This window comes from Papaver somniferum, chromosome 5 (genome assembly GCF_003573695.1).
Source record: "Papaver somniferum cultivar HN1 chromosome 5, ASM357369v1, whole genome shotgun sequence".
Lineage (NCBI taxonomy): Eukaryota > Viridiplantae > Streptophyta > Magnoliopsida > Ranunculales > Papaveraceae > Papaver > Papaver somniferum.
Genome location: NC_039362.1, coordinates 142,552,971 through 142,625,059, shown reverse-complemented (window position 1 = coordinate 142,625,059; position 72,089 = coordinate 142,552,971). Strand labels below are relative to the sequence as shown.

General features: G+C 36.9%; 5 protein-coding genes across 5 annotated transcripts; 2 read left to right on the top strand and 3 right to left on the bottom strand.

Annotated features, from left to right (window-relative positions):
• The first annotated feature begins 25,743 nt into the window (after window positions 1–25,743).
• Window positions 25,744–29,182, top strand: LOC113283003 (inosine-5'-monophosphate dehydrogenase 2-like). Its single transcript, XM_026532132.1, has 4 exons — window positions 25,744–26,813; window positions 27,784–27,963; window positions 28,456–28,713; window positions 28,836–29,182. Exons 1-4 carry the CDS (start codon window positions 25,827–25,829, stop codon window positions 28,905–28,907), a joined length of 1,497 nt encoding a protein of 498 aa, XP_026387917.1. The 5' UTR covers window positions 25,744–25,826; the 3' UTR covers window positions 28,908–29,182.
• Window positions 29,183–29,551: 369 nt separating this feature from the next.
• LOC113282999 (putative disease resistance protein RGA3) lies at window positions 29,552–32,420 on the bottom strand. Its single transcript, XM_026532129.1, has one exon. The coding sequence runs from the start codon at window positions 32,174–32,176 to the stop codon at window positions 29,855–29,857; it is 2,322 nt and encodes a 773-aa protein (XP_026387914.1). The 5' UTR covers window positions 32,177–32,420; the 3' UTR covers window positions 29,552–29,854.
• Window positions 32,421–50,558: 18,138 nt separating this feature from the next.
• LOC113279764 (putative disease resistance RPP13-like protein 1) lies at window positions 50,559–55,390 on the bottom strand. Its single transcript, XM_026528433.1, has 5 exons — window positions 54,672–55,390; window positions 53,490–53,717; window positions 53,365–53,435; window positions 51,196–53,273; window positions 50,559–51,153 (listed from the first exon to the last, which is right to left on the bottom strand). Exons 1-5 carry the CDS (start codon window positions 55,142–55,144, stop codon window positions 50,764–50,766), a joined length of 3,240 nt encoding a protein of 1,079 aa, XP_026384218.1. The 5' UTR covers window positions 55,145–55,390; the 3' UTR covers window positions 50,559–50,763.
• Window positions 55,160–56,623, bottom strand: LOC113279763 (putative disease resistance protein RGA3). The gene has a single exon (XM_026528432.1). It carries the CDS (start codon window positions 56,621–56,623, stop codon window positions 55,160–55,162), a length of 1,464 nt encoding a protein of 487 aa, XP_026384217.1.
• A 4,612-nt stretch (window positions 56,624–61,235) lies between these two features.
• LOC113279762 (protein FAR1-RELATED SEQUENCE 5-like) lies at window positions 61,236–62,483 on the top strand. The gene has a single exon (XM_026528431.1). The coding sequence runs from the start codon at window positions 61,236–61,238 to the stop codon at window positions 62,481–62,483; it is 1,248 nt and encodes a 415-aa protein (XP_026384216.1).
• The last annotated feature ends 9,606 nt before the right edge of the window (window positions 62,484–72,089 follow it).

The window sequence follows — 72,089 nt, the reverse complement described above, 5'->3', positions numbered from 1 at the left end:
GAAGGAGAAAAATGTATATACTTGTAAGGATACGATAGTAATTTTAATATGAATATTTGACTTAATCAACATGATTGACCAATCTAGTGGGCCCGGCTGTGAAAATAAACGGAAAGGACACTTTATATAAGGTGCGAAAAAACTGGCTGGTTTATTAATTATATGGTTTGAAGCTGGTCACTTTATGAATTTTCTCAAAACATATTTGAAAATGACTTCTAGATGTAAACAATTGAGTACAACGGCCAAGAGGACTTGTATGTACAAAAGTCTAGAATCGAGTACATAAAGGGCCAGGATAGAAACACCAACTTCTACCATAATCATAACAGCTCCCTAAAATTGAACAACGACCAATGGTTTAAGGATAGGAATCAACTTGAAGACCTTTTGGTTAATCATTTTAGTTCAATTGGTATCACGTTTAATCCTTTTCGAAATAGGAATTTTCTGAATTGCATAAATTCTTGTATAACTAATGAGGACAATGACAAACTATTGAGTCCCATCACGTTACAAGAGGTGTGAGGTACAATTAAGCAAATGGCTTCATGGCCTGCCCTAGGACCTGATGGATTTACACCAGGTTTCTATAAGCATAACATGGAACTGGTAGAAAATGATGTTTTCAAAATAGTCCGAAGTTTTTTCCACTCTAAACATTTGCTGAACGAAATGAATCATACATTTCTATCTCTCATACCTAAAGTAAACAATCCGGTTACACCAGCTGACTTTAGGCCAATGTTTTTATGCAACACTAGTTACAAAATAATCTCAGAGATTATTGTTAACAGAATGAAACCACTATTAGGAAAACTTATATCACCTTTTCAAATGCCTATGTTCCGAATAGGAATATACAAAATAATGTGATATACAGAATGAGTTAGTGCATTCTATGAAAAGAAAAAGAAAAAAAGACAAACATGGTATTATGGGTCTAAAATTGGATATATCGAAGGCCTTCGATAAAGTTGAATGATCCTTCTTAATCGATGTACTCAAATGTTTGAATTTTCAAACTCTTGGTGTGAGATCATTTATAAATGTATCAGCACTACTAGTATCTCTGTTTTACTAAATGGGTCACCTTGTCCTTCTTATAAACCTAGTAGAGGTCTCAAGCAGGGCGATCCATTATCCCCTTATTTGTTTATTTTATGTATGGAGGCATTTTCTAGTTATCTGATTCATGCTGAAGAGTGTAATCTTATACATGGATTTAAAGTCAGCAAAGAGGCCCTTAGTATATCTCATCTTCTCTTTGCGGATGACTGCCTTTTATTCACTAAAGCCACTCATGATGAGGCTAATAACTAATTAATGTCTCTCATTAAGGATTTTAGTCCAATTTATGGCCAAGTGATAAATTTTCAAAATATGGATGCTTCTTCAGTAAGAATGTTCATACGGATCATTGTGTATCCCTCATTAGGTCACTTAGTGTCAAGAAAATTGATCCTAATGATAAACACTTAGGCATTCCTCTTTTCCCAAAAAGATTGAAGTCTGAGACTTTCTTTTATCGCTCTGATCATTTTTCTAATGGAGTTTCTAAGTGGAAGGGTAAGTAATTGTCTTAATCAGGTAGGTCTATCATGGTTAATAATGTCTTGATTTTCTCTCATTTCTATCATATGAATTCTTTCCTTTTTCCAGATAATCTCATTCATAAAATGGATCAATCTCAAAGGGATTTCTGGTGGGGGAAAGGAACTAATGGGGTTTCTTATTATCCAAAATAAAAAATGGATAAAGTTTGCTTGCATGAAATGAGAGGTGGTCTAGGTTTTAAGAGTCTTAAGTTTACTAATGAAGCCCTCTTGGATAAAACTGTATGGTTTCTCATTCACTCTGAAAACGAACTTTGGTTTAAAATCTTGAAATGTAAATACTTCAAAAACTGCCATCATTTGCATCATAAAGATATTAGAGATTCCTCTGGGGTTTGGAAGAGTATATTTCATGGTCTTAGCATCATTAAGAATAATTCTATTTGAGAGGTTAGGAATGGTGCTAGTATTCATGCTTTTCTTGATAATTGGGTGTCTAATATGTCTTCCCCCTTATGCATCTCTTACCCAAATCCTAATATGTGTGTGAAAAACTTGATTGATCAAGATACTAGAACTTGGAACCCAGACCTAGTACAATCTTTTTTCACTCAAGAAAATTGTCAGAAAATCATGAACATTAGGATTCATTTGACAGACCAAGACAGATTGGTTTGGCCTTTCACTAAAAATGGTAGTTTATTGTCAAGTAGGCTTACAAGCTGTTGGCATGCGATTTCCCTGTTGTTGATACTAATACTCAAACCAATCATATCTATAAAAACCTTTGGAAGGCTTCTCTTCTGCCTAAAATCCAATTGTTCTTGTGGAAATGCGTAAAAGGCATTATGCCAACTAAGAATAGGTTGTCTGTTTTTAAACCAAATGAGGATGACACTTGTAGTATGCGTGCCTCTAATTCTCCTAAAACGGTTGAGCATCTTATACTTCATTGTTTTTTTCTCTAGAGATGTATGGGCTTATTTGTCGTTTGGTAACTTAGTTCTTCATGATTATGCCTCTATAGTTAATATTTATGATTGGATTAACAAATATCTTTTGTCAAACAATGATCTGTGTTGCTCCGTTTTAACCACAGTGTGGTGTCTGTGGAGAGATAGATGTTTTCACATATTCTAACAAAAACCACTTAATGCTTTAAGTACGTCTAGACTTACTTCTAAACTTATTAGTGATACTAGTGAATACCTTACTACTAGTAGTCCCAATAGTCACCAATCGGTTAGTCAAGTGCGTGAGCCGCCATCTAATGAAAAGCTACCACATGAATGTTATGTGGTTTATTCCGATTCATCTTATGATACAGACACTAATAAATACGGTTTGGGTATTGTCATTTTCAACCAAGCAGGTGAATGCAAAGGATGCAAGACAGTCGCATAGCGAGCCATGAATTTTGAAGAGGCTGAATGTTTATCCTTACTTGAAGCTGCGAAGTGGGCCAAATCAATGGACTACAACAAAATTTTCCTTATAAGTGATGCTAAAAGTGTTATTTCCTTTCTTGATAAAAGTGTGGATCAGATTAGCTGGTGCAACAAATCTATTTTAGAGGATTGTCTTTTTATCTTAAATAAACTGAGTTTCGTTAAACTAGAGTTTGTTAGTAGAAATTTAACGGTTGGGCTAATAAAGCAGCAAAATATAGTAGAAGATTCAGTGTAACAAGCGAATGGATGGACATAAATCCTCCATTTGGCCTAAACATGATGTAATTTTCCTCTTTATCAATATATTTCTTTCCTAGCAAAAAACAAAAAAGTAGATGTAAACAAGTAACTTTTGTAAATATTCTTTTGTTTTTGATCGTGAGATTGGCTTTTGCTTCGGTAGATATGCAAACACCTTAGCCAATTGTCAGACTGTAGCAGAATTGAATAACTTGCACTAAGTATTCACATATTATCTCCCAAGCCACTCTGTAAAACACTCATGTAAATCCATATGGACCAGGTGAGCCATCTTGATTTAGATCAAAAATTGCTTTCTTGATTTATTCTTTTGAAGGAATTTGTTCCAAAAAAGTATTATCTTCAGTTGATACTGCACGAGGGATTGCATCCAAGATTGATCCTGAAATCTGAAATGGTTGTATTAAAATTTTTACTGAAAAAGTCAATAAGTAAAATGGCGATGTCCTTTTGATTAGTTACAACTGAAACATTGTCATCCACTAGTTCAGCTATAGAATTTTGTGAATGCCTCAATTTGATAGAAGTACGAAAAAAATGAAGTATTAGCATCACCAAATTTGATCCAATTTATTCTAGCTTTTTGACTTAAGAAAGTATGATAATAATTTTGAGCAGCCAAATCTCTTTCACCTTTAGCAGTAATATACTTTTTCAATAACTCCAAATTAGAAGGATCTTCATCTGAAATAACATTTGTTTCAACAAATTTTTCTTCAGCCTGTCAGTTTGACCTGTATATTACCAAAGACTTCCCAATTCCATTTTTTTAGAATGCTCTTCAATCTTTTTAACTTGTTCATAAAATAAAAACAGGATTTCCATAAATAGCTTCGTTCCAAGAATTATTAACCACTTGTAAGAAAGTAGGATGAGTAATCCATGTTTTATGAAACTTAAACGGAGAGTTATTTGGTTTTGGGATATATAAATCAGAACCAACGAGATAACTATAATCAGAAATCCCCCTTGCGGAAACATGATATTTCCATCCTTTATATATATTCAACCATTGTGTATTAAATAATGCTCTATCAAGATTACATAAAATTCTTTTCCTTCCACATTTTTCATTAGACCAAGAAAACTTAATACCACTTTTGGGAACTTGGATAACACTACAGTGGTCAATCCATTCATTGAAATCATATAACGCAGTTGACAGAGGACTTGAACCATCCTTTTTTCATAAACTGAAGTAATGGTATCGAAGTCACCAATTACCATCCAAGGTTTATTGAGATTACAGATATTGATCAAATCAGCCCATAATTCTCTTCTATTGACAGTAAGGACATCAACATGCACATCAATAATTAACACTCCTCTAGTTTCAATTGTAATACATTGTCTAAAAGAAAACATAACAGTAGGTGTAGAAATTGAAGAGTTCCAAAATAATTAAATATTAGCTTTTCTATGATAACAAGTATTGTGGGTTATTTGATGATGCATTCCAGGAAGATTTATTCTATTTTTTGAATTTGAATGAATTTTTGGTTCTGCTATCCAAACTAAAGATGGATTTATTTTCTTAACTAAAGATTTTAATTTGTCTTTGGCCTTATCCCTCTTAAGGCCTATGACATTCCAAATTATCATTCTCATTTAGAAGTATTCTAGGGAGAATTCCCCTTGTTAAACATAATTTTCTGAATCTATTTACTTGCTTTCCTAGTAATAGGAGCTGTTTTAGTAGGCTTTGCTGGAGATTTTTTCTTTTCAGCAATAGATTTCTTTGTAACAATAGGAATTCTAGGACTAGCATGCTCATTTCTTAAAATAATAACATAAGTATGTATAGTACTACTGTGAAGCAAAAAGATGTACTGACATCTTTAATTTCACCGTCTTCGGAACTAGAATTACTAGAATCCTAGGAAATAACAGGATGATCAATTTGAGATGAGGTGATTGTTACCTGGAAAAAAAAATCACAAAATTGAATCTCTTTTACTATTCCACTTGATTCCCCAATAACCTTGTGAGAATCCACAATGGTTTGAATTACAGAGAGATAAGGAAAATCTTCATTAGATTGTAATTCATTGTTAAATTCAGAAGTATTATCTTGCAATAGATGAAATCTCCCTGAAGATAAAGTCTGCTGAAGTAACCTTGAAGGAGAAGAAGTATCTAATAATCCCCTGTCCCTGCTCACTTCTTGAATTGAATCATTTCCACAAATATCAAAACTATTTTTTTGAGGTTGTACTTTTTTGGCTTATATTGTTTCTTAGGTTTAGTTACAAAACCATCATCAGTAGGAGCTTTAGAATTCACATTTCTTTTAGCTCTACATTCAGCTACAAAATGACCTAAAGCTTTACAGTGACTATAAAATTTAGGTTTATTAGGTATTTGAACATATTGTTCAAATTTTACATACTTTGAGTTAACCCAAATTGTATTAGGAATGGACTTAGAAACATCAACTTCTATTAGGACACATGCATAATAACTAACAGTTCTTTTAAAAGTAATATCATTCACTTTAATAGGTCTTCCTAAAGTCTTCCCAGATTGCATAAGGATATTTTCCTTCCAGTATTCAATGCTCAATCCAGGAAAAATTACCCAAACAAAAGATGAAGTAGTTTTTTGAGCCGCTGGATTAAAATTTGGCTCCTAAGCTCTAAGACTTAACTTTTGTGATTCAATAATCCAAGATTTGTCCAAATATAGTTTCTGTCTTCTACATTATCAAGTTTAATAATAAAGAAACCTTTACCTAGAGGGATAAACTGAACATTACCTTTGAGTTGCCATTGTTTTCTCAATGAATAAGACATAGTTTCCATCTTAAGTTTGACTAAATCCAATCTGCAATTAAACTGAACTTCCATTCATCTAAACATTCATCGATAACTTCATCAAGGATTAAAAGAGACCGAGAAGAACCACCAATTCCATCTTCAGAAGTTTGTGGAAAATCCATATTAGGAACCCTAAGATCAGATTTTCCAGAATCAAAGCTAGATTCAGATTTTCTTACCAAATAGTTTTCTAACATTTAAGACATGATTTAGAAGTTAATGATCAAAGCCGCCATAATATTCAACACCAATCATCAGGATAAAATGAATAAATCCCAGAATTTGTGAAGAAACGAGATCGGAAAACAAGAAAACTGAAAATTTAATACTGAGTCGCTTGACGCTTTGATCGCCGAGTCAGTCGCCCGATTCACATAGCTTCTTCAAGACTTAGTCACCTGAAATTCTACTTGATCCTAACACAAAGATTAATTTGTTAGAGCTATTATTGAACTTTTCAAGTCCTCTTCTAACGTATTGATTTTATCACGAGCAACAACTAGATCAGCCTCTAGGCGTTTTTCTCGAGAAATATACGCATATTTTTCCTCTTCAAAACTCCTTTGTTGAGAGTTAATCCTTGTTTCAGATTTAACAAGTTTATCTTTCAACAAATAGGGATTTTCAACGAAGATTATCACATTCATTTTATTTTTTTGAACTTAGATCTTCTTCATAATATTTAAGAAGAGATTTGTTTAGGAGATAACCATTATCATGTCCTTTGAAAATATTTCTAAGTTTTTGTTTTCTTGACAAAGATGGGTTAAAAGAGGAATGAGAACATAAGTAGTCCGTTATTTATTTGTCAAAGGATTCAATAGCCTAGTATACTCTGAGATATCCTCAACAAAATCTCGATCAATATATGAGTCATCTACATCATAAATTTCATCCAACTGTTTTTCTAGGCGTGTTTCTCAGTTGTCAATAGTTTATATATCATTAAGAAGATGAACGTTTATAGTGGATTCACTTGAGGTGATTTCATGAAGATTTTCAGACATTTATTTTGGTTAGAAAGTTTTATCAGGGTTTCAATTCAAAACTTTCAAAACATGCAAAAATTAAATCAACTTTAGGTCATTTCACAATAATGTTTTGACTTCCGTCTTAATAAGTCGGGTTACACCAAACACAAATTTTTTTAGATAGTGTTTGCATGCTCTCATACCAAGTGAAATGACAAGGGTACTAAGTACACTATAATGTTTGTATATCAAACTATTCAAGACACATCTTTTTTGATATAATATAGACATGAACTGTCAACAAGATGACGACCACAAGATGTACACTTGGTAAGTTCGAAATTAAACAAAATTTGGGATCAAATCAAGTATTTGATTAACGTACAATGTAGTTATGTTAATTATAAAGAAAAACAATATAACTCGGGAGTAAAGTTAATCACACGACATAACGAGGAAACCATAAATGCGGAAAAACCTCGATACCTAGTCCAATTTTGAATATTCTCAGAATTAAATTACTATACAAAGACTACAACCAACTTCATATAATTGAGACCAAGTAAACTAACTCCAAGTTACTCAGTTCCTTCAGTATCCCTGCACCCACTACAAATTTTTTCTATGCACGTGATCCTAAGAAAGAGTCCACTATCATAAGTCGCTTCGCCTGCTAGCTGTGAAGACTTCTATCACTCAACACCACTGGATCATATTCCAAAATAGTAAATGACTAATATATTTTAGTAACCTCTTTATCAATCTCAAGAGAGATAAGTTGGTTACAAAGTTCTTCCGGTTAAATAATATACAAACTCTTTTATATCGGTTTAGATCAACCAAGATCAGGATTATCGATAATTAGTTCACTATCTATCAGATTCGGAAAAGAAACACCAAGTGGTAGATTGTCGATCTACACAACAAGTATGTGCAAAAATTATCTAATTTTCGTATCCCAATCAATCAAGTGTGCACGAAGTATCACAATAATCAGAACGCCAATAAGTAAATATTATAGTCTTAAAATCTCCAGTCCTCAAAGTACCTGCACAAATAATTTAATTTCACTTATGATCGATTACACACAAAATGGAGTCTGTTAACAATGGATTCCCAAAATTCATATCTTCAAATCTTGAATAAAATGATCATATCTGAAATCGTTGATCCTTGAACTAGTTCGAGTGACCTTATATCAGAAGAGAAGGATCACACAATAAACAAACTAGATATATCAAGGTTCAACACACAATTAGTCAATCAAATCAATAATCAAAAACTAAATAACAATACTACCTAGTTTCCCACCAACGATACTACTAGACGCTTCTTGATCTCAAAGAAGTCTTTAAACGAAGTACACATAAGGGAATTAATCTCTAGTGAGCATTACGAGAATATTTCTAGGTGGCTTCCTCACACTAAACGCGAAGTACTGTGTTGGGACAAGTTGCAAGAAAGACAAACTTCACTATTTATAATGACCAAGGTAGCTTTCACATAAAGGAATTACCAAATCGAAATACAAAAGATATCTAATAAAGGCTCATTTTCTATTTTATAAATGTTGCAAATGTTGTTCAACTTATATTCCAGAATCTCTCACAGATGACAACTATATTAGCTAGAATAACAAATATAATTTACTAATATAGCAATCAGGCATATGTTTTCATTACTGGGAAATTAAAGACATATAAATTTCGAACTTCAAAAGACATTATGGAGTATTTCGGTTTGGGACCTTGTCTTGAGTATCAACGAAAACCCTTGAACATTAAGTAATATAAGAATTAAACACATGTTCAAAATATAATGTCGACATTATTAACTTTCCATATTAACCAAACCGTACGTATTTCCAATAGCTATCAAATCCTAAGTTTATAACTGAATTGAAAAACGTTTTATTGGTTAACATTAAGGATCGGTCCTGCTAGAGATCCTTGGGACGATCCTAGTAGAGATCCTTGACACTTTTATCATAAAGGATGATCAAGTCACTATATATATGGAAACAAGTTAAGTCTTTATTACTAACCTCAAATAGAAGGATGATGTGTTAGTATTGATGCCCATACGCCTTCAGGTTTTCAAAGTAACACAAGTTTGTTTAATATTTCTAATGTTCCTAGTTTAACCTAACAAAGTTGACTCATAAGCTACCATGTTTTTCTAAGAATTTTAACTACCGAAAGAATGTTTATAAGAATATATTTGATATACATAGTGGAAAATTGAACAACATACATTGTGTTGGTTTTCCAATGGCTAAGTTGTGTTTCCACTTCTCCAGTATTGATGCTGGATTGACGATACAAAGTTGTTGAACTATTCTATTAGAGTAACAAAAAACGAGTTGCTTATTTCAGTGCTTTTCCTTTAATATCATAGACCCGTGTACTGATATACAATGAAACGTAGATTGACTATCTCAAGAAGGGAGTCGACTTCCATTTTTAATCAGATTTTGGCCATAAAACTCATCCAATCCCTTAAATGGCAAATATGATAGCACGTAAACCTTCTGCATATGAGTTCAACAATCTAAAAACCCCTTCCCAATGGAAAAATAAAAAACCAGCCAAATTAGTAAAAAATAAAAAAAAATAGCAACCCGTATTTGGTAGGCTGAAAGCTAAATTGTGAAATAAGCGAAAACTAAAAGCAATAACGTAAGAAAGGAAAAATTATCTTACCTGGTATGTCTTACGCCATAGACTACAAAAATCGACAACAAATCCATATCTTTAAGCTTAATACTTTATGGTTCGCATTCTCTAGTCCACCCACATCCTGCATATCTATATATTATCAGGTCCGGCAGAAGAAAAAAAGTAATAAAAGAAAAAGAGAAATATAACATATAGTACAACGAAGAAGACACGACAAATTAAATTTTTTTATAGAGAGAATAACTATATGAAGAAGAGAGGAGGCGGTAAAAGAAGAGATCCTCTTAGTAACTAGGGTTTGGTAAAAAAGAGAGTTATACATCAGTTATTGGGCAGTTATTACTCACATACGACCCGTGTTTAGCAAAAATAATAAAAAAGGAATCATAACCCATAGTTCCCATTGGTCTAAATCTTCTCTAGTGGGGCTAGAACTCTAACATTCGGGTTTGATACAACCTTTAACAACAACATAGCTGGTTGCACTGACGCAGACACAATGACGAGGACACAACGCCACACATATGCGGACACTAACAAATTCTAAAAAATTAGGACGCAAACACGTTATGAAATTTGATATTTCCCACTAAAATGTATATATTATTAATGTAATTTATCAACAACACTAATAAATTATTGATAAATAAAATTTTTGTATAAAAATAAACACATATATACTAATAAAACAATACATATACACAAAGTTCTGGCACTTTTAGTAGACATTTCTATTCAAATAGTATGACGACGTATGCATGTGATGTTACCGCTGTGTCTGTCCTAAAGACGTGCGAGTCTAAGTGCTGGATGCGGGACACAAGACTATTTTAGATGCGTCCGTGCTGCCAACCGTAGAGAATGACAACATGGAGAAGAGAGGAGGCGGCAAAAGAAGAGATCCTCCGGATAATTAAGGGTTTGGTAAAAAAAATAATGATCCATCAGCTATTGACAGCGTGTGGGTAGCAAAATCATCTATATCAAAATAGAGTTTTTTCGAGCGACGTGGTTAATCGGAGCTTCTGGTTGATCCTGGCCCCACCATTTTTATTTTTATGGCAATTGTAAAATATTCTGGAAATAAAATTCAAGAAGATATATTTTTCCCCACAATATATTTTATAGACAATCACATTAAATAAAAATTATTTCCGAAAACAGCTAAATCTTGAAAAAGTCGTATAAAATTACCAAAAATATATTGAAAAATTAATCATAATATATTTATTTTAATTTAGTCTAACAAACAAATTAAAATAAAATCACATAAAAATATGTATTATTAATCATGATTTCATCACAAATTAAATCAATCATACAAAAAAAATCCATTGTCCATTGTTCAATTACATTTATTCCAATGAAACTAATTTTAATTATAGTTCTAAACTACTCATAATTAAATAAATTCTAATTCTAATTGCAATTTACAATTACAACTCCAAATGAAATTACAAAAACAATTCAACAATGAAGCTAAATCATGATTGAACCAAATATGAGTCAATATCCCAAATTAAAAATAAAAATGTTTAGAGTCGTGGATACATACCAATAATTCGAATTTTCCTCCCCTATGCTAAAACATTTAATTGTTGGTCCTGTAAAATATTAAAGATACAAAATAATTAATAGAAAATCGTGATGATCAATACATGATATCAAACAAAAAGTTTAGAATAGAAAAACAAAAGCTTTAGTAGAAAAATGCGATAATAATAATGGTTTTAACATTAATTTTATTCATTCTGTAAATACAAACCAAAACAAAATTCCATTATGAGATGTAGAATATGCCAAATACTATCTTTTAGACACAAAAGTTGCAACAAGTACATGCAAGTGTCCAAAAATAGTGGCTATCCGAAGTATAAAAACTACAAAAAAAGAAATTGCACATAAGTGCGGAAATAATATCTTTTTTCTTCTGAATATCCTGATTTTATTATTACAATTTTTAATATTGCTTGTTCAGAAAAATATTAAATTAAATGCACTAATAAAGATACCTTCAACTACGATTGGCAAAAAAATATACCTCAATAGGTAAATTTGTGGTTTTCTTTGCTTGAAGTTGCCAACAATATTACAATAGATGGATATAATCGGGAAAAATGCTGATATTGCTTAATATTATGTTCAAAATAAAAAGGAAATTCCAGATAATTTTAGATATTAATTAATATTATATCAAAAATAAAATCATTTTACTTTTGGGTCCGGTGTCTATATATAAAGCAATCAAACAAACCCAAACTCCATTTTTAGCCAAACCCTTTTGTTTCCACATTGCTTTTTAAAATTTTGTTGTTATTTGTTTTCTTTTTCCTGTGATTTATGATTTTTTGTGACATTTGTCATTTTGTTTTGTAGGTATCCTCGATCATGCACCTGTTGCAGTTGTTCCAAAAGAAGCAACATCAAGGTATACTCCTATTAATTCTTGCAAATATTTTTGCGATATCAAACCAAACACCATATGTTTTGGGCGTAAAACGTGTTTTGCTCTTGACATTGTTTATTTAGGTTGTTACTTCTTCACGTGTTGCTAAATCATCAGGAAATTAAGGTTTTTTGATCAATTTTATTATCGATCGTGTATATATGATTGTTGTTCGTTTATTTTCCCTTTTTATGTTATTATAGGTAACTAAATAGATCTTGATTGATGTAAGAAAGATAGAAATAGCAGTGAAGAAGACTCATCTATTATGGTTGCCAAATTTAGTTTGCCCTTTTATAGTTATATATCTAGCATATACATTATCTCCGTGCGATAATGGCTTGTAATATATACATACATGCATATTATTCTCATCTATTATTTTGTTATGTTTAATAATTTTGCGATAATAAAAATATGAAGTCATCCTCTCTCTTTTTTTATTGCAACTCTTGATGATATTTTCAGCGTGTGGAGGACCAAGGGTATAATTTAAGTTGGATTCCATCTGGTGCTAAGTTTTTGTATGTTAACCGGATCATCTACGGCTATGGCGGTTAGTCGGGCTGTTTTTCCTTTCCCTGGTATATGCTTAATTAGTTATTTGTTCAATATTTTGTATCATCTATGTTTGTTGGAAATTTAATTAATTATGACAAAAATGGAACTATAGTATTGGTTGAGTTTGTAGAGGGGCATGTATTTGGGTTTGTAGAGTGCCGCATTTGCATACTCGTGATTGACTTTTGGAGGGAGGAAGTGTGCGTGGTGTTTTTGTTCCTCACTTCCACTCATAAGAAAATCCATCATTTTCTTTTGAAAATAAGAATTTGTAGCTGTATTTTTTTTTCTTTACATATAATTAGATTGAAAAACAAAAAGACCACTACCAGCGGTTGCATCTAAATCAAAGCCCCACCCGCCCACCCCCCACAAAAAAAAAAGAAAAAGAAAACTAACTTGCAGGACAGTGTATCTCAAGAGCAACAAAAACTTGAGACACCACAACCAAATACAAAAACAAAATGCAGTCCACAAATTAACGCTAGACATGAGAAAAAGAATCACATTAAATTTCCACATGTTAATCTCCTTGTGATTATCTGCAAGATTATTAAAAATATCTTGCCTCTCTTCCTTTGAGGAGAGAACTATTCTCATTGCAGAGAGATTCCACCAGGCCTGCAAAAGAAACCTTATAAGAATATTTATAGTTTTTAACTTACTAATTTCAATTACACTTTCAGTTGGTATTAAAAGAAAATACAAAATTTATATTGATGATTAAAAGAAAATATTTGATTTTTGGATGTCACACATGAGTCAAGAAATATTCTTTCGAGGGTTATTTTAATCCTATATAGATAAAAATAATACAACATCATTAGAAGTAAAAATCACCAGAAAATAAAATTTGCAGAGAGGAAAAAAAAATACAAAACAGACGGCTAAAGGATTCTCAACCCCACAAATTAGGAAAGCTGTTTCGTCAACTTTATCAGGAAAAATGAAATTTAGGAAGTTGCATTTTTTGTCTAAGATGGAATCTGATAGGTATAGAATTTTTGGACGTCTAGAAGATACTCAAAATTGGAAAATAAATACTCAACCAAGATATAACTATCCAAAAATAGTATTTACTTACTTAGTGGTGGAAATAAAATATTACATAAAATAGGTAAACTCTGATTTTTATAATCTGAACTTGCCAAATGTAATCCAAAGTACACAATATGGGAAAAAGAACAGCTATCCAAAAAAAAAATCTCAAATATATTTAAATATTGATTAGTATTCATTTCAAAACAAAATTCTTTTATTTAAGGGAAGTGTCTTTATATAAATTATTAGAGCATAAGCCAAGCAGCATCTTCAATGGCGCTTCTCACTTCCTATGACGGCTTCGTTTTTTGTTTTTTTCTTTTCCAATATGTTATTTTGTTGTTTAATCCGCCATCTAGTAATTTGCAGGTATCCTTGAAACCTTGGCACTGCAAATATCATTCTAATGGGATTCCTAATATATTTTTCGCACATGGTACTCTTTCTGTTTTTTTCCGGTTCTCGCTTTACTTTTTTTTTTTGTATTTTCTTTTAAGGTTTTGTCATCTTATTTTTATTTCTGAAGCATTTTTTTTGTCATCTGATGTTTGTTACTATTTTTTTTAGCAAGTATCATTCAAAAATGCATTCAATTGCTTTTTTTTTTGTTGTGTCCAGCTGTTGCTTCTTTTTTGCCCGCTGCTGCTATCGGGTATGTAATCTATTAGAAATATCTTGATTTCTGTTGATTTTGAATCTTTTTGGTTTTTCTCATTCCACTGTACGTGTATTTTTCTAAAATCTATTGCAAATCAATTCAAGAATTTGGCGCTGTTTTGTAGAATGCAAATAGAAGAAAACTTTGCTTCGCTGGTGCATGGAAAGAATGATTTACAAGATGGATATACCAAAACTATTGTCCATCAACACATTCGTGAAAATACCGGGTCTATAAACCGTATTATTTCCCAAGCAGTGACCTATAAGAATGAGAATCATGAATAGAGGGTTAAAGTGATTTAGGTACTTAATTAGAGATTTGCTTTTATTTTTCTTAGGAATGAGTTTTTCTTTTATTTTTCTTTGGAATAGATTTTTTTTAATGGGATTTTTAGAAATCACAAACAATTCCAACTTTGTTATGGTTTCCCTTTTTGTAAATATTATAGTTCTTATAGTTTTGCTCTTATGCTACCATTTTCAGAATGGAGAATAAATTATTTTACTTGAAACGTTATTGTGAAGTAGTTTTTCGTGTAATAGAAGATATTATCTGTTATTTATTGACTGAATTTCCAAACAATGACGCTTCTCAGAAGTCCCCCCAGCGCATTGACTCTTAATTTATTAATTTTGTCCAGAATATTTACAAATTGATCGTAAGGTAATCAATCTTCCCATCATCCTTTACACGGTGTGGGATAATTACCATATGAATTTAGATCTTTACTGCCGTAAATTGTAAATAGTAAATCAAGTAGTAAATTAATTTCAATAGCTACATTCTAGATTAGGGTAAAATAAACCACGTGTAAAACGATATCTTTCTTACCCTAAATAAACCATGTCTATTTAGAAACCCTAAATAAACACGAAAGATATCTTTAAAATTTAACCAAAAATTAGATAAAATATTGAAAGAAAAGAAACATTAAACCCGAATTATCTTCTGTATATAAAAACCAAGTGTAAGCGATCTTTACCCAAAAAAAAACAACGATAAAGCTAGAAGAGCTTCGTAATATATAAGTACGAGTATCACTACCTACACACGGTAATCAAAAAGAACAACAAAAATGGCAGAAAACAACAAATTCACAAAAAGAAGAACAGAGAAGACTTGTGGAACAATATGAAAAGGCAAAGTAAACTTATCTCTACCTTGAAGAACTTCACATCGACAAAAAAAAGAAAAGAAGAGACCTACAAAGACAACAAAGAAATCATAGGCAAAAGGAGTGTGAATCTTCGATTTGATACGAATGGTATGGTTTTATTCAACCAGCCAAAAGAAGTTTAATCCCGACCAAATAGTTTAAATTTACCTTGCTTGCTATTTTCAATCAATTCTTTGTTATTTGCAGAGCTAAAAAAATAATAATTTTTTATTACTATCAAGAATTTTGAATTGTGCTTTAAAATTTGTTTTTGTTTAATAATAGCTTATGATAATGATAACTCTGGTTAGAACTTATGAAATTTTGTTTCTTTTATTTTCTTACACAATTTGGTTTTGTAATACAAAACTAGTGACAAAACCCCTAGGTGAACAAACTAGTGATAAGAAAAAACCGGTCATATTATTTTTAACAAATAAAAACCGTTTCAAACAAAACTGGGACAAAAACCCCAATTCAAATAAAATTTTTAAAATTTAGTTTTTATTTGATTTCTAAATTCCAAAACTGACCTTCCGTATATAAAAACATTTTTCAAAGGAAAGTTTGGCGAAAGAAAACAGTAAAAACAATATTTGTTCTCTCTGAATCCAAACAAATCAGATACTAGTCTAATTACGATTCTTCTTTCCTAGTTTTCTTCGTTTTTTTCAGTTCCATATATCGTTTAAATTCAAAGATTCGTCATCGTCTTCTCCCAATTTCAATTCAAATATTCAGAGAGCAATTTTAGGTTTGATTGAAGAACCGGAAGAGAAGCTACAAGTTTTGAGATCTGTTTATTCGAGATACGTAGAAGAATCAAATTCAGTTGTTTATTCGAAAAGAGAAGATAAACATAGTTGTTTATTCGAGATCTGGTTGCAATTCAGTTTAGCTGAAATCATATTTCCGCTTTTCAAGTTGAAATTGAATCTCGAATTGAAGAATCCAGCTGAACAATCAATCAACTTCGTGTTGATCATCCTCGTCTTCGTATTAATCTTCGTCTTCAAGGAATCAATCAACTTTTCAGGTATTCAATTCTCTTTTTTGTGTTGATTTTTGATTTTGTTTGTGTGAATTTTCTAGTCACTCTTGTCGAATAAACTGAATTGATGTTAGCATATGATTTTTTATGTTTGTGTTGATGTTCTTATGAAGGATTCCATATCTTTGGAACTGTTTTTCAAAAAAAAAATTTGTTGTTGATATTCACATCTGGTGAAACTGTTTTTGGTTTCATCATTTTGTTCTGTAGATTATGGATTCTGTTCTCGCACTTGTATGTCACAAAGAAGATTGTTTAACTCTTCGTATTGGCCTCCAAGAGTCTTTTGCTAATTTGAAGACTAGTATATGCTCAAGTTGGTGTGAATTCTCTCCTCCTTCTATGGAAATTTTTGATTTTGTTTGTGTGAATTTGCTAGTCACTCTTGTCGAATAAACTGAATTGATGTTAGCATATGATTTTTTATGTTTGTGTTGATGTTCTTATGAAGGATTCCATCTCTTTGGAACTGTTTTTCAAAAAAAAAAATTGTTGTTGATATTCACATCTGGTGAAACTGTTTTTGGTTTCATCATTTTGTTCTGTAGATTATGGATTCTGTTCTCGCACTTGTATGTCACAAAGAAGATTTTTTAACTCTTCGTATTGGCCTCCAAGAGTCTTTTAGTATATGCTCAAGTTGGTGTGAATTATCTCCTCCTTCTATGGAAATTTTTCACATGGTTGATGATCAGCAAAAGGTCATTCATTCTGATTTTGATCTTCAATGTTTGGCTCTATTTAGTATGTATAATAAAGAAGGGATTATGGAGTTACTCGTAAGTCACAAAGCTGAGAGTTCTGGTTTAATAAGTTCAGGAATTATAGCTTTTGATGACCAGCTACAAAGTTCTGGAATTATACCTTTTGAGAATCCACGGATTGATTATGATGTTCTAGATAAAATTAAGGAACCGTTGAAGTCTGCTCACTGGTTACATCTTTTTCAAGGAGTTGAACAGTTGTTTCCGTGAGGTGTTGAACAAGTTCGTTGTGATTTACAGAAGTATCACGCAGCAGCTGGTTATGAATACACGGTATATAGGAATGAGAAGTTGAGGATTGGTGCACGTTGTGCTAATAATAACAAAGAGGAGAAATGTGACTGGCATTTATATACTGTGTCTGTTGATGGTGTTGTAGGAAGTCCTTTTATTATCAAGGAACTAAATAATCAACATACTTGTGTTGGTGGATTTGTTAACATGCCACGGATATCGAAGAAACTAGTTAGTAGCTTGATTATTGATGAAATTAAACAGGATCCTAATAAGAAAACTAAGCATATTATGGAATATTTTACGAGAGACTTCGGCTTTGACATTAGTCGTTATTATGCATACGCAGGTAAGAAGCATGCACTGAATACTTCATGGGGAGAGAACGAGAAATCTTTTATGTTCTTGAACTGGTATAAAAACAAGTTGATTGAAACCAATCCTGGTTCTCACGTGGTTTTGGAAGTTGAAGAAGGGACCCATAAATTTCAGAGGATGTTTATCTGTTTTGAAGCTTGTAGTCGTGGATTCAATTTCTGTCGTCCTGTATTATTCGTTGATGCGGCTCACTTGAAAAGCAAGTACCTTGGTCATATGATGGCAGCAACAGGTCTAACCGGAAATGATGGTAAGGTTTTTATCATTTTTTTATGTTGGTTTCATCATTTTTTTATGTTGGTTTCATCATTTTTTATGTTTGGTTTTCATCGCATCTTATGCTTGTGTTATGCTTTCTGTTCATGTTACAGAAATCTTCCCTCTTGCTTATGGTGTGGTTTCATCGGAGAATGAAGCGAACTGGAAATGGTTTTTGGATAATTTGAAGAAAGTCCTTTCTCCTTTGCGACCAAAGCTTACTTTTGTGAGTGATCGAGGTATTGGATTGGTAACACAAATTCCTATTGTTTTTCCTGAGGCTTTTCATGGTTGGTGCTACTGGCATATGGAATGCAATATCAATACATGCTTACCAAAGAGTTGCAAAGTTTATAACAAATATGTATTGGGACTGTTTAAGAAATGTGCGTATGCTTCTACTCATAAAGAATTTTCAGAGAATTGGGATAAGTTGAGGAAGGTTCAAAATCAGAAGTTACAAGACTATCTAAGTAGAGCTCCTCTTGATAAATGGGCAAGTTTTTTCTTCAAGGGTCGACGATATGGTAGGTTGTGTTCAAATATTGCTGAGAGTTTCAATGGTTCGGTCGTTGAAGAGAGAGAGAACCTATAGCCATCATGGTTGATGAGATCAGGGTGAAGCTAATGGACCAAATGTGTAAACGTCGCGAGGACTCTGCTAACTTAATGAAATGGCGTCAAACTCTATGTCCAGAATATGAAGCTCTGCTCCACGACAACAAGATGCATGGATGTAACTACCAAGTCACCAAGTCGTCGGAATATGTGTTTGAAGTTCATGCTTCATTAACACAGACTGTCGATTTGAAAAGAAGAACATGTTCTTGCAACCGTTGGCGTATTGACGGTTTCCCGTGTGCCCATGCTGTCCGTTGCATCATGGTGAATGGAGAAGATCCTTACAATTATGTTGAGCACTACTTTACAGTAAAGTTCTACCGAGAATCGTATAAACATGCAATCAATCCTGTTCCCACAGTCGAAAAGCCCGTGACAGTGTCGCCGAAATCGATGGTTTTTGGTCCGAATAATGGACCACAACCAGGACGTCCATCGAAGAAGAAGAGGATTCCTAATACAGGTTCAGTTGCCAATAAGAAGATGAGAACCTGTGGTTCCTGCAAGGTTTTGACCACCCATAATAAACGGACATGCCCTTCTCGTCAGATTTCATGAGAACTTGTAGTCATTTCGACTAGACTACAATATGTGGTTCCTGCAAGTCATCGAATTTTACTCTTAGTTTCGTTTGCTAGACTACAATATGTGTTTCATTTACTATTTCATATTTTTGTTTTAGAAGTTAATATGCTGCAGGTGTTTTCATTTTATATTTTGTCTAAGAATAATAAGTTTGATTAAGTTTAAGTTTTTCAGAATTTTTACAGGCCTTTATAGTTTGGTGTAACCGAATCAGGTTTCATCATTTTTTGATGAAACCAGAAAGGGTTTCATCATTTTTTGATGAAACCAGAAAGGGTTTCATCTTATTTTGGTGGAACCATTGTTTTACTGTCACTTTTTCTTCTATTTTTTTGACAACACAGTAGATGATGTTTTGTCTACTGTTTATTGGTGCCGCAAATATATGACACATCATTTATGGATAGTTTTTATAAAAATGAGACATCATATTTCTGTAGACATAAGCTTTTAAGGAAATACAACTGAAATAGCACGAAATCGTTTTTTATATAAACTGTAACCATTTCACAAGTACTTTAAACTTCAACTAAAACTTGAATCTGCAAGGAGAACTGTATGTCAAGGAGTATCATCATTACAATAACCATTTCAAAAGTAATTTAAAATTCAACTAAAACTGAATGTTCAATAGGACGGGCACGACATGCGAGTATTATTCTATATTGTCAAGGAGTATCTTCAACGCCAACTTTGGTCTCATATTATGCACCTTTTCTCGTATATCATCTGTAGACATGTTTCCTTTCAAGAGGCTCTTCATGTAATAGCAAACATGCAGGCCACAATCGTTCCTGAAAAACCAAAACAATGTCTCAATTGTTACAAAGTGACTAGCTGAGAGTGTTCTGATATTAGTATCTATATGTAAAGCATTCGGTTACAAGTGATGTAATGATTTCAAGCATATGCATATGTGAACTATAAACTTCCAAACATAACTTACCCTATTTGTTCACAACATGTAGGGTTGTGCAAAGAGTATGTTGTTGGCTGACTTGCCTGCTGATCACAGGGGAGCTTTGCGTCGTGCTGTGCAAATGCTGATACTATACGTTGTTTCATGCTTTCAGCACTTTTTCTGCATTCCTCTCCCGTGGAAGCCAAGGAGTTGTAGTGATAAAATTCCCCGGTTTCAAAATCAAAAGAAAGCAATGTCCAATGGTTTACATCTCCAAGTGATGTCAGCAACGGAACGAACAAAAACCGCACGCTATAATCCATTTTGTCGATGAAGCCTTCTATTACAGCACCACATTTCTTTCCTAATGAGTGACATGTCTGAAACAAAATACCAGATAAAAGCTCCTTAATTAGTTACAGACATGCAAGTTTGATGAAACCAAACTTTGTTCCATCAAAATTAACCATATAAACAACATCATTTTTTGTTTTCCACAACTATTTTTTATGCCAAAAAATTTACATTAAAGAATTTCGGAGTAAACTTACATAGGCAAATGTGCTTAGAAACACAGCTCTCTGGTACTTTGGAGAACCATCTTGTTTCAACTCATTTTTTTTGATGTTGTTTTGCAGCTTCAAAATGTAGAACTCTATAATGTCTCCTGCGACGTCACCCTCTCTCATCAAATTATCCATCATCTTCCCCGATATATGTAATTGAAGATTTAAATGCTCCCACGCCGTTGACCTGTTAATTTTATTTTTTAAAAAGCTAGTCAATGATGGATAAAAAAGGAGAAACAATGCATAACTTGGAACAAAATTTTGATGAAACCAGTCTTGGTTACATCAGTTATTTCCCACTTACCTTTCATTGTTCTTTCTGAAAAAAGTGGTCACGAGGGGTTTCTCATTTCTGTTGAGTACTTTCAAGATCTTCAAGTTATCAACTGGTTTCAACTTCACCCCCTGTACTTCCTGCACCTTCTTGTTCTCCTTGCACTTACGAGCTGTAACCTTTCTTCTTTTTTTCACACTGGTGTTGTAATCCTGCATTCTGATAGGTGGAACCAAATTCCTTCTGTCTTCCCTCATTCTTGTAACCATGTTACTCATCCTTTGCGCAGCACTGAGTTCTCCCTGTCCTTTCTCTTGACTGTCACACTGCGACAGTCCTAAATCAAATCCAGGTTGTTCATTCTCTAACTCAAGTAAATCATTCGCCATCTTTACAGCTGGGTAGTAGTATACGCTTCCAACATTTGGCTTTGACGACGAACAACCTTTCTTATTGTATTCGTATTCCATTTTCCTGATAACATCTTCATCAATTACAAATTGAGTTTCGTTTTCTTCTTGTTCAATAATTTGCTTCGACGAAGAAGCTTTGCTCATTTCAGATTCCACCCGCTCTGCCACCTTGATATCCTCAACGGTATTTGGAGTCAACTCAGTACCCTCTCCTTCTTGTTCATCATTGGTGACTGGCATCGACGAAGAAGCTTTGCTCATTTCAGATTCCACCCGCTCTGCCACCTTGATATCCTCAACGGTATTTGGAGTCAACTCAGTACCCTCTCCTTCTTGTTCATCATTGGTGACTGGCATCGACGAAGAAGCTTTGCTCATTTCAGATTCAACCCGCTCTGCCACCTTGATATCCTCAACGGTATTTGGAGTCAACTCAGTACCCTCTCCTTCTTGTTCATCATTGGTGACTGGCATCGATGAAGTAGCTTTCTCCATTTCAGATTCAACCCGCTCTGCCACCTTGATATCCTCGATATTATTTGGAGTCAACTCAGTACCATCTCCTTCTTGTTCATCATCGGTGACTGTCTTCGACGAAGAAGATATGACCTGCTCTTGTTCAGATTCTTGTTCAGATTCTTGTTCATTTATCATGTTAACATCCCTTGTTATCACCTGCTATTAAGATACCTAAGTTATTTTATTTTTCATCTTCCTGTGTCAAAACCTAATGCTGTAAAAATCAAAAACTTCTGAAAGTAAAAAGAACTGGCCAATTCATCAAAAAACATTAACTTGAAATGATGAAACCAAATCTGGTTCCATCAAAAGAATGATGGAACCAAATCTGGTTTCATCAAAAAAATGATGAAATGTATAAGAAAATTGTAATATATGCGAGTAATTCAATTGTTACTAAGAAAAATCAAATATATCTTTGTACCAGTTGTTGTTCCCTGTCCTCGGCATCATATTTTGCCAGCAGTGATTCTTCTTCTTTAGAAAGAACATATGTAGTATTGGTCCTAAGCTTTTCAATCAATGCTCGCGCAAATTGGTATTTGGCTTTGAAGGAGTTAGCTTCACTGCTAGCACCAACATTTTCTTCATGTTGCACTTTAACCGGCACTTCATTTTCTTCATCTGGCACAACAATTTCCACTTCATCTACGGGATCAGCCAAGCGCATTTATGATTCGTCATACTGAAGCAAGAATGATCCCTTTCGGTGACCAATATTCTCCTGCAGTACACAAGAAAAATTGGTTTCAGCTAAAAAATTTGATAAATCCAAAACTGGTTTCATCAAAAAAGTAAATCTGAACAAGAAAATATTTACCAAAATTCGTTTAAAATAAAACAGACGACATACCAAGAAAAGCATTTTTAATGGTAAAAAGTAATCGTAAGAACTCATAGCAATAATCTAATAAAACCCTCGAAGATTTCGAATATTGTCTAACAAAAATATCAAATAAAACCCTCGAAGTTATCTAAGAAACAAAAATTCAGCTAGAATTTTTGATGAAACCAAAATTGGTTCCATCAGAAAAGTAAATCTTCTAAGTAAATATTTACCTTAGACCAAAGTTCTGTTTTTTCTTCAAGATTCTCGAAGTTAGACAATACTTGTTGACAGATGTTGCTAAGGTTCCATCTAGCAAACCTCGGATACTTGTCTAGCCCATGCTTTCTTTGTGCGATCTTTGTCATCTCTGCCAACCAATACTGCAAAAAAGAAACAGCAACCAATATTCAAATTAATCATCAAAAACAAGTCGCTTATTATTCAACAACCAATATTGAAAAAAAATACTTAACTTATGAAAAAAAAAAGAACAAATCTTAACTTACCAGAGGGTATGTTACACAACCAACAACATTTTCTACGTCTGTTCTGTTTGTCATTATCGAATCAAGTACATAGTCATGGAAGACTTCCGGCCAGCACACCTTATTCATATCAAACACCATATACAAGTACTTTGCTGCGAGAGTCTGCCCACATTTGTTAGGGACAAATATTGAAACCAACAGAAACATTACGAAAAACTTGACAAAGTCATCCGCTATGGTTTCATCATTTGCGGCTTCCAGCATACGCTTTTCAATATCGGTTTTTTTTCGTCTTTTTATTTCCAGCAAAATAATTAGCCACAAAGACGTTAACCTTTTTAACCAGATCTTCATCAATGTCGTCTGCTTCTACATAATTCACCGTTTGGAAACCAAAAGTCACAGCAAAATGTTCTGGAATTGTCCGCAAAGTCATTTTCCTTGATCTTGATAATTTGAAACAATACGGGAGCTTACCATCAAGTCTGTTTTCAATTGTACTTAAAAACATTATTACTGCTTTTGTCTTTTTGATGAGCTCATCTTTGTTCATTACGCCATCATAGAACGACTCAAAGAAACGCCAGAAAGGACATGATTTAAGAGCTTTCAAATGCAGTTGCTTGTTTTTTATCAACGCCTTAATTTTCACTGCTAGCTCGCACAAATGATGCAATGAGCACCTGTATGGTTCCTTATCTCTTTTTTTACCTATTGTGAAACCAAAATTAAACCATAAGAGAATAATCAATAATAATGATGAAACCATAAGACATATACTTGTAATGATGAAACCATAAGCACGAACAAAGTGATGAAACCATAAGCATAATTGAAACTTGTATGAAACCATAAGATTACGTAACATAGCGCCAATCTCCACAGTTTGAATTCAAATCAACAGCCAATAACAACTCTAGAAGTAAACCAATAACTAAAAATGATGAAACCAATTTTGGGTTTCATTAAGAAACAGAAAATGATATCTGGTTTCATCGCAAATCTGTTACATCATTCTTGCAGACCTAAACCTAACAAATGAAAAGTGATGAAGCCAAAAATGGTTTCATCAAAAAGACCATATTATTATGATGTAACAGATTAACAATTGGTGGAACCAATTTACCAATTGGTTGTAAAATAATGAAACCCAGAATGGTTTCATAAAAAGAAAACAGATTATACTTTGGTTTCATCAAATAAACAACAAATGAAATATGGTTTCATCAAATAGAAAAAAAAATCTGGTTGCATCAAATATACAAACAATTGAAATCTTTTTTCATTTGGTTACATCAAACAAACTGAAACCTAAACCAAAGAAACGATGTAACCAAATGAAAATAGAACCTAACCTAAGAAATGAAACCTAAAAGAAAACAGAAAACCAACCCATAAATCAAATGAAACCTAATAATCTTTTGAATTCAAACTCGAAATCAACTTGAAAGCAAATTCGATTTCTTACCTTTAGGAGATGGTTTCGCTATTTTCTTTAGCTTTTCATCTTTCTTTTTCGCCTGTTGATTTTGTTTCTTCGCCATTTGTGGTTGAAAAATTAGGTCAGATTTTGTAGCAGTGGTTGAAGTACGCAACCATAGAATAAGAGAAGAAGGTAAAATCGAGAAGATGATGAAGAATACAGATTGATTTTGAACGATTTTGGCTTAGGGATGAGCAGATTGATTTTGAACGAATACATGAGCGGATTGATTTTTGAACGAATACAGATTGATTTTGAACGAATACAGGAGCGGAGGTTTTAAGAAATTTTGTCCGTTACGCAGGTTGTAAAGTAATAAATTAGTGGATCGTTTTTTTTCTCAGTTTCTTTTGGGTTGAATTAGGGGAGGGTAGTTTAGACAGTTTATGATATTTGGGGTTTTTGTATCACTTTTGTTTGGATGGGTTTTTTGTAGATGGAGGGGTTATAACCCGCGGACCTTTTGTAATATATTCCCTATTTAAAAAGAGCATTAAATATTTCATAAGCAATAAACAGACCGTGCATCGTAAGGGTGAGAAAATAGTATTAGAAAAAAAATAAGATCAAAATCCACCGTACCCATGCTCTAGTGAGACCGGAAACTCTACATTAGAGCTTGATACACCTTTAGCGCAACATAGTAAATTGTTCCAGAATAGTTGCGGAATTAACAAAAATAAACCATAGCCTTTGTAAGTGCGTGGGGGCATGATAGTAAAATTCTTCAAATTGGGGGTTTAGTCGGGATTTAAGACAAAAAAAACCCTACAAGCCGCCTTTGAAAGCCTCCTCCTCCTCTACTTTCGCTTCTCCATCTTTTAACACAAAACCTCTGCAAGCATCATCATCATCATCATCATGGCTTTAGAGGATGGTTTTCCGGCTGAACGTCTCTTCAATCAAGGCTTCTCATACACATATGATGATGTAATCTGCCTCCCTGGTTACATAGATTTCCCTACTGATGCAGTCAATTTAAGAACAAAATTTACCAGAAACATTGATTTATCGCTTCCTTGTATTTCTTCTCCGATGGACACTGTTACTGAATCATCAATGGCTGTAGCTATGGCAGCTCTGGGTGGGATTGGTATTGTTCATTACAACAACCAGGCAACTGAGCAAGCTGCTTTTATTCGATCAGCTAAGTCTCGTCATATACCCTTGTTTTCTGATTTAATCTTTAAAGCGCCTTCCGATTCGATTGATTCTGCTGGTGAATTTGCTACTTCTCCGTGTATTTTTGTTACTGAGTCAGGGAATTCGAAATCGAAGTTGTTGGGTGTTGTTGGGAAGTCAGATTGGGAGAAATTGAGTGATAAAGATGTTCCGGTTGCGGATTATATGTTTGAATCGACTGTTTCGGCTCCGTCGAGTTATTCGTTTGAGCAGGCTGCTGCGTTTTTAGCAGCAAGGAAGCTGGATTACTTACCTTTGGTTAGTGCACGAGATGGTGAAGTTGTTGACGTGTTTACCAAAGATTATGTTGAGAGGATTCAAGGTTATCCCGCGTTGGGGATTCCTTCTTTGGATAAGGAGGGAAATTTGTTGGTTGGTGCAGCAATTGGGACGAGGGAGGATGATAAATTGAGATTGGAACATCTGGTGAAGGCAGGTTTAGATGTAGTGGTGCTGGATAGTTCACAGGGTAACTCGACTTATCAGATAGATATGATTAAGTTTGTGAAGAATACTTATCCTGAGTTGGATGTTATTGCTGGGAATATTGTTACCTCGTATCAGGCACAGAATTTGATTCAAGCTGGAGCTGATGCATTGAGGGTTGGTATGGGTTCTGGGTCGATTTGCACAACGCAAGAGGTCTGTGCTGTAGGGAGAGGGCAGGTAAATATCTTTATACATTTTTAATTTTGATATTTGTTTGAATCACAACCAAATAGGAATTTTTTATTTTGCTGCCAGTTTGTTGATATTGAATGTCTTAGAGCAAGGGCTATGGAGTGAGGGTTCTCATTCAAAATGAATGAGTTTCACTAGATTTGATCAAATTAGGTGCTGCTATGGAGTGAGAACACCCACTCATTCATCAAAAATCACTCACATACTCATTCAAGTGAATGAGTGGTCGACAATCTTCACTAGGAGGCTGATCTTCTGCCTCCTGGAGATAAAAAACAAAAGAAAATATATTAAAATATCTAAAATCATGTTGGGGAGGCTGATCTTCTGCCTCTTGGGTGATTTTTTCTCTCTCAAGCGGCTGATAATCAGCCTCTTCAAGAAATTTTCCCTCCAAGAGGCTGATCATGTGCCTCTTAGTGTGTATTTTAGCCTCTCCCATGGTTAGAAACACACTCTTTCACTCAGTCTCTCACTCGTTTAGGTAGTGAATGAGTGTTAAAAACACTCATTCCATAGCCCTTGCTCTTAGACACATGTAGCTCAAGAGCTTAAATTCATATCTCAAAATCTGAATTCAATCATACAAATAGCTAAAAGCTTAGCTTTTGATAAGTACAGATTAGAGTCATTGCTTACTAGAATTTTATTTGTTGACCATCACCTACTCCAAAAGTTACTACAAGATAGTAGGGCTTAGATGTCCCTTGAAGGAACAGGGAAACGACATCCACCTACCTTGAGATGCTCATAAAATTGTAACTTCGATTAGGTTATTTTAATCTGTAGTAATTCGACGAGAGTAATATCATGAAGTTGTTTGGAGGCACTGAAATACGCTTGTCCTGCAGTCTGTTACATGATTTCTGGCTACATCGTAACTTTTTCCGACTTTTGGATTCTGGAATTCATTATTTTAAGAGTGCTAACCTTTCTCTTTCTTTAAACAAATTAGGCAACAGCTGTATATAAGGTTTCATCTGTTGCTTCACGAAGTGGTGTCCCTGTGATTGCTGATGGTGGTATATCAAAATCTGGGCACATTGTCAAAGCTTTGATGCTTGGTGCATCTACAGTCATGATGGGAAGTTTCTTGGCTGGGAGCAGTGAGGCTCCTGGTGCCTACGAAGTTCAGGTATACATGCACTCATATGAAAAACTGTCTTACAATTTGCAACAATGATGGTTGTTTTACTCTCACCATGTTTTTCCATTTGCAACTAGACTTACCATACTGATCTCAGTTGTTGGAAGTGAAAAAGCCTCTTCTTTTTTTATCGAAATAGAAATAAGTGCCGCTGATGTTTTTCATTGGAACAGTAATTTTGGGAACCAACGATGAAACTATTTTTATGCTACAGATATTCACTCTGTTGCTAAAATGCTCGTTTGTGGTAGTGACAAGTGCATTTGTGTTGACCAATCTTGATTATTCTGACAATTACGTAATCTTGCAGTCGTCAGTTGCAGTCCAATGTCATTAATTCCCGGGGTTCCATCTCAAGGAACCTCGAGTCTTTTTGTATTTTTTTGTAAGCTTTTCTTTTCTTTTTTTCTATGATGCATGGATGTTCATCTTCTAGGAAAACATGTTGAAATAACTTGTAACACCGTGTTACTTTTGTAGGGTGGACGTCGCATCAAAAAGTACAGGGGCATGGGGTCCCTAGAAGCAATGTCAAAAGGGAGTGATGTTCGCTATTTAGGAGATGCATCGAAGCTAAAGGTTGCTCAAGGGGTTGTAGGGGCAGTGGCAGACAAAGGTTCTCTTTTGAAGTTGATTCCCTACACAATGCATGCAGTCAAACAAGGATTTCAAGATCTAGGCGCATCGTCTATAGACTCAGCTCACAAGCTCCTGCGATCAAACGAACTAAGACTAGAGGTATGTTTTATTCTGGTTAGCTAGCCGTGTACCATGGGTTATGTGGACCTTTAGTTCCCAATCTCTAGTTAATAATAATACGCAGGATGGTTTTTCACAGTTGGTACTTGTGTGTTTTACAGGTTCGCACTGGTGCAGCACAAATTGAAGGTGGAGTGCATGATTTAGTGTACTATGAGAAGAAATCTTTCTGAGAGCATCCAATTTTTAAGACAGCAATATCTGCTTATTGTATCGATAGGTTTTTAGATTGGACCAGTTGGTCCAGTTTGGCGACTTTAAGAACAAATACGTACATTAGTTCTGTCAAACATTTGTTTCAAAAAGTTACGAAAAAAGAAACTGGGAAAGTTAATCTACTGAGGTTACATCAATTCGAAAGATAATTTCCATGTGTTTTTCTTCTGAAAGTTCATGTAATATCAACGTCTGCAGCTTATAGAGACTATTTATAGAGACTATTGATCCATCCATCATGTAATACAACAAGTTTCTGACATCTCGAGAGGTTCAGATATCTTAGATGACTCAATTTTGAAATGGAAGCAGGTAACCTTTGAATCAAATATAACACGCGGATTCCTATTATCAAACAGGCTCTGTATATCGCCCATTTCCAAGGCAACAAATGTTCGCAATTTACAGCTGATGGAAACTCTTTTGATTCTTTTCCAATTCATTAAGAAATGAATATAATAGCAGTGACAACATGGAAAGCGGCTGGTACACACATTACTGCTAGGATGAGTAAGCTCATCCACTTCTAATATATAGGCAGTGACCTAAAAAAACAGTAAGGGACAAGAACTAAAGCCTGAAAATAAGATGCACAGAAGTATTTACAAATGAAAGAAAATTTATGCATTGAGATTCTTCACATAACAAAACACACCGAATCATTCAAATTTCACAAAAACCCTGTTTCCAGGGACTTGTGAATCAACTGGAAACTGGAAATTGGAAATGTACAGCCTGACTCATTAAAAGAAACAAAAAGCTTCCAAAGAAACAAGCACACAGACAAGAAAAGAAAGTACAAAAGAAGGAAACTGAAACTGAAAACCGGAATCTAGATTTCCTTGGAAACTGAATTTCCCCTCGTGTGCTTTTAGCACGCAATGCTTCAACAAAGAGACTCCGTCTATTCTTTGATCTGTGTACCAGAGGTATCGATATTTCGTAAACGGCTCAATCCCTCCATTCCTCTCGGTAATGCAGTAAGATTGGGACAAGAAAACAGTCTCAACTTCTCCAATTTAAAGAGATCAGTGATAGAGACAGGCAATATACTAACCTCTGTATGTGAAATATTAAGGCTTCGCAGCTGTTTCCAGGCTCCAATGTTTGCAGGCAATTCTGTAAAATTTTTGCAATGAGAGACATCCAAAGTTTGCAAGTCACAAAGCTCAGTAGCTGACTTAGGCAACTTTGATATTCCTGTATACGAAACATCGAGGTGCCTCAATTTTTTCAGCAATCCAAAGTCTTCAGGAAGTTCAGAAAGAGAACTGCAAGCATGTAATATTAACGTCTGTAGCTTATAAAGACTATTGATCGATCCATCATGTAATACCTCAAGTTTCTGACATCTTGAGAGGTTCAGATATCTTAGATGACTCAATTTTGAAATTGAAGCAGGTAACCGTTGAATTGATGAACCACTCAAATATACCACGCGCAGATTCCTATTATCAAACAAGCTCTGGATATTCTTACAATCGCCCATTTCCAAGGCAACAAATGTTCGTAATTTACTTGCATCACTCCCAGCTGATGGAAACTCCTTTTCTTTTTCTTTATCTTCTTCAAAAAGTAAACGCAAACGCCGAGCTGCAGAAATACCGGCTTCATCGGCAGGTCTCAATACGGAGTATTCTTTATTGCTGACAACACTACGGGAAAGATAATATACGAGATCATGCATCTTGCACTTACTAATATCACCAAACTCATCCTTTACTACATTTTGGAATAACGAATGAGACAGCAAACCGTTAAAATATTTGTTTCCAATATCTTCCATGGTTTCTCTACTAGAACTCCCAGGTGCACCAAGAAAGCCTTCTGCCATCCATAGTTGGATTAAGGCTTCTCTATCAATATCCCAACCCCTGGGAAACAGTGAACAGTAAGAAAAGCATTGTTTCAAATTTGATGTCAAATGATTGTAACTCAGCTTTATAATCGGTCCTATTTTGTTATAGAAATCCTCATTTTCCATAATTTCCATGTCCCTGACTAAATTCCACTCGTCATCTCTCTTTTTCATGCGCATCATATTTCCTAATATTTCTGCCGCAAGTGGTAAACCACAACATTTTTCCGCTATTTCCTTCCCAATCTTCACCATCCCCGTAGTTTTCAGTGCTCCACCAGGAGAAAATGCTCTTTGCTCAATGATTGACCAACACTGATCTACTGATAAAGGTTCCAAATGGTGAGACGGGATGTTACCTTTGACGATATCTGCCACATGACTTTTACGTGTAGTAACTAGTATCTTACTTCCATCAGCACCATTCCGCATACAATCTTTTAGTTTTTCCCATTTCTCATACTCCTCAACCCACAAGTCATCTAGTACTAGCAAATACTTTTTCCCTTTCAACTTATCTTGAAGATGCCTCACCCTTACATCAAGATTTGAACCATTATCATACTTAGTGCTATCAATGGATTCTAAGATATTTATTAAGATGTTGCTCAAATCGAACTCATCGGATACAGAAATCCATATGTTGAGATCGAAGCGTTTCTTTACTAATTCATCGTGGGAGACTAATTCAGCTAGTTTTGTTTTCCCTAGCCCCGCCATACCCACAATTGGTATGACTGATATTTTTTCATGTACATTTTGACCATTACTATTGTTCGATGAAGAAGCTGTTGGTGACTCAATTAATAAATCTACTAATTTCTTTCTATCATCTTCCCTTCCAATGATTTTTTCTAAATCAGTTGTAGAGGCTGCGGCTCGCCGATTATGACGAACAATAGCAGTAGTGGTACGGCCATACCTACCACCACCACCACCATTCCAATTTTTTAAGCTTAAAAATACCTTGTCCTTAGAAATATCATCAAACTTTTGATTAATATCTTTAATCCTATGAGCCATTTTAACACGGAAACCTACACGATTATTACATGTAAAGAGACCCTTTACCTTGACCAGAAGAATGAATGTTGTTTTCCGGCGCATAGCTTCATATGAGAAGGCATCTAGTACATCATCAGCATCATAAGCAGCATCTTTAAGCTTTGTCAGCCAGAGTCTTACAGCATTCTCGGTTACTTGGCATCTTTCAGCATCCGATGTTACAGCAGAGATCATCTCCAAAGTGTTTTTAAGCTTCTCAAGGTCGTCTTTAACAGCCCAAACCAAAGCAATCTCATTAGCAATAACAGCAGTCAACCCTTTCAGTATTTCAGTGGCACCACTAACCAGAAGTGCTTCAGCCATTTCAGTGAATCAGTGATATCGTTAACTAGTGGGTGTGTGGGAGATGCAACAATCAGATCAAGTATCTAGCTAGAGAGATTGCAGATCTGATTTGGTTTTGATTTGGGTGATAATGATATGATGAAGATGTAGGAATGAAAATGAAGGGAAAGAGAGTAGACTTTTCTCTATCTAGTCTTCTCCCAACCCAACCCAAGTCAAGTAATTTAATTTAATTTATTTTTTTTGAAAATTTCAAAGTACTTTAATGTGTTTACATCCCTGCAGCTATTTGGCTGGCACGAACAGTTGTTGAATGTGCTTCTTCTGCAACTACACCGTGGAGAAATAGAGCCCAATAATTCACGATTGCCAAAAGGGTGGGTACAACTATTAGCGGGGCAGGTTTTAATTGAGTGCGTATCTATACTTGACTATTTCCGTGGTTGAAGTTAGATTGATTTTCTCAGACAAAGGAGTTTATTAGATTAAACCGAAGAGTCTTTGTCAAAAACTCATCTATATCTTGTAACAAAGATTGATTAGAGTAGTTGCCAAACAAATTCTTTATTCGTTATTTGGAATACGATCCAAAAGACTTGTTATTCACGTGCGTGACTCTAGAAGTCGAAAGTGCATGGATACTGGGGGAACTAAGTAGTTAGGGGTAGTCTGCTTGGCCTCAACTATACAAAGTTGTTTTAGATTTTGTATAGCGGCTTAATTCTGAGAGTATTCAAAACTTGACTGGGTCTCGAGGTTTTCTGCATTTGCGTTTCCTCGTTAACAAAATCTTGTTGTGTCTTTTACTTTGATTTCCGCATTATATATAATAAAGTAAAATACACATATACGTTAACTCCGCATTACTTGATAGTGATCCTATAGTGTTTGGTTATTACCGAACCTATTATCAAGTAACATACTTCATTGTTGTATAGTATCGATCTTGTATCCATAGTCAATCACACAAGTTATCTTACTGTCGTATTGTCTCGATCTCGTATCCATAGACGGTCACACGAAATGTGAACCGAATTGTCGTATTGTCTCGACTCTGTCCATAGACGATCACATTCGGTAGAGGACTTATAGGTTGAAACAAAAAGATTATGGCGTATTTGGTTACCCTTGCTTTTCACATATGATCTATCCACATCCGTTTATTTAGAATGATTTTTTAGGGACCATGGTTTTTTTGGGGGGACCATGGTCTTATTAGGCCAACCTCCTTATATTTATAAGGGGTGTCCTAAAGTTAGGTAAATACACATTTACTCTTTACTTTAATTTAAATTAAAACTAACCTAATAACTATATAAATCTAATCGTATACATCTAATCTAAATGAATCTATTAACCAAAATCAAAATCAAAAATTGGAGGGGAATCGAAATTTTTTAGTTTTAAAAAAAAATATTCTCTTCTTCTTCTCTCTTTCCTTGACGTTCCTCGTTCGATTGAAAAACCCATCAATCGTTTTTAATTCGTTTTTTGATAGGGTAAATTGAGTAGAAATCATCAAATGATTGGGTAAATTGAGTAGAAATCATTAAAATATGGTTTAAATGGAAGTTAAAGTGGCATGTTCGGTTAGGAATAGTTTTAAGAAAAACTAGTTTTGTAACCGAACACTCTGAAACCAAGAACACGAAGAACACTTCGGTTATCACGAATTTATTTTTTCGTAACCGAACTCCGAGTTCGGTTGGTTCGCAAAAAATAGTTTTAACCGAACTCGTCATTGAAACCCAATATATTGTGTTCGGTTGGTTCGCAAAAAATAGTTTTAACCGAACTCCTCATTTAGAACCAATATATTGTGTTCGGTTGGTTCGCAAAAAATTCTAAAACTAGTTAGTAAACGAACTCTACCCATAATACAAAAAAAAAAAAAATGTAACCGAACTGTGTTATTTTCCACTATGTTGAGTTATGATTTAACCGAACTTTACCTACTCTGTTCGGTTTGTTCGCAAAAAATCTTGACAAACCGAACTCTTCACTAATTCCATACATGTGGAGTTCGGTGAGATATGCTGTTGGGTTAAAGTTAGCGAACCAACCGAACATTACTCTGTAAATCCTATAAACAAAGTTCGGTAACATGTCTGTTTACCGAACGACTAAAACCTCCATTAAATAGCGAGTTCGGTAACCTGCGTGTTTGGAAGAAGTAACCGAACTACATTTTCAGATGAGTTCGGTAAACTGTTCTTCACATAAAGTAACGAACAAGCCCAAATCTACTCTAAAAATTTACAGTTTTTTGAAAATTTGGAGCAATTCAACCAAAATTATCTAAGTTTGAAGCATACATGTGTACCCAAATACCCTTCCTCCGGTTGTGGTTGGTAAAATCCATCATTTTTCATGTTTTCCTTCTTCATCTTCTCTAACTTTACTCTCTCAATAATTCTATTTCTTTTAAAAAAAAACCCATCTGATTTTTTAATCTCACTAATTATCTTTAACTTAATCATCTCACTAATTATTATGCTAACTATTATTAACACTAACTAATCATTACCCAAAATTAATCAGGAGGATAATTTAGGTATTAATATAAATATCTAGATAAGGGGTGACCTAGATTTACTTCTAATGTCTTTACCCAAAATAAAACCATGATCCCAAAAAAACCATGGTCCCCAAAATATCGTTCTTTATTTAGCTTGGAAAGGTGGAGCTTGATCTTCACGCGGTTAGGGTAAAGCCCATCCGGTCCCACAGGCTTTTGGCCGACCATTCCTATCCCAATAAGGAATCCCTGTTACGTATATATATGCTTGAAATCATGAGTTAAGATCAATTTCTCCCATCTTCTACCAGCATCCGTTTTAGCCGCGCGTGGAGTTCCATTCAAGGTAAAGAATTTGGCGATTTGATTTCCTTTAATGATGATCGGTATCATCAAGATCATGCAAAACCATAGGAATATGAAATCTATTCTGAAGTTGATTTTACTGAATCCCGTAAGGTAATCCTAGTTTGCACACCGTCTGTTCCAAGAGGCATAAAGACTTTAATACGATGTCAGTTTATAAGCTTATTGTTTCCCTTCTGAGTATTAAGTGAAATGAAATTATGTTTATTCTGACACTTTAGCTCATAAGCTTATTGTTTCCCTCCTGATTGCGATGATGATATGCTCAGAATAATCGTATGGGAAAAGTCATACGGAGGCGTTGGGTGAAGTAGACGAGCTGAGAGGCGTTCCGTTGCCAACGTGTTGATATCATGCCCTAAAAGACTTCGTTCCAAGCGGCATCCTTTGAACTATCTTCTGAATCTTGGATTGTTGTACGGAGTGGGATATAATGAGCAGTCCCCAGTCACACTTCTGTTTGGTTACTAGAGATGTATTTTCGAGTCGGCTTGGGAATGCATTCTGGCCTTTCCAGGAGTTGTAGACGCGTATTAGATCCGATGGCGTAGTCGGGATATGTGAAGGCATCGCCGCGGCGTACTTTTGGAGGGCAAAGAATCCTTATCAGATTTACAGCTCCCTGGTTGTCTATCTTCTATGAGCTGGATAAATTTTTGACAGTGAGGAGATCTTATGTAAACCTTCAATCCCTAAGTATGATTCGTATGCGATTTTCGAAGATGACGCTCCATGTGGTGCCATTGGGTAGGACACCGATGTGATGAAACTTCTCTTATTGACTATTCTGAGCATTGAGGCTTGCAATTGAAACTATTGCACAAGTCTTAAGAGATTTCCTTCCTTAGTAGATCTTCTTTTGGGAGTTTATGTGTCTCTGAGATACCAGATTTTATGGTTTTATTTGTTGGGATAGTAGGTAGATTTTCTCTCTGATGATTGGCAAAGGATATGGAAAATAAGATTTTTAATTGGATGAACTAGGATCTTAAAAATGAATGCAATGCGTTGTAATTGTATCGGAAGATCTACAAAATTGTGTAAGGCATGGAAAGATTTTCTAGGGGTAGTGAAATGTTTTAAGCATTGATGGATTTAAGCCACTTGCTGGATATGGCTACCCCTATTGACTCATCGGTATTGAGAAGTTTGTGTTATCTACCTAATATGGTTTAAACAAAAAAGAATTTCTTCCAGGGGAGGTGGTAACTTTCCTGATTGTGTTGTCGATTTGGAAAGGATTGAATTTTGATATCTCAAACTTGTGACACGTTTCTAGCATAATTGGGTTACTATTTTTATGGTTTCTATTCGAAGCCATTCCTATCCGCTTAATATTAAAAGGACCAGCTTCTCATTCACATCGCCTAGTCGGAGCGGGATTGATCGTCTGGATCAAGTCATCGAGCTTCGACGGATTCTGTAGCAGCTGGTTGGAAACAAATTTATTGAATATGACTTACTTGTACGCACGACCCTCAGATATATGAGATCACCTCCTCCACGGGTATTTGCTTTAGATACAGATCCGTTATGCGGCGCGATTCATACAACAATCAATACGGTTTTGCTGGTTTGTTGGAGAGCCTTGGAATGTTCACAGGAAGGATACTTCTGCTTTACCGCTGATCATTTGGCGGGTCCCTTGATGGTAACTTCAGCAGCGAAGGTGCGTCGGAGTTGACATTGCTCAAGTGTGATACAACCATATGCATTTTTGGATATTCCTTCGAGATATCTAATCATGGTGGGTGCACGTACATCTTCGTGTGCGGATAATCGTTGGATCTTCGAGAGGTAAAAAAATTCGCACATGCGTTCCATCAAAGTATGAACTGTCTGATTAACGGATTCTCCAAAAAGAGTGAAATTTCTAACAAGAAGTGGGTCTCCTGCCTTCAGTCCCCAGGTGCGATTCTCCTGAGTCTATCTTTTCTCCTGGAATATGTACTTCCATTTCACTTGATGGTAAGGTGGTTGACGAACTGACAAAAGAGAAAATCTTTTGGACCCGTCATCTTGAGTAGGCAGTGCTGAATTCTGATCGAGTGTCGAGGAAGACATGAGGCGCTTGGATCGTATGGCTTGTTGAGGCATGACTTTTTCTTTGTTGGTAACAACACTTATGGATGGATGAACAAGATACTACTCGTTGATCAGGTGCCTATTTCCACGGGTGTCTTCGGGTTCTCGTCTTTGACTAGTCTCGTTATTTCGAGTAATGATGAAGCAGTTGTGGCTGATCGTTTCGCCACTTTGTGCAACTATGGAAGAGTTTCAAAACATAAATTTTCAAGTAGAGCACGATACACATGAATCATGTCGTTAATATAAAATTCCACTAACTGCTGCTCCATCGCGTCCGGGTCGTGGCAGTCGAGGGCTTGAATTTTGTATCTCCTGACGTAGTCATTGAGATGTTTGTTATTTCGCTTGGAACATATTTTATAAGTATGGAAGAGTGATCTGCTCGGAAATAGAGAGATATTTCTGGTAGGAAGCGTGACCATCTAGGACCGATCGGAGGTGTTGTTGGGCGCGATGTTGTTGTACCCAGTGTAGGCTCTTCCGGTAAGCGATTTGAAGAACTCTTCGAACCGCAACATCTGGTGATACTCGTATTCCTATTGAGAATTTCGGAGATGAGAGACATGTTATTGAGCATTATATGTTTAATTATATAAATAAAATATGGGAGATGTGAGTCTTTTTGGTGTGGCGGCTTTTCGGATCTCCTCTGCGTAAGGATGACAGTTCTGGTAGAGTGATGACTCTTGTTTTTCATAATTTTGTGGCAGTCTCTCCCAATATTCTCGAGTGAATATCTCGGTTGCGGGTTCTTTCCTGGTATTTTCGGTAGCACATCAACAATATGGCTTCCTGTCGGTTTTTGGTAGTGGTGAAAATCCCAATGCGGTGGTGCAGAGGGGTGTTCGAAAGATCTATCCCTGATTCTGTGGACTATGGATCTCGTATGAAAGCATCACGGTAGTCTGTTTCCTCTGTCGACTTGACAAGGGAATGAAATAGAGCATTTACCATTTCTTCAAGTCTGACTAGGAACACGGCTTGAGATCCTAGGCTTCGTGCTAATTCGGCTAAGGTTACATCTTCCTCAGCAACTTCGTCGGTGAAGTTCGATCCGGATGCTCCGTTGGTGATGACTAGATCGGCAACTCCCTTGGTGATGGCTGGATCGGGAACTCCATTCGTGATAGCCGGATCCACAACTCTATTTGTTGTAGGGGTGAAGTCGTGTTCACCGCTATGAGAATTGATGATAGGGGTGTCAGAATTGACATGAGTTGAATCTAGCCTAAGTCTAACCATCTTGATTAGCGAGAGAACTGATTATTGTGACCGAGAGGTTAATCTCCACCTGTGTTCGCCAATAGTTAATACTTAAAAATTACTTCTAGGGAAAAAAATGCACCGCTGTGGTACTTTATTTTTAGGTTCGAAAATCAATATTGAACATGACAAGCCTAAACTATGATAGCAGCCGTTCCGTCCTGTTTCGGTCACGAGGAGAGGAAGATGGGTTGATCTTAGGGGAGGGAAGCCGATTTTTTTTTGAGAAAATGACAATGGTATTGAATTGTGTATTTTGGGTATAGAAAACTATGAAGAATAAAAGACCTTTTGGGTATGAAAGCTTGGATTGTTTTCTGAATAGGCTAAGTAGCCTATTTATAGTAGTTTTGGATATGCATTTCACTTCTCGTAAGTAGTAAAGGTCGTGATTTATGGAAAGATGGATATGATGGGATGATGCGAGATAAATTAGGGAAGTTTCTGGAAATCCTTTTTATACTACGCCCACTATCTCTTCAACTGTTGTAACCGCCACATTAATTTAACTTTTCACATGGGATGTTGCCACGCCGCATCACCAGACCAATATCCCATGAAGAATCCCCCTCATATGACGTTTTTTTTTTGATGTTTCTTAGGTATTTTGGATGAATTATAGTTCTCATCTTATTTAGAATACATCGTAGACGTTGATATGCCATATGCCTTATAGGCGCGTTGAATTGGAGTTATTGTAAAAACAACTTAGCCAAGGCCATATGTGAGATTAGGGTGTGCTTGTTCCCTATTGAGGCGTACCAGTATAACTTGGTGCATTGGCGGCTAGTTAGTGCTATAATTTAGTGTGGCATGCTAATGGAATAAAAGTGGCATAGTGCGTGCGTGTTTTATGCCACAACTAAAATGGAGAGAAATATTCCATCCATAATCTACATGTGAGATACTGGAGTGCTAAATTACCATATGGCCTTTGAATGGCCTATTTATGGAGACAAAATAAAAAGTGGCGTAGTGGCCAAAAATGGCGCCCGTGTTAGTGCTTTACTTGATAGGCTGCGGTTTTATAGCAACTTAGTGTATTTTGCCTTAGCGACGGCCAATAAAAGAAATTATCGAGCGATTACTTAGCCACGAGCTAAATAAGGTAATCTACGGCCCAAGGGATAAATCTAGATCCATGGAGGCATATGGTATGTTGTGGGCCCGCAGTGGCGCTAGGTAAGCCGCGAAATGGTGCGTCATGCCCAATGCTATCATGTGAAAATTGTTGGATCTCACTCGAGACATAGACTTTTTTAGTATGTGTATGATATTGTATTACATCTATGTCCTTTTACGGGGTTTGATCTAATGCATGTTTGGCCATGACCAGGTATTAGCCAATTATGACATATGAATGATGTGAACATGCCATGGCCAGGGTTTATCCTCAATTCGGCCAAGGCCATTAAAATGAGATTCCAGTTTCAACTAGGATAACATGGTTGAATAAAGTTAAGTCATAATGAGGGAAGCATGAATCAAGATTAGATCTTTTTAGGTCATTGATCGGTCGTTCAAGCTATAAAGGCTATGCCATGGGGTCTTGCTAAGATCCTAAAATATCATATCTTACACTCGGTCTTAGCCATGGCTTCCAAAAGCCAAGAATAACACGCGACATAGGCCATGGTTTCCAAGACCGAAAATGGCACGAGGGATAGGTAGTGGCCTTGGCCATGGATACCAAGGCCGGCTAACGGTGCAGAGCATAAGCCGTGGCCTTGGCCATAACTTCTAAGGCCGAGAATAGCGTTCGAGATCATGCCGTGGCCTTGGACATAGCTTCCAAGTCCGAGAATAACGTGTGGGACTATGCCATAGACTTGGCCATAACTTCCAAGGCCGATATTCATGTGTGGCTTAGGTTATGGCCTTGTCCATAGTTTCCAAGGCCGAGGATCGTGCGCAATGATTACACTCAATGATCGCGCGCAATGATGATGCCCGTGCTATGCTATGGCCTTGGCCATAGCTACCAAGGCGCAATGATGGCGTGCATGATATGCTATGGAATTATCTATGCCTATCCAAGTAGAGACCATTTGAAGGGTAGTCTTTATACTAGCCAGTATCAATGGCAGCTCGAGGACAATATTGCTCTATACTAGCGGCGAGTACTGAAAATATATTAGAAGGTTTATGAGTGTGTTCTTTTTTGGAGTTAAGGTGACCAAACTTCGTCAAGTTATAAAACGAACTTATATTTGGAATATAATGTAAATGATTAGCGGAAGAACTTACCAATTGGAATATGGAAATTGTGCACTCCTGTTTTGATGAGGTAACATGGTATATGGAGCGATGCTGCATTTTTATTAAATATATAAATTATAACCAATGAATACAACTCAAATTTTAAAAAGTCAAAATAGATTATATTTTTGTACAAGTGAATACGATGGGAAGCGAAATTGTAGCTTTTGATTTTTTTATTGGTTGATTTTTTTGTGTATAAAAACATTATATATTTGCTTGAAACAAAGTGAAATTATCTGAAAGTTTGAGTGACTGGAAGGAAAAATAATATCAATAATTCCAATGTAAAATCATGTTAGTGCCACTACGGCACGGGTTATTTCTAGTATAAGATAGAAGAAAATTTATGCATTGAGATTCTTTATATCACCAGAACAAAATGAAACATTTTTAAAAAAAAAAAAAAACTTAGGCAGTGCCTAAGGAAGGTGATACATAATTGTGCAAGTGGTGTCATTGTTTGGACAAACATCAGACCCACTGCTAAGATTCTTACAGACGATAGCTATATTTAAAGCTTGCAAGTTTTGGTTTCTATGAAGAAGTTTAAGACCCGTTAAGACAAAAGTTACAGGTTTAATGTTTAAGGTGATTTCTTCATTCAAAAGCTGCCTTTTCCTGTGGAAGTTCCTGCTGAATCTTCTTTTGATGGATTTGATGTAAAGAGCATTGAAGTGTTCCAGGATTTCATTTTTTTCAGCATGTATCTCGATATTCATGTGCTGCTTTTCCTCCGCCCAACCAAAGGCTAGTTCTGCTCCTCCCGTGGCTCCTTCTACTCCCCATTGGCCTGTGTATCCTCTGCTATCAACATAGTTTCCTGCAAAGTCAGTAACAGTTAGGGATGAAAAAAAAAACTGATAACTGTTAGGATCATGTATAATGCAGATTTTGACTTTGTAACCATAATACTGCTTTTGTTGAAGGATCCCAACATGACTACCATTCTGTGCTCTTTGGGAACCGATATCGGAGATAAACCCCTGAGTATTCAGGGTATGGTTAGGAAAATTGTGAATTCTGTTAAAGTCACATATATGTTGTTGAATGCTAAGAGAGGTTTTTGTAGCATTGGCTCTGATGTTTTGAAAAACTAGATCACATCTAGCCTTCCAAATAAACCAGCAAGTAGTTGCATAGATGCTGATGTTTTCACTGGTACTGATATGTTGAAACCAAATATTGAACCAGTCCATGAAAGGTGTTTGATGGTTAAACAGACCATGAATTTCACCTAGCATGTGCTGCCAAACATCAGTAGCAGCTGGGGAGTTAAGAAACAAATGTGTCATTGTCTCCTCCCCACTTTTGCATATTTTGCATATGGGATCAATATAATGAAGAATACTTGCAGTTTTTGCATTAGTAGGGAGGATTTCATGAGAACATTTCCAGAGAAAGATTTTGATAGCAGGTGCAACTTCCAAATTCCATATAGCTCCCCAGTCTCTTGTAGTTTGGTCATTTCTGTAAAGATTCTCTATTCTGGCTTTGTAGAAAGCTTTAACAGAGAATTTTTCCTGTGTTGTTGAGGCTCCATTGCATACTATCCTCTTCCCTGGGGTGTATAGCAAGGTCAGAGATAGCTTGAGCAATATCAGGAGTAAATATTTGTTGAATAAGCTGAATGTTCCATTCCTTTTGATCTGTCATCAAGTGAGCTAGAATTTGAATATCATTGGAGCAGTTGGAAGGTTTTGTGAGCTTGACAGTTGAATTTGGTATCCATATATCTTCCCAGATTCTTATTTTGTTGCCATTTCCTATTCTCCAGGAACAGCGTTGCTGAATGTTCTGAATCCCTTCAAGAACCCCTTTCCATATCCAAGAATCTCCATCTTTAGCTTTGGTATTCATGTTAAGAACATTTCTTCCTATTAAGTATTTAACATCCATCAATTGGAGCCATAAAGAATCTTTATCCTGTTCCAATCTCCACCATATTTCTGTTAACATGGAGTTATTAAATAGTTCCATACTCATGAATCCCAGACCACCAAGCTCCTTAGGTTTTCAAACAGCTGTCCAAGCTTTAGGGTAGTAACCTGTGGGATTTTCCAGGTTTTTCCCCCAGAAGAAATCCCTTTGTAACTTGTTCATATCTTGAAAAGTTTGCTTTGGTATTCTGAAATAGTTCATTTGGTAAATACTGGCTGTTGAAGTAACATATTTTATTAACACTTCTCTTTCAGCTGGGTTTAGAGGACATTTCTTCCAACTTGGGAGCCTTATCTTCATCTTATCCACTCCTGGTCTGAAAGATTGAATCTTGCTTCTATTAGTGAAGAGAGGAGAGCCTAAATATTTGTCATTTAAGGGTATAACTTGAACTCATAACAGATTGCATATAGAGGGAATTAGAGTTGGATCTGTGTCTTTGCTGAAGAAGGCACCGGATTTGTTGAAGTTGATAAGTTGACCAGAGGTTTCTCCAAAAATATTAAGGATATCCTTAAGATTTTGGGCTTCAGTAGTGTTGGCTTTGCAGAAGACCATACAATCATCAGCAAAAAGAAGATGATTTATTGATGGGGCATTTTTGCATATTTTTATTCCAGAGATAATGCCCAGGTCTTCAGCATGAGATAGAGTTCTAGAAAGAGCTTCCATACAGAAAATGAATAGGTATGGGGATAGAGGGTCCCCTTGTCTGAGACCTCTTGAGGGTTTGAAGAAAGTATCTGGAGAGCCATTTATAAGAACAGCTGCAGAAGTGGTGGAGATGCATTGCATAATCTTGTTGCACCAACCAGAGTTGAAGCCTATTTTTGTCATAATGGAATGAAGAAGTTTCCAGTCAACTCTATCAAAGGATTTTGCCATATCAATCTTGATCCCCATACTTCCTTTATTACCTTTGATACCTCTTCTGGTTCTCATGGAGTGAATAATTTCATGGGCAATAGCTATGTTGTCAGCAATTTGTCTTTCAGGTATAAAAGCAGACTGGTAAGGTAAAATGATTTTATTTAGATATGGTTTCATTCTTTGGGATAAGAGTTTGGATATGGTTTTGTAGGTGGTGTTGCAGAGGCTAATGGGTCTAAAGTGACTAGGACAAGATGGGTTGTCAATTTTGGGTATCAGGGATATGAAGGTAGTATTCATTTCTTTGAGAAGATTCCCAGACATGAAGAAATGTTGTACCATTTTAACCAAGTCTTCTCCCACAATATCCAAGTTGGCTTGAAATAAGTTTGGTGGGAAACCATCTGGACCTGGAGCTTTATCTTTAGCCATACTGAAAAGAATTTCCTTGACCTCTTGTATGTCTGGAATTCTGTTGAGATTGTTGTTGCCAGAGTTGGTTATGGAGGTTGGGATGAGGTTGATAATTTCATGGTTCAAATCAGGAGATTCAGCAGTGGCTATCTTGGTGAAATGGTTGGTTAAGCATTGGTTTATTTCTTGGTAGTCCTCAGTCCATTTTCCAGCACTATCTTGTATAGAGTCAATTCTATTTCTTCTTATTCTTCATTTTGCAGCTCTGTAGAAATAATTAGTATTCTTTTCCCCCAACTTGATGAATTGATCTCTGCTTTTGGTTTTCCAGAATTTTTCTTTTATGTCTTGCCAATCTCTGAGAACTTGCATTGCAGCTTTGATAGCTTCACTTCTGTCGTGTTTGAAGTAGTTTCCTTGTAGCCAGTGAAGATGTTGTTCACTTTCTTCAATATTAGACTTGATGTTGCCATAAACTTCTTTATTCCAAACTTTTAGTCTCATCTTAATGTCTTTAAGCTTTCTGGCTATAAGAAAAGCACTAGAACCAGATAAATTTCTCTGCCAGCATTCAGCAATGATGTCCTTACAATCCTTATGATCCAGCCAAGTATCAAAGAATTTGAAAGAGATTTTACCAGTGGACCAAGTAGGATTAGTGTTAAGAAGAATAGGGTGATAGTCAGAGCCAATAGCTAGAAGATTAGTGATAGTGGAATTTGGATACAAGAGCATCCAGGATTCAGTGGCAAGTCCTCTATCCAGTATCTGCTCAGTAAGAGCAGGACCACTTCTCTTATTAGACCAAGTGAAAGGGAATCCTGTACTTCCTAAATCATTCAGATCCAAATCAATGATTTTGTTACTAAAGAGATTTGCTTCAACACTGTCAAGAGGTTGGGTACTGTACTTTTTATTATCATGTAAAATGAAGTTGAAACCTCCAATGACCAACCAAGGTAAAGAGTGTTTAGCAGCTGTGTACTCCAGAGTATTCCAAGATTGAATTTTATCCTTAGTCTCATAAGGATTTCCATAGTAACCAGTAAATAACCAAGAAGGGCCACTAGTAGGCTTGATTATAGCATTGATATGGTTGATGGAGTAATCCAGAATTTCAACATCTAGATTGTTCTTCCATATCATTACTAGGCCTCCAGCTGTACCACTAGCCCCTCCAGGGTTAACATGCCAATAGTTCTGAATATTAAGTTGTTGCATAGTTTTTATAAGTTTTCCATGTTTCAGAGATGAAACAGATGTCATGATTGAATTTGTTCAGCATGTCATTAAGGTATTTCTTGGTATGTTTTTTACCTAGCCCTTGGCAGTTCCAAGCTATTGAAATGAAGAACTGCCAGAAATAGGAAATTGAGGGATATTTAGAGAGAAGCCTTCTAGCTAGGAGGTCAAAGTAAGCTATCATGTAACAATATGAAGAATTATAGTAGCAATTCTTATAATACTGTTTACTATGAGAGATGGTAATGAGATATACCTCAGGATTAAATGTGTAGGTGCCAGAGTCCCCATTAGCCTTTTTGGGAGTGCTTGAGTCCAGAGTTTCAATATAGTTGTCAGGGTAATCCTTGAATCTTTTGGTGTTATCAGCTACATTAGTTTCCATAGTGCCTTTACCAGGATTTGATTGTTTCCTCTTAGGCATAGAATTAATCTTGCCAGTTCCATAAGAAGAATCAAGGTAAGTGGCTGTGGTTTTTTCAAAAAGACATGAATTGTATTCCTAGCTTTCCAAGCCTGCTTTTTGAGCTTGGATGTTTCAACCTCCATCCTTTATTTGATTTGAGACAAAGTTGGCAAAGCTTGAGAGGGAACAGCTGGGAAGAAGCTAGTTGGATCTAGATCTTTGGGGTGGGGGTGGTGGTGGGGTGGGGTGGGTGGGTGGGAAAGCGTTAGGTGGATGAGAGTGTTTGGTTCTGGATACTTCCTTGAGCTTTATCTTGGATTGATGATTCTTGTAATTGATGGATATTTTCTTCGAGAGTTCAAGTTTCATGTTCCTTATTTGACAAGCAATGACATTAGGGTGGGGTGAGTCAGGATCATCTCTAGAAGAATCTCCAAAAGTGAGATGTTTGGAGGATGAGGGAGCAAACTATGCAATAGCCTTCTCTAGCTCTTTCTGATTAGCATTTCTCATTTTGTTTTCAAATATTGCTGCAGCATCAGTGTAGCCTCTGTGGATGACATTTCTCCCTTCTTGAACAACTTTTTGATAGGAAGTTTGGGGTGGTGGTAGTGGTTGTGGAGTTGGTAGGTTTTTGTAGTTATTGTAGTGATATTTTGAGGGTGTAGGTGGGATGAAACAAGGAGGAGAAGGGTGATCTAGGATTCTATAGACTTTGTAGAATCTAATACCATTGAGAGCATAAGAAAATTCAAGCCAATGAGAGATAGTTGGTGTTTCAAAGGCTTCAATGCCAAACTTTAAATGTGTAGTAACATCAATTGTGAGATTGACTTCTAGGTTTTTCTCAAATGTGTCTCTCCCATATGGTCTCTTAGCAGTTTGATATACTCCAACAGGTTGCAGGATATATTGGATATCTGGTATAATATGGGTTGGGATTCTTTTGATGAGGAGCCATATCATAACCTTGGTGAATTGTTCTTCATGAATTAAATATGGACCTTCCTCTATTTCTAAGTGTTGAATATTCTTCTTCATGGGTGAGTCTGAGAATGTAATAATTCCTTCTCCTGTTCCAAATATCCAGCTCAACTCTGCCATTGAATTCCCAGTTGTTGTTGATGAAGTTGCTAACTCTGGATGTTTCAAAACAAATATTGCTGCAAATCTTCCCAATGAAGCACCATTTCCAGTCTAGAGATTGTTTTGTTCTGACATTTTCAGGGTTTAAGAAAACCTTGGGGTAAAGATCTTCTTCAGGCATATTGAGGGTTTTGTTTATCTGAGCAACAAGGTTTTCAATGGATGGAGTTGAAGAGTTTGAAGAGGAAGCCATTTATGTAGATATTATGAGAGACTTAAGAAGAATCCTCCAGTAGATATAGTGACCACTGTGTAATTTGGTGAGACAAAGCCAGGAATAATGATGGGAGGAATCAGCCCAGGCTTTAATTTGAAAAAGATTCTTCATCCTGTCAGCAAGACAAAAGCTTTGTAGGTATCTGGTTAATTTGTGGGTTGTCCTCATGCCAATTCTAAATGGTTTAGATGAGTAGTGGTCAACGGGAGGGGTAAGACCATTGCAGTGATTTGATTTTTCCTGGTTGTCTTGATGTTTCTCCTCTGTGTACTGGTGACTGTGACTTAACTTGTGGAGACTGTTGTTGGTGTTGATGGATAATGGGGTCTGGCTCAGATTCATGCACAAAAATTGAGTTATAATCCAAATTAGTTTGTTGAGATTATTACCTTGTCTTTCCCATTGGGGGTAGCAGATAGTAATTTCATAGCCTTCATAGTGTCTGGTATCCTTATCAGTGATCCAGCAAGAGTTATTGTAATCCAAGCATGTGATGGTGATATGACTAGCTTTATTTTTAAAGTTTGTCACGGGATGATAGAGTTTTTTGTCGTAATGGTATAAGCTGATTTTGACAGAGTCCTTGTACTTGCGGATGGGGCTGACTGAGATAGTAAGGTTTACTTTGGCCAGCAGGACTAGCAGGAGAATTTGCCAAAACCTGGTAAAATCAAGCCAAAACAGAAGGGCCTTTCCCTTGTGCTGCACAATTACGTTGTTACTGAATGTGATTTGAGTAGTGCCTTGGGTATAAAATGTTGACATCCACTATACCTCAGGCCGAGTTGGCCCCTTAGCTGGCCCCTTCGAATGTGACTCAGCTTGCATTGGATTGGAAGAGGGCTTCTGAGTCAGATTTTCTAACTGGTCCAACCCTGGCTGATAGTGATCTTTACTCAGGTCGGACATCAGGGGTTTGCTCCATGGACTTTTACTCATGATCAGACCCGCTGGAGTAGTCAAGGTTTTCTTGCCAAGTGTTAGTTGCCATTTCGCATGGGCCAATGGAGAATCTTTGCTTGTACTAGGCCAAATTATGATGCTAGTAGGCTTGATTATGCGCATCAAGTTGCAAGGCCAATCTTTAGAGATGGGAATCGGGGTGCCACCTTGGGAATCTGACGGTTGAGATTGAATAACTGTTGCTCTTCCCAGCTCAAATAAAACCGCAGAGAGGGTAGTTCCTTTTAGTTTCTCATGCAGTTTTTCATGAAAACAACTAGTTAACACTACCATTTCCTCCTGTCCTAAAGATATCCCAGCAGAATACTCCCTTTGAATCTTCAAGCTATATAATGTGATCAGATACCCCAAGATGTTAATCAGGGAGAACAAAAACGAGCCCGAGTAAGTCAGCCTTTGCATCAGGTTTGTTTTTCTGAGATTCAATCTAGTTTTGAGTATGATTTGTGTTCTAATGTTTAAAAGGCTAGAATGGGTGTTTAATTTGATAAAATTTTGAGAATTTGTATGAAATTTTTGTAGGATGGTATTGCAAGGGTGTGTGAAGGTTTTACTGGTATAAATGAGAATCAGTTGCACTATAATTCTGTTGCAAGTCTTGGCAGCGCAGGAACTGGAGATGAGAGAGATGTGCATGCATTTTCCGAGACTGGTAAATAACAGCAGAGGATCGAGCGAGGGCGTATCGAGAATGGGCATCTTGTGGGCGTTAAGGCCGACGAGTGATGAAGGAAGGTATTGTGTTGGTGGGTGACGAGAGGATTATATGTGGTGCTTCTCGACAGGTGTTCTTTGCTGCCCCAATTCCTGATGACGTCAAAGATCAGATTCGCATTAATGATATTCGTCCTCCCATTCCTGACAAGGTACTCTTCCCTAACCTGTTCATGCTTGCTCCAGCACTTAGGCAGATGGCTAAGGATGTGGCCGAAGTATCCCAGGAAGGAATTGGTGAAGTAACTCATCCGCATGAAATACCAGAAGAGGAAATTTTGATACCAGGGGTTGATTCTAGAATTGTGGGTCAGGTATATAGGGCTGCTAGAGCCAGTGCAATGCGTGGAGAGATACCTCAGCCTCCTGAAGTGCCAGCTGACGAAACCTTGCTACCTGGAGCTGATGCAAGAGTTGTAGCGAAGGTGTATCAAGATGTTGTGGCTAGAGCTGTCAAGGATGCATCCAATGGATCTGGAGATGCAAGCAAAATCTAGCCGGGTAGGCTTCAAAGAGCTGCACAGAGTGATGTGAGAAGTAATATACAAACAAACAGCTTTATTTTTTGGTTTGTACCATGCTACACAATTGCAGAACAAAGTGATGTTGGGTTTTAGAATTGTTTTTTTTTTTTGGTTAAGTCAGTGAGCATGTTAACATTTATGGTGTTTGAAACAATTATGTAATGCATCTCAACCATAGCTAGATTGGAGATATAAGAGGGCCAGTAAGCATACAAGGGTAGGGGCACCCAAGGATTACCTTGTTTCAGATTACAGAAATTACTAGATATAGGTGCATATTTATAATGATTTGAGTTGAATAAGCTTTTAAGAAGCTTTGGGTAGAATAACACATTAAGAAAGGGAGAGAGAGTTAGATACTTACCCCCAGACTGTGAAGCCAAGATTATAGACTGATACATACCAGGATGATGGTTTGTTGTAGCTAGAGATTTAAATTTTTGTAGCAAAAGGCCAGAAGAAACCTTGTAGTCCAATGTTGAATTTGTATCCATACCATAGAAGTACCCAATGTTGCAGCCATTGTGAGAGAAATAAGAAGGTCTGAAATTGAATAGAGCTGTAATAGATTTGATGTTTTTCTTCACATCCTCGAGAATGAGAGTAGTGAGTGTCGTGAAAACATCAGAGATCTGGGTATTTTTGATGATGAAGTGATTTTGGTAAATTTTGTGATGAGAAAAAAACTTTTGAGGAAAATCCCAAAAGGTTGGGTTTGGGTTTGTAGGATTTTGTAGTGCAGATGAGGGAGATACTTTTGTTCCTTGAAATTGAACGATTTGTTGCTTCTAATGCTAATTGAGAACTCTTCTGTGTAATGTAACTTGGTAATAAAATTGGGTTCAGAGTTTTCCATGGAAGGGGGAAACCCAGCTTCCTGGTTAGAGTGACTAGTGATTCGGTAATGTTCTGAGTGATTTGCGCCGATTGTGATGCTAGTGATGTTAGTAATTCTTGCGATTTTGGTAATTGCTGTGATTTTGGTGACCTTCTTCATCCGTTCTGTTGCTGGGAGGGGTGTTTGTGTGTGATTTGAGTGATTTGAGAAGTTTATGCAGTTGCAGTAACACTGAATCGAGAGATTAGAGGTAGCCATAGGACACAGGTGAAGAGAAAATCAGAATTGGTTAAGAAATTGCACCATCATAGAGCAGAAAGAGATCGGAGAAAGAGTGAAATTTGAAAAAGCGGTAACAGTTCCGGTAATAACTAGCCGTTGTAGAAGACCGTTGGAGGAAAAGGACACAGAAAAAACGATTAAATCTAGCCGTTGGAACTGCCGGCGGTGTTTAAGAGAGAGGAAAGAGGCGAGAGCATTTTTAGAGATTGTCACCTCGAAAGAAACTGTAAGATTATTTTTTTGTTTTTTTTTTTTTTCTTTTCAAAATGAAACATCCGAATTTCATAAAAGACCCTGTTTCCAGGGACTTGTGAATCAACTTGAAACGGGAATTGTACAGCCTCACTCATTAAAAGAAACAATGACACTTACATTTTATTTCTGGAAAAGAGGAAACGAAACAAAGAACAAAAAACTTTCAAAGAAACAAGCATACAGACAAGAAAAGAAAAAGGAAAGTACAAAAGAAGGAAACAGAAAACCGGAATATATATTGCCTTGGAAATTTTTGAATTTCCCCTCGTGTGCGCGATGCTGCAAGAAAGAGACTCTGCCTATTCTTTGATCTGTGTACCAGAGGTGTCGATCTTTTGTAAACGGCTCAATCCCTCCATTCCTCTCGGTAACGCAGTAAGATTGGGACAATAATACAGTCTCAACTTCTCCAATTTAAATAGATCAGTGATAGAGACAGGTAATTTACTAACCTCTGTATGTGAAATATTAAGGCTTCGCAGCTGCTTCCAGGCGCCAATGTTTTCAGGCAATTCTGTAAATTTTTTGCAATGAGAGACATCCAAAGTTTGCAAGTCGCAAAGCTCAGTAACTGACTCGGGAAACTTTGCTATTCCAGTGTACGAAACATCCAGGTGCCTCAAGTTTTTCATCAATCCAAGGTCTTCAGGAAGTTCAGAAAGAGAACAGCAATCATGTAATATTAACGTCTGCAGCTTATAGAGACTATTGATCAATCCATCATGTAGTGCATCAAGTTTCTGACATCTTGAGAGGTTGAGATATCTTAGATTTCTCAATTTTGAAATGGAAGCAGGTAACCTCTGAATCGATGAACCACTCAAATATAACACACGCAAATTCCTATTAGTAAACAAGCTCTGGATATTCTTACAATCGCCCGTTTCCGTGGCAACGAATGTTCGTAACTTGCTTGCACTACTCCCGGCTGCAGGAAACTCTTTTGGTTTATCTTCTTCGAAAACTAAACGCAAACGCCGCGCTGCAGATATTCTGGCTTCGTCGTCAGGTCTCAGTACTGAGTATTCTTTATCGTTAACAACACTACGTGAAAGATAATACACAAGATCATGCATCTTGCACTTACTAATTTCAGCAAACTCATCCTTTTCTAAATTTTGGAATAACGAATGAGACAGCAACTCGTTAAAATATTTGTTTCCAATATCTTCCATGGTTTCTCTAACAGCATTCCCAGTTGGAACAAGAAAGCCCTCTGCCATCCATAGTTGGATTAATGCTTCTCTATCAATCTCCCAACCCCTGGGGAACAGAGAACAGTAAGAAAAGCATTGTTTCAAATTTGATGACAAATGATTGTAACTCAGCTTTATTATTGGTCCTATTTTGTTATAGAAATCCTCATTTTCCATAATTTCCATGTCCCAGATTAAATTCCACTCATCATCTCTCTTTTTCATGTGCATCATATTTCCTAATATTTCCGCCGCAAGTGGTAAACCGCAACATTTTTTCGCTATTTCCCTTCCAATCCTCACCATCCCTGCGGTTCTCTGTGCTCCACCAGGAGAAAATGCTCTTTGCTCAATGATTGACCAACACTGATCTACTGATAAAGGTTCCAGATGGTGCGACGGGATGTTACCTTTGACGATATCTGCCACATGATTTTTACGTGTAGTAACCAGTATCTTACTGCCATCAGCACCATTTGGCAGACAATTTATCAGTTTTTCCCATTTCTCGTACTCCTCAAACCACAAGTCATCTAGCACTAGCAAATACTTTTTCTCTTTCAACTTACCTTGAAGATGCCTCACCCTTACATCAGGGTTTGAACCATTATCGTACTTAGTGCTATCAATGGATTCTAAGATATTTATTAAGATGTTGCTCAAATCGAACTCATCAGACACAGAAATCCATATGTTGAGATCGAAGTGTTTCTTTACTGATTCATCGCGGGAGACTAATTCAGCTAGTGTTGTTTTCCCTAGCCCCGCCATACCCACAATTGGTATGACTGATATTTTTTCATGTTCAGTTTCGCTGGATGAAGACTCAATCAACAAATCTACTAATTTCTTTTTATCATTTTCCCTGCCAATGATCTTTTCTAAATCAGTTATAGCGGCTGGGGCTCGTCGATTACTACGAACAATAGCAGTAGGGGTACGGCCAAATCTACTACCACCGCCACCACTACTCTTGTTACTATTTAAGGTTAAAAACACCTTGTCTTTAGCAATTAAATCCAAACTTCCATTTATATCTTTAATCCTATGAGCCATTTTTGTCTTAAAAATAATGTGATTGGAAGATGTAAAGAAAGCCTTTACCTTGAATAGCAGACTGTCCTGTACCTTCCGCCGCATGACTTCATATGAGAAGGCATCCAGTACATCATCAGCATCATAAGCAGCATCTTTAAGCTTTGTCAGCCAGATTCCGACAGCCTTCTCGGTTACTTGGCAATTTTCAGCATCCGATGTTACAGCAGCAATCATCTCCAAAGTGCTTCTCAGCTTTTCGAGGTCGTCTTTAACAGCCCAAACCAAAGCAATCTCATTAGCAATAACAGCAGTCAACCCTTTCAATATCTCCGTGGCTCCACTAACAAGAATCGCTTCAGCCATTTCGATGCCGTTAAGTGGGTATGGAAATATAACAACCAGCTGAAATTTGGAGTATCTAGCTAGAGAGATTGAATATATGATTGGGTTTTGCTTTGGGTGATAATGATATGATGAAGATGTAGGAATGAATATGAAGAGAAAGAGAGAAGACTTTTTATTTAGTCGTCTCCAAGTCAAGTTCTTTAATATATTTCCATCCCCGCAGCTTTTTCCTACTCATTAAGAAATGAATATTATAGCAATGAGAACATGGAATTTGGCTGACACGATCGGTTGTTGAACGTGCTCCATCTGCAACTACACCGTTGAAAAACTGAGCCCAATAATTTTGTTGATGGGGAAGTTGCATTGAGGCGTTTTTAGAAGCACTACACCTACAATGAATATACTCATAGTATATGAATTTCCAAACTGAGGAGGGTACCAACCGAACATGGAGTCCAAAACTGAATTTCCCTGAGTCAGAGAGAGAAACTTGACATTTCTGATCAACCAAAGAAGTTCTCATTTGTGGATGAATCAAAGAATGGTACTCCATAATCCTGACATTCTCTAGAAACCCAGGAATTGTGAAAGCAGAAACCCCGCTCCAATCAAACATTTCCCTTCTTCCACATCGGGGTGAGAGAGAGAAATCATCAGAAGAAAACCCATTCCTATTTTCAGATTTATCATCAGGATTTAAGAGTTTTACTTATCCCGTTGCCATGGAGGAGAGTGAGAGAGAGAGAGTGTGTGCATAACAAGACAGGCAAACGAAGGTTTCAAAACTTTGCTTTCGTTTTTATTTTGCTTGCAAAGTTTAGTCCCACATAGTGTAGATTACAGTACCTCCTTTGGTTTATATGCCACAAGGTCAACCTAACTAGCATCGAGTCAAACAAACGTACAGGATCTGCAGTTTGACGTCGTAGCTAGCTCTTTGCGTAGATGTTTGGTGCCCGGGAATCCAGTCAATCACGTTCCGATTGTTTCCCAAGTTATTTTTCTTGTTCTGTTCTACCTATGCTGTGCCTCAATTTTTTTTTTTTTTTTTGTTCTACCTGTGCTGGGAAGCTGATTTTGATTTTTGACCTTCAACTGGGATACTATAAATCCCAAATAGACATTGATTGACTCAAATCTCATAAAAATCATGAGAATTTGAATATCTCTTGGTGCATTTTATTAAACTTTCAAATCAGAGAAACAAGCACACAGACGAGAGAAAACATATGGTAGAAAAGAAAAAAGGACTGAAAATGAAAACTTCAAATTTCGCCTTGCTCGCCTTAGTACGTGATGCTTCAATAAAGGAGATTCTTGCTAATCTTTAATCTGGGTACCAGAGGTGTCAATCTTCAGTAAACAGCCCAATCCTTCAATTCCTCTTGGTAACGCTTTAAGATTAGGACAAGAGTGCAGTCTCAACTTTGCCAATTTATGGAGATCAATGATGGAGGTTGGTAATTTACTAACCTCCGTATGCGAAATATCAAGGCTTCGCAGCTGTTTCAAGGCTCCAATGTTTTCGGGCAATTCTGCAAAAACTTTGCAATAAGAGATATTCAAAGTTTGCAAGTCACTCAGCTTAGTAACTGACTTAGGCAACTCTTTTTATTCCTGTATACGAAACATCCAGGTGCCTTAAGTTTTTCATCAATCCAAGGTCTTCAGGAAGTTCAGAAAGAGAACTGCAATCATGTAATATTAATGTCTGCAGCTTATACAGACTATTGATCAATCCATCATGTAATGCATCAAGTTTCTGACATCTCGATAGGTTCAGATATCTTAGAAGTCTCAATTTTGAAATGGAAGCAGGTAAGCTCTGAATCGTTGAACCACTCAGATATAACACGCGCAAATTCCTATTAGTAAATAAGCTCTCGATATTCTTACAATCTCCCATTTCCGTGGCAACAAAAGTTCGGAGCTTACCTGCATTACTCGCTGCTGCTGGAAACTCTTTTTCTTTATCTTCTCCAAACTCCAAACGCAAACGCCGCGCTGCAGAAATTTTGGCTTCCTCGTCAGGTCTCAATACTGAGTACTCATTTTCACAAACAACAGTACGGGAAAGATAATACACAAGATCATGCATCCTGCACTTGTCAATTTAAGCAAACTCATCCTTTTCCACATTCTGGAACAACGAATGAGACAACAAATCGTTAAAATATTCGTTTCCGATATCTTCCAAGGGAGTTTCTCTGCTAGGTGCTACAAGGAAGCCTTCTGCCATCCACAGCTGTATTAAGGCTTCTCTTTCAATATCCCAACCCCTGGGAAATAGAGTACAGTAAGAAAAGCATTGTTTCAAATTTGATGACAAATGATTGTAACTCAGCTTTATTATTGGTCTTATTTTTTGGTTATAGATAGCCTCTTGTTCCAGAATCTCTATGTCCCTAATTGAAACCCATTGCCGCTCTTCCTTTCTCAAGCGCATAACATTACCTAATATCTCTGCCGCAAGTGGTAAACCGCAGCATATTTTTGCTATATCCTTTCCTATCTTCACCATATCTTCGGTTTCCGGTGGTCCACCAGCGGCAAATGCTCTTTGCTTAATGATTGACCAGCACTCATCATCTGACAAAGGTTTCAGATGGTGTGACGGAATGTTCCCTTTGACGATGTTTGCTACATGATTTTTGCGTGTAGTCACCAGTATCTTGCTTCCTTCAGAACCATCCATCAAACAGTTTTTCAGTTTTTCCCATTTGTCATGTTCCTCATTCCATAAGTCATCGAGTACTAGCAGATACTTTTTCACATCAACATTTATTACCTTATCAGATTTGTCGTTATCAATGTATTCTGAGATATCTCTTAAAACATTGTTCAAGTCGAAATCATCAGTGACACAAACCCATATGCTGAGATCAAAGTTTTCCTTGATTAATTTGTCAGGGAAGACTAGTTCAGCTAGTTTTGTTTTTCCTAATCCTGCCATCCCAACAATTGGTATGACCGGTGTTTTTTCATTATTACGGTTTGATGAAGAAGCTGTTGGTGACTTGATTAACAAATCTAATATTTTCGTTTTATCATTATCCTTGCCAACGATTGTTTCTAGATCACTTACAAAGGCTGGGCCTCGTAGATTAGCACGAGCAATACTAGTTGTGGTACGGAAAACTTTACCACCACCACCAGAACGCAAGTTAAAAGCTTCTTTTTCCTTAGCAATTCCATCCAAATTCCCATTTATATCTTTAATCTTATGAGCCATTCTTGCTTTGAAATAAAGGTGATTGGAAGATGAAAAGAAATCCTTTACCTTGAATAACAGACTGTTCTTTCCATCTCCCCGCATGACTTCGTATGAGAACGCATCTAGTACATCGTCAGCATCATAAGCAGCATCTTTAAGCTTTATCAGCCAGAGTCTTATTGACTCCTCACTTGCTTGACGCGCTTCAGCGTCTGAAGTTACAGCCCCAATCATCTCCAAAGTGTTTTTAAGCTTTTGAAGGTCGTCTTTAACAGCCCAAACCAAAGCAATCTCTTGAGCAATAACAGCAGCCAACTTGTTAACAATTTCTGTGGCACCACTAACAAGAATTGCTTCAGCCATTTCGATGTCGTTAAGTGAGTGGGAAATGCAATCAGCTGAAATATAAAATATCTAGCTGCGGAGATTGAAGATCTGATTGGGTTTTGATTTGAAGATTTGGGAATGAATACGTAAATACAGGAGAGAAACTTTCTATTTGGATCTCCAACTAGTCTTCTCCAACTAGTTATGAGATATCCTAACACATGTACAAAATGTCTAGATTATCTTTTAACTAAAAAAAAAACTTAAAAATCGTAGAAGTGATTTTACGTTCAAGTTTGGATTAATTCCAACATTAGAATTTTATTCGCATGTAGTTTTACAGTCCAGGTTTGGATTAGTTCCAACCATAGAAGCTCATTTTACGTCCAGATTTCTTTTAATTCCAACTGTAGAATCTGATTTTACGTCCAATTTTCTTTTAATTCCAACCGTAGAAGTGATTTTACGTTCAGGTTTGAATTATTTCCAACCGTAGAAGTGATTTTACGTCCGAGTTTGGATTAATTCCAACCGTATAATTTTATTTGCATGTAGTTTTATGTCCAGGTTTGAATTAGTTCCAAATGTAGAAGCTCATTTTACGTCCAGGTTCTTTTTAATTCCAACCGTAGAATCTGATTTTATGTCTAGTTTTCTTTTAATTCCAACCGTAGAAGTGATTTTACGTCCAGGTTTGGATTATTTCCAACCGTAGAAGTGATTTTACGTCCAGGTTTGGATTATTTCCAACCGCAGAAGTTTATTTTACGGGCAGTTTTTCTTCCCACAAAAACTGTCCCAGAATTCACCAAGTATACAACAAAATTCATTAATTTAATTTTTTATCTAATTAAATTAAATTAAAATTAACTAAATAAGAATTGTTTAGTCATTATAAAATTATTTTAGATAAGAGATTTTTAATATTACTTATGAGTAACTCATTTTTGTCCTATTAGATGACGCTCCTCTAATGAAATATGACACCCAATAATAACCTTCTTTTTATATTTTCATCCCACTATTTGTTGGATTGTTTTCATATCTATTAAGAAATGAATATTACAGTATTGACAACACGGAATTGGGCTGGCACGGAGAACTGTAGAACGTGCTTCACCTGCACTGCCTGGTGTAAAAATTTTCACATTATGCCAAAGGGCTAATAGCAACAACAATGGGAAGCGGAGGGGATTTTTAAAGAATCCTATTACTGGGCCTTTAAAGCGGATGGGAATTTGGGGGTTGGACAGGGTCATGAAGTACCTAATTTGCTCTCAATTTAATTAGTGTTAATTAAAATTAGTCAATGATTAACTAAACTAATTATCCGCCTAAATCTTTTAAAAATCTTCTTTTTCTTTTGATTTAGAAGAAGGAGAAGGATGACCAACAGTTTGGAATAAACTGATGAAAAACATCCTGAAAATAGTAAGAAAAGCCTTATAAATTTCTCCCGGTCACAATTTTGTTGATTCAAATCTTTCAAAATCAGGATCAAAATTTGGGTTTTCCAACAATTACCGCTGGGATGTAGTACTCGTCCTAACCGTGAATACCGTTTACGGTTAGGAATAAAAGGATTCAAAACCGGAAACAACAATTTACGATTGGGAATTGAAGAAGTCATGGCAGTAAGCACTTCCAGGATCACTTGTGTCTGCAAGGGCTAGGTTCAAATTGCGGCGAGATTTTCCTAGCATTTTTCGCAGCCGAAGCTCATGTTACGGCTTGGAATATCTGGTCGTAGTCAACCTGTGATTTTTTTTCTTATTATCATCAAAACAAGTTAAACTAGTTTTTTTCTTATTATTTTTTTCCTAAGTTATTACTTACGACGGCTAAGAAATCCTAACCGTGAACAACTAATTACAACTAGGAAATAAAATCTTCCCAACCGTATACCTATTTGACGGCTAGAAATTCTATTTTTCTACCGGTAATATAAGATTTACGGTTGGGAAAATAAGAACTCCCAACCGTAAACAACTTCAGAAACTGATTTTTTTTACCCGAATACAACCGAATCAGAGTTCTTTGTCGTTCACAAGAGAAAATAAATAATGTGTTTCCTTTATTTTTTTTTATTTTTATGATCATCATTTTCATCATGATCAAATTATGATCATCATATTCATCGTGATTTATGAATGAGAAGAGAAGGAGGAGAAGATAATAGTTTTGGTTTTCTTTAATTATCATCATCATCATGGTGACATCATGATCTTCATGGTCATCACGATTTATGAACAAGAAGACTGAGACGATAATAGTTTTAGTTTTCTTTTTTATGATCACCGTGATGAAATTATGATCATCGTCTTCATCACAATTGGTGAATGAGAAGATAATTGATTTAGCTTTTTATTTTTAATGAATACTGAGATTCTGGTTTATTTATGTGTAGGGGTAAATTGTACTTTTTATACGGATTAGGTCCCTTATCCATGGTTTGGTTTTAAATATCATTTTAAGCCACCAAAAACTCAGCCCCTACGGCCCTAATAATAAGATTTTTTTTAAAACAAATTCAAGGAGCATCTCCTAGAAGGGGCCATAGGGGTTCCACAATGGTTTATCCTACTTTTTATTGCAAGAGAAAAGAACAAACCAGGTAAGGGACCAGTAATAAAACAAAGCAACAGGATTGATTGAAACTGATAACACCCATACCTTATAGTAAGCCAAATCCATGTTGCTCAGTTCCAAATTCATCCGAGCAGCTGCTTGTGAATCTGAAGCAACCCATAGAACCATTTCGGACAACCATGATTTCTGCCGTGAAGATTTTCTTAACGTTTGTATCCATTGTTACGAACATGATAAGAGTTTGATCAAACTTGTAAACCAGCAACAATTGTTACTCTGATGTTGGTAATATTGGGTATACAAGTTAAGAAAAATCCGATGGATTGCCAGTTTTTAAAACATTGGATTCATCAGGGAAATTAAGTGCTCAGAAGATTCATTGTGAAGTTAGGGATTTATTGTTTTTTTTTTATTAGTGCTAGAAGGAAGAATTTGAGGTTCAACAAAAGGAAAATCAATAATCATGGATGGGAGTCCGACTCTTACCGGTACCGTAGTTAGCAATTTGGCATACCGAGAAAGTTCAGGACGTGTGTGATTTGGGAACGATTTAGAACGATATATGTACGTATATAATTCCATTGTGAGATATAAATTCGGAATAAAAAATTCAGCACAAATTATGGATAAGTTTTATTTTAGAATAGAATTTATGTAATAAATATAAAGTATATGCATACTAAACAACCAACGAGGCGGGAAAATTTTTGATGTGGGAGAATATTGGATGTGGGCGTGTGGGACTAATGAGGTGCTGCCACTTGTATACTTTTTTAACCGTTTTTTTTACCAAATAAGTATCAGTCTTTCTACTCCAACTATACCCTTCCCAAAATCTCTCTAGTCAATTAAGAGAATAATACATTTCCTAAATTAATGTGAATGTAGTTTCCTAATCAATAAAAAGTCTTGCATCCTTAATTAACGTTGACTACTTACAAGCTAAAAGTAAGAAAATAAAGAACAAGATCTTATTCGGTTGTAACTTTTTTTGTGTGTGTTTACAGAATGGGAGAGCAAGAGAAGTTGTATCCATTTGATTTGAATGAATCTAGTTATCTAGATGAGGTTGTTCGGGATGGAGCGCAAGAGAAGCATTATTCAGTTGATTCGAATGAAATTAGTTGTCCAAGCGAAGTTATGGTGACAGAAAATGGCTATGATGTGGTTGTTCGGACTAATCCCGAAGACATTACTGTTATTGAGGAGGCTACGGGGATGATATCACTATGATTGGGAAAATATTTAAGTCGGAAGATGATGCATATGAATTTTATAATGTTTATGCAAGAAGTGTCGGTTTTAGCGTGAGGAAACATTGGGCTTCGAAAAGAAAAGTAGACAAAAAAATTATTGGAAGGACATTTTGTTGCTCATGTGAAGGCCAGCGGGAAAAACATACAAGAAGAACACCAACTAAACCTCGGGGAGTGACGAGAACAGGTTGTATGGCAAGAATGAAAATTAAAATCAATGACAATGAAAACTATTATGTTGTGGAATTTCTGGACGATCATAACCATGAGCTTGCATCTTCAGATAAGGTGCATTTGTTGCGATCACAAAGAAAGATACTACCTGCTCAAGCTACTTTAATAAACAATATGATTTCCAGCGGATTTGGATCAACTAGGATTTTCTCGTATATGAGCGAAGAAGCAGGAGGGCCACAAAATCTTAATTTTACTCAAGAAGACTGTAATAATTTGGCGCAAGGAAAACGCATTGAATGGATGAAAGCGGGAGATGCACAACTTCTTTTAGACTACTTCCAAGCGAAGCAAAAAGAAAATAAGTCTTTTTTTTACACTATTCAACCTGACGAAGAAGACCGTATTATGAATATTTTCTGGTGCGATGCAAAATCTAGGCTAGATTATAGTGCATTTGGAGATGTTGTGTGTTTTGACACTACATTCAAAACCAATGGTTATGACTTGCCATTTGCACCAATCGTGGGGTGAACAATCATGGTCAGACTATACTATTTGGAAGTGATTTATTAAAGGATGAGAGTACACGTTCATTCGTATGGTTGTTTGAAACATTCCTCATAGTAATGGAAGGAAAAGAGATGAAAACTATATTTACTGATCAGGCCAGCCAAATTGCCAACGCAATTAAACAGGTATTCCCTAATGCTCATCATCGTCTCTGCTTATGGCATATTTTCCAAAATGCTGCGAAACACTTATCACATATTTTTGGCATTCATGAATCATTTTTAAGTGATTTTAGAAAATGTATTTATGATTATGAGACTGAATATGAGTTTCTATCAAGCTGGGAACAACTGCTTGAAAAATATGAGTTAAAGGATAACAAATGGTTGAACAAGTTATTCAAGTTACGTGAAAAATGGGCACAAGTATATGGCAGAGAGCATTTTTGCGCTGGTATGACAACCACTCAAAGAATTGAGAGCATAAATAATTACTTCAAAAAATATTTCAAGAAGAAACAAATTCTTCGAGAGTTTGTGGGTCAATTTGATAAAGCAGTTGCTGCTCGGCGCGAAAAAGCCATAAAAGCAGATTACAAATCTATGGCAACGAAGCCAAACTTGACGTCAGTATGGGAAGTAGAAGAAAAATCATCTAAAATATATACTAGTAAGATTTTCAATGAATTCCAGATGCAAGTTAAGAGGCTCATTGACCTTGAATTCAAACTTGATAGTGATGATGGAACAACTAGCATATACAAAGTATCATCCTATATTGGAAAACGAGCACCTCGCACGGTACGTATCACTTCCTCTACCCTTACATTCCAGTGTAGCTGCAAAAAGTTTGAGTTCTTTGGCATATTATGTGCGCATATTTTGAAAGTACTGCGTCATTTGAAGATTTCCGATCTTCCATCAGAATACTACTTGAAAAGGTGGACGAAAGATGCATCAAATAGTATAGTTATTGATTCTCAAGGAAATAGTTTAATGGTTGATTGTGATCCATCTTTGTCAGCACGTTATAGTGAGTTGTCACACTTAGCGTTATCTATAGCTAAAACAGGTTGTATAAATGAGGAAGCAAGTATATTTGTAAAACAGGCGTTGTTGCGGGTTCTTGAAGAGACAAAATCTCTTTCGACAGCCCAGCCTAATAACGTCGGAGTTGATCGCGAAAAGAATTTGCTTGAAATAAGCGATGAAGATGAAGATCTTCCACAGGGGAACACAACACTAAAAGATCCCATTCGAAAGAAAACAATAGGGGAGTCTTCTGCGAGACATAAAGATCTTATGGAGGTGGGGAAAAGGGAAAAGAATGGGAAAAAAGGAAAAATGACTAAGAACAAAAAATGATTAGTTGTTTCCAAAATTTACAGCATTTTTTACATTTGATTGCTACTTCCATTCATTTATATTTTTTTCGTAACGTTATTCATGGAGATGCTTTCTATTCACTTTATTACGTGGTGGATATCAAACTCTTTTTTTTTTTTACACATTGTTATGCTCGATGGGACGATGCCATTTTATATCACTTGTTTTTATTTAAATTTATAGCAGAATCTTGTTTCACACCCAAGCTAATACCCAATGTCCATCGAGCAATAGGTGGTCCTGATGATTGGGATACCTCCAAAGTATGAATAAGCTCAATCCTGTTATTGGAACTAGCAGCCGTAAACGCTCTCAGTAAGCACGTTCGTCGTCACCGCCTGTGACACAATGGGTGAACAAAGGCCTCAAAAGATATCCCGTGTTGCTCTCCCATTCTGTAAACACACACAAAAAAAGTTACAACCGAATAAGATCTTGTTCTTTATTTTCTTAATTTTAGCTTGTAAGTAGTCAACGTTAATTAAGGATGCAAGACTTTTTATTAATTAGGAAACTACATTCACATTAATTTAGGAAATGTATTATTCTCTTAATTGACTAGAGAGATTTTGGTAAGGGTATAGTTGGAGTAGAAAGACTGATACTTATTTGGTAAAAAAACGGTTAAAAAAGTATACAAGTGGCAGCACCTCATTAGTCCCACACGCCCACATCCAATATTCTCCCACATCAAAAATTTTCCCGAACGAGGCGTACGTGGAACACTAGTTAAGCACCACTTCTCCTATACTATGAGTCATTTGAATCTCAACGTCAACAATTCTTGAAGGAGGTCGAACAAATCGTAACATATTCGCCCAAACCGGGGTCATAACAAAAAATTTAGGAGTTGGAAATAAAAATAAGATAATATATATTTAAACTTGTAAATAAAAAAAAACTACACGAAAATACCGCATTTCAAAATATTGATCTTCGAAGCTTTCTCAATGTGTAAACAATATAACTACATAATCAATTCATTATTGAATTTCAGTAAACCCTAACCGAACATTTATCAATATACCAATAATTATATTTAATATCGCCTCACCTGGTTATTTTTTGTTATTCATATTGGAGATGTTGAGCAATTATTATTTTCAGTTGTGAGTTTAAGTATGTATAAAATTAAAAGTATCCAGGTGTTGATGGTGGTTTTTAGCTTAGGGTTAAAATCGTAAAACCGTACAACTGACATGACATCACTATGACCATTAGCACATTTATTGAATCGATCAGCATGCCTAAGTAAGAATTACCAGGGTACCTATTTTTTATGTGTCATGTTCCACGGCAGAACCCTTAACATTGACCGACATCATCTATGCCAAACCCTAATTCTCATGATACCGCGTCAAGGAATGCCAACCATGCCAGTCGCACCACTGTGCCAATGGAAAACCATGCCAGCCACATATCCGCGCCAAGGCATGTCAACCATGTCAGTCGCACCACTGTGCCAATGGCAAACCATGCCAGCCACATCTCCGCGCCAAGGAATGCCAACCATGCCAGCCGCACCACTGTGCCAATGGAAAACCATGCCAGCCATATCTCCGCGCCAAGGCATGCCAACCATGCCAGCCGCACCACTGTGCCAATGGCAAACCATGCCAGCCACATCTCCACGCCAAGGCATGCCAACCATGCCAACCCCACCATTGTGCCAATGGCAAACCATGCCAGCCACATCTCCACGCCAAGGCATGCCAACCATGCCAGCCGCACCACTTTGCCAATGGAAAACCATGCCAGCCACATCTCCGCGCCAAGGCATACCAACCATGCTAGCCGCACCATGTGCCAATGGCATGCCAAACCCTTGGCCCCACCATGCCAAGCCAACCGCACCTTTCCTTGGCCCCAACCATGCTAGCCGCACCATGCGCCAATGGCATGCCAAACCCTTGGCCCCACCATGCCAAGCCAACCGCGCCTTGCCTTGGCCCCAACCATGTTAGCCGCACCATGCGCCAATGGCATGCCAAACACTTGGCCCCGCCATGCCAAGCCAACCGCACCTTGCCTTGGCCCCACCATGCCAAGCCGTCCGTACCAAACCCTTTCCCCCACTATGCCAACCCATTCGCGCCATTGGCCTTGGCCCCACCATGCCGGCCTTCCCCATGCGGCTACCAAAACGAAGGCGTGCGACGATCAATGGCCACCCTTCCATCCTGGATCCAAATCCTAGCCGTCCAAGGTCGCCAAACAACGCATGGTAACCTTTGGCCCAAAATCCTAGTTTTGGCCACGCAAAACCGCGCCAAGGCATGCCATGCCACATGTGCCAATGGCATGCCAACCGCCTTGTCGCGTCATACCATTCCGGTCTTCCCTATGTGGCTACCAAAATGAAGGCGTGCGATGATCAACGGACACCCTTCCATCTTCGATGCAAATCTTAGCCGTCCAAGGTCGCCAAACAATGTACGGTAGCCTTTGGACCAAAACCCTATTTTTGGCCACGCCAAACCGCGCCAAGGCAGGCCATGCCACATATGCCAATGGCATGCCAACCACCTCACCGCGCCATACCATTCCGGCCTTCCCTATGCGTCTACCAAAACGAAGGAGTGCAATGATCAACGACCACCCTTCCATCTTAGATGCAAATCTTAGCCGTCCAAGGTCGCCAAACAACGCATGGTTGATGAGTGCTAAAAAGTGCATATTTCTATATTTTTTTATTGGCAATTAACTCATCTTTTGTGCTCTAATTCTCCATTTTATCCCATATTCTGTATTTTCATTGTTTTCAAGAATAAATACTTTTCTTAATTAATTTTGTATTTTTAGGTTCTAAATAAAGTTTGGATGGAATTACGGAGCGAAAAGAGCAGAAAAGTGGTGGAAGCCGATAGGAATCACGCAAGGAAGCCGCGAGGAATGTTGTGCACAAGACCAAAAGGCTAGAAATGGGCTTAACAAGGAAGAATTGTTCTTAAAGAAGATATGGGCTTGGCATACCCAAGGCCCAAAACCCTTACCCAAACCCATTTCCAATATCCATACCCGTCTCCTTCGTCAGCCGTCAGATTGGATCACATCTGAATCCAATGGTCGCAGCATCGCCAGTACATCAAAGTCTGAAGCTCCTGTCTAACACTACAACACCTAACTCCATCTTGAGTCGTCAGTTTCGTTGTATCAGGCATCCGACGGTCGATACCAGCCTCTTCACTTGTAGCCGTTAGATCAATCTATCATTTCCGCATCCCACGGCTTAGCTTCGCGAATCATCGAGACTTGATGCAACCGCTCAACACCCAAACACCTAACCCTATACCCAAAACAGAACCAAACAGCCCCTACCCCAAATTCCATCGATCCCATCTTCTCCCTCACCGTCTGCAGAGAAAACTCTGCCATCGCCACCATCCCTAGCCGCCTTCTCCTCTGCCATACCCACTCTACTTCACCAACTACAGAAACCCATCATCACCACCAACCTTCCCTACTAACTATCAATCGATTTTATCGATTTCACACCCCTTTTCTCACTGTTGGCGTGTGAAAGTGGTGAAATAGGATGATGGCTATGAAGCTAGAGCATGGAGAGGAAGAGGAGCAGCAACAGCAGTATGGGTAAGCAATTTTCCCATCAATTTCTCGAATTTTGTTGTAACCCTAACCCTAAATGTTGATTTGGGAATTTGGGGGAAAATTGTAAACCCTAATTTTGGGTATAAATAGAAGGCTTGTGTGTTGTGTTGAAGATATGCCTGGGCTAGCCAGTGCTTCACCCAAGAGGACTGGAATAGCCAGTGCCTCAAGGGTTAGTTCTTAGTTTAAATTATTTTGTAAATTTCAATTGTATTTGTCCCATCCATGCTCTGATCTTGTTGTGCTTGAACTGTCTAGGATTGAATATCCTTTTAGGTTGTTAAAACACTAAGCAAGCTTCTCTGTGGGTAGTTGCAGTGTGAGAGCCCCAACTACTACTAGGATTAGATTCATCTTAGTGTTCTTGGTAATCTTTCTAGACCAACCCTTAGATGAACAGCCGGCTTTGAACCGCAACTGTCATCTAGTTATTCAGAGAGCCTAGAAGCTGACTGATAACTAACAAGGGACAAGAACATAGTTGGAGAACTTAGCTTAGGAAAAGGGTGGATTCAAGATCTTAGTCCCTTCTATACTTCACTGACTTTGTTTCTTTATCACTGCCTGTGTTACTGCCTTGGTTTCTTTGCCACTATCACTCTTTGTCACTCACTGTCACTGTCACTCTTTGCTTCATTAGTTCACTGCTTAGAGAATTAGCTTAGGAAACTTCAACTCACACCCTAGTCCCTGTGGATTCGACCCGTATTTGCACAAGCTACAATCGACACCGTGCACTTGCGGTTAACAAGTAGGCTTCCTCTTTGCTCTTATTTTCTTACATCCTTTAAAGCCTACCAAGTTTTTGGCGCCGCTGCCGGGGACTGGTGCTGTGTAGTTGAAAAGAAAAAAAAATAAAAAAAAAAATAGTGTACCTGTCTTAGTGTAACTTAGCCTATTGTATTTGTAACTTAGTGTTTTGATGTTGTAACTTAGTATAACTATATTAGTGTAATAGTTTTAGTATAACTTAGCTATATTAGTATAACTGCATCTGTAACTTAGTGTAGCTTTTAGTGTAACTTAGCTTTAGCTGTAACTGTAGTTATGCATCTCCTGCATCCATATCTGCATCATTTAGCATCTGCATCTTAGCTGTAAGCATTGCATCCATTGCATCCATATCTGCATACCTGCATCATCTCTAGTTTGCATATTGTCATCATAACTTGCATCTGTCACTTGCATATCATTGCATGCCTGCATCTTGCATTTGCATCTGTGTTTGCATCCTTGCTCTTCAGATTTGCTCATTGCCTGTAGCTTTGCCATGCCCTGTAAGCATGATGCTCTGCAGCCTTGCTTCATCTGCAGCATTGCCCTGTGGCCTAGCACCTATAACATTGCCTTGTCTGAAACTTGCTGCCTGAGCATACTTGTTATTTTCTTGCTGTGCTGCTTGCCCTTTTTCCCCATTGCTTCTTGGCCTCACCCATTTGCTTCAAAGAGACTGATCTTCTCTTTTGAGCCAACAGGTGCTGCTACAGCCAGCCTCTGGTGCTGCTGCTGTTTTCTGTGTTGCTGTTGCTGCTGTCTTGCTGCCTCCTACTGCTGTTGTTTCTTCTTCTTGTTGATGTTGCTGATGAGCCTCTGGTGCTCTTGTTGAAGTTGCTGTTGCTGTGAACTAAGCCCAACTGGGCTGTGCAACTAAAACAGAACAGCTGGGATGTGCTACAAGAGTAAGCCTGAACTGTGGGCTTGACCCAAACAAAAGTTGACAACCATTTTCAAACCCAGTTGCACTTCTTTTTGGGTTGTGTAAATTCTAAAAGTGATTATGAGCTTGTGAATTGGACTGTGGACTTAGTTACATTTTGGGCCTCAAACTGAAATTTGTTTAAACTGTGGGCTCCAACCATTCGTGGGCTTAGACTCAACTGAAATTTAGACCCCTACATTGTGAGCTTAGACCCAGACCAAAAATTTGAAAAACGTTTTAAAGTTTTAAAACCCAGCTGGGCCTCGCATTCCAGTTAACTGCTAGCCCAAAAACCCAACTGTTTCTGAACTCTGGGCTTGTTTCTGAACTGTGGGCCTGAACCAAACTTCAAGTGGGCCAAACTTTCAAAATTCCAAAAAACCAACGGTGAGATTTACTCACCAACAATGGGCCTAAGAATCAAAGTTTTTAAAACAAATTTGGGCTCCAAAAACAACCCATCTGGGATTCAGAGCAAGCTTTGCCCCAAACAGTTGGGCTCTTTTATTCAAAACCTTTTGCTGGGCTCAATTCAAACTGATTCGTTGGGCTTCACTTCACACTCAGCTAGGCTTCATTTTTCACAGCAGTTGTGGGTTGTTTTCAAATTTCTAGTGGGCTGTGCATTCTTCCACCAATTTGGGCTTGCTCCCGATTTTAAAACCAAATTTTTCTTTTCAAAACCCATTAAAAACCAAATGATTCCCTAAAAACCAAAAGTTTCCCATAAAAACCAAATGATTCCCACAAAATCAAATGTACGTTAGAATTTTCTTGTATATACTCCAGTAGATAAAATTTTTAAATCCTATGCTTCTTTTGTACATATTTTGCTAATCCAATATGATCTCGGCTGAAATATGTTGGATTTTTTCCTTGAATAACGGAGTTCTAATTTTGCTTTCGCCGTCAAATCGGGTATTCTCTTTCCTTTTTCTCTACTCAGCATAATCCTCTTCGTATGTTATAATTCTTTTCATATTTTGAAACATTGAGGACAATGTTTAGTTTAGGTTTGGGGGTATGGTATAAATACTTTGATAACATGCTATAATCGAAAAACATAACTCTTTCTTTTTGAAAAAAAAAAATGAAAAATCAAAATAAAAATGAAAAATTAAAAAATAGAAAATGATAAAAACATAAAAATGGAGCTCATTTACCTTGAAATGTTGACTCTTGTGCATGTATGTAAACATAAGGATTCTTAGTCTAGATATTTAGGCACCCTGATTCTAGCACAATTCACATGTGATAAGAAACTTGCACACGCACAATCTACCAATACATGTATAGCCTCGATCTTCAAGGTGTTTTATAGGAAGTTAGATTGCCAATCACTTTAGAATACTAAACAAAACTTGACTAGCTTGTTCTTTGGTTGGTTGGGATAGAAGGTGGAGGTTACATTAAGAAAGACAACCATCGAATTTAACTGGGTGCATCAAAAAGGGCTACCTCTTGCTAAGAGTCATGTAATTTTTTGTTTCCTTTTGTATATGTATCAAAAGTGTTACCATGTTAAAAAAAAACAAAAAAAAAACGATGTATATATTCGGAAAAAAAAAATCAAAAAAAAAAATAATCAATTATTTATCAATTCCATCCTCTCTTGTTCCAAAAATAAAAGAGAGTGGTCAATGTAAATAAGAGTCATGTAAAGAGTCATCTTTTGTGTTTTTGGGTTATAAGCAAGGAAGGGTGTATGCCATTGATGTACAACGCGAGTAATTGTGAAATACCTCCAACTCATTCACAATTCTCGTAAAGTCCGGACAGCTAGCTAGATTTCGACCTCGGTTCTTAGCCTGAGAAACTATCTCTTGGTGATTAGTAGTCATAACATCCGATCTTTCTTTACACATGTGTAGATACACTTTACACTCTTATCACATGTCTTTATTTGTTATCAGTGCTAGGATTGTGCCTTTGATAGCTAGATTGACATCTCCATTTTGCTGTGAGCTTCTACTGTCTTGCACATGTCACATTTGATGGAATCCGAGCTTATATTTTGTCCTAGAACTTTGTAGGTACGTTCTAAGCAAACCTTCACGAGACTTCAACTCGTACACTAGGGACACTTAGTGGTTTAAAAGGCTTAGTGCATACGCTAAATGCATTCGAGAGACCAACGACAGTGGTATAGGTAGGATTTCCTTAGTTTTGTTTTACTTGAGGACAAGTAAAATTCAGGTTTGGGGGTATTTGATGAGTGCTAAAAAGTGCATATTTCTATATATTTTTGTTGGCAATTAACTCATCTTTTGTGCTCTAATTCTCCATTTTATCCCATATTCTGTATTTTCATTTTGTTTTCAAGAATAAATACTTTTCTTAATTAATTTTGTATTTTTAGGTTCTAAATAAAGTTTGGATGGAATTACGGAGCGAAAAGAGCAGAAAAGTGGTGGAAGCCGATAGGAATCACGCAAGGAAGCCGCGAGGAATGTTGTGCACAAGACCAAAAGGCTAGAAATGGGCTTAACAAGGAAGAATTGTTCTTAAAGAAGATATGGGCTTGGCATACCCAAGGCCCAAAACCCTTACCCAAACCCATTTCCAATATCCATACCCGTATCCTTCGTCAGCCGTCAGATTGGATCACATCTGAATCCAATGGTCGCAGCATCGCCAGTACATCAAAGTCTGAAGCTCCTGTCTAACACTAAAACACCTAACTCCATCTTGAGCCGTCAGTTTCGTTGTATCAGGCATCCGACGGTCGATACCAGCCTCTTCACTTGTAGCCGTTAGATCAATCTATCATTTCCGCATCCCACAGCTCAGCTTCGCGAATCATCGATACTTGATGCAACCGCTCAACACCCAAACACCTAACCCTATACCCAAAACAGAACCAAACAGCCCCTACCCCAAATTCCATCGATCCCATCTTCTCCCTCACCGTCTGCAGAGAAAACTCTGCCATCGCCACCATCCCTAGCCGCCTTCTCCTCTGCCATACCCACTCTACTTCACCAACTACAGAAACCCATCATCACCACCAACCTTCCCTACTAACTATCAATCGATTTCATCGATTTCACACCCCTCTTCTCACTGTTGGCGTGTGAAAGTGGTGAAATAGGACGATGGCTATGAAGCTAGAGCATGGAGAGGAAGAGGAGCAGCAACAGCAGTATGGGTAAGCAATTGTCCCATCAATTTCTCGAATTTTGTTGTAACCCTAACCCTAAATGTTGATTTGGGAATTTGGGGGAAAATTGTAAACCCTAATTTTGGGTATAAATAGAAGGATTGTGTGTTGTGTTGAAGATATGCCTGGGATAGCCAGTGCTTCACCCAAGAGGACTGGAATAGCCAGTGCCTCAAGGGTTAGTTCTTAGTTTAAATTATTTTGTAAATTTCAATTGTATTTGTCCCATCCATGCTCTGATCTTGTTGTGCTTGAAATGTCTAGGATTGAATATCCTTTTAGGTTGTTAAAACACTAAGCAAGCTTCTCTGCGGGTAGTTGCAGTGTGAGAGCCCCAACTAATACTAGGATTAGATTCATCTTAGTGTTCTTGGTAATCTTTCTAGACCAACCCTTAGATGAACAGCCGGCTTTGAACCGCAACTGTCATCTAGTTATTCAGAGAGCCTAGAAGCTGACTGATAACTAACAAGGGACAAGAACATAATTGGAGGACTTAGCTTAGGAAAAGGGTGGATTCAAGATCCTAGTCCCTTATATACTTCACTGACTTTGTTTCTTTATCACTGCCTGTGTTACTGCCTTGGTTTCTTTGCCACTATCACTCTTTGTCACTCACTGTCACTCTTTGCTTCATTAGTTCACTGCTTAGAGAATTAGCTTAGGAAACTTCAACTCACACCCTAGTCCATGTGGATTCGACCCGTATTTGCACAAGCTACAATCGACACCGTGCACTTGCGGTTAACAAGTAGGCTTCCTCTTTGCTCTTATTTTATTACATCCTTAAAAGCCTACCAATGGTAACCTTTGGCCCAAAACCCTAGTTTTGGCCACGCCAAGGAATTCCATGCCACATATGCTAATGGCATGCCAACCACCTTGTCGCGCCATACCATGGCGGCCTTCCCTATGCGGCTACCAAAACGAAGGCGTGCGATGATCAACGACCACCCTTCCATCTTAGATGCAAATCTTAGCCGTCCAAGGTCGCCAACCAACGCATGGAAACCTTTGGCCCTATGCTAAAACCCTAATTTTGGCCACGCCAAACCGCGCCAAGGCATGCCGGCCATGCCACATGTGTCAATGGCATGCCATCCACCTTGTCGCGCCA

Bases quoted from the DNA above. Each gene is read 5' to 3' on its own strand.
- LOC113283003 (XM_026532132.1), top strand. From the start codon at position 25,827: ATGGCTTTAGAGGATGGTTTTCCGGCTGAACGTCTCTTCAATCAAGGC. The intron at 26,814-27,783 runs GTAAATATCTTT...TAAACAAATTAG, and splicing joins GTGCTGTAGGGAGAGGGCAG to GCAACAGCTGTATATAAGGT. The intron at 27,964-28,455 runs GTATACATGCAC...TTACTTTTGTAG, and splicing joins CTGGTGCCTACGAAGTTCAG to GGTGGACGTCGCATCAAAAA.
- LOC113282999 (XM_026532129.1), bottom strand. From the start codon at position 32,176: ATGGCTGAAGCACTTCTGGTTAGTGGTGCCACTGAAATACTGAAAGGG.
- LOC113279764 (XM_026528433.1), bottom strand. From the start codon at position 55,144: ATGCATGATCTTGTGTATTATCTTTCCCGTACTGTTGTTTGTGAAAAT. The intron at 53,718-54,671 runs GTATACAGGAAT...ATCTGAAAATAG, and splicing joins TTAAGGCACCTGGATGTTTC to GAATGGGTTTTCTTCTGATG. The intron at 51,154-51,195 runs GCACTACATGAT...TATAAGCTGCAG, and splicing joins CAAGATGTCAGAAACTTGAT to ACGTTAATATTACATGATTG.
- LOC113279763 (XM_026528432.1), bottom strand. From the start codon at position 56,623: ATGGCTGAAGCAATTCTTGTTAGTGGTGCCACAGAAATTGTTAACAAG.
- LOC113279762 (XM_026528431.1), top strand. From the start codon at position 61,236: ATGGAAGGAAAAGAGATGAAAACTATATTTACTGATCAGGCCAGCCAA.